We start from the raw sequence: 72,089 nt of genomic DNA, 5'->3' as shown, positions 1-72,089 counted from the left end.
GAACGGGGTCAGGGAACTTATTCGGTCCTGTTACTTGTGCAGAAAGTTTCAGGGGGTTTTCGACCGGTGCTCCATCTGAAGGAGGTGAATACTTGGATCAGGAAGGTGCATTTCCGTATGCTGTCTATTCAGACTATCTTTCCCTTGGTCAGGCAAGGGGACTTTCTAGTGTCGCTGGACCTGCAGGATGCTTACCTGCACGTGCCTGTGGCAAGGTCTTCTCAGAGGTTCATGAGGTTTGCTGTGGATCGAGAACACTACCAGTTTTGCGTTCTACCTTTCGGTCTGAAATCTTCTCCTTGAATTTTCACAAAGGTGCTGGCCCCCCTGGTGGCTTTGCTACATTCAGAGGGGGTGTTTATTCATCCATATCTGGACGACATCTTGATTCATGCCCAGTCACGGGTCCTGTTGCAGAGACAGGTGGACCAAGTTCTGGGGGTCCTGCAAAACCACAGGTTTTTAATCAATTGGGAGAAATCAGATTTAGTCCCATCCCAGGATCTGGTTTTTCTGGGGGCTCGGTTTCAGACTCTTCTAGGCTTGGTGTCGGTATCAGAGAAGAGGTTGGGTGTACTCCAGGCCTTGGTCAAGAAGGTTGTATTACTGACTGCACCACAAGCTCTTCTTTGGTTGCGGCTCCAGGGTCATTTGGCGTCTGTGATATTTCTGGTTCCTTGGGCGTGTTTCCATCTCCTGTGCTTGATGACGTGGTTCTTGAAAAGGTGGACTCCGGGGTCCGGTTCTCTGAGGGACAGGGTTCCGGGGTCCAGATTAATTCGCAGGGAGTTGCAATGGTGGTTGGATGCAGATCATCTTCGGGTAGGGGTTTCTTTGTCTCCTCTGAGTCCCGTGGTGGTGACTACGGATGCCAGCCTCTCCGGTTGGGGTGCGTGGATATGGTCGGCTCAGGTTCAGGGGTTTTGGTCCCCTCGGGAGGCGAGTCGGTCATCGAATTGGCGCGAATTGATAGCGGTCTTTCTGGCTCTGGTCCATTTCCAGGGGTCCCTGAGGGGGACGGCGGTTCTTATTCGGACGGACAACTTAGTGGCCAAAGCTTATGTCAACCGGTAAGGTGGGACCAGGTCAAGGGCTCTGTTCAGTCTAGCCAGGGAGATTTTTGTGTGGGCTCAGGAGTGGGTTCCTTCTCTCAAGGCTACGTACATTCGGGGGGTGGTCAATGTTCGGGCAGATCTACTGAGCAGGGTTATTCCTTCGTCTCAACTTTTCTCCCTCCGGAAGTCTCTGTTTCTGCATCTGGTTCGGCTTTGGGGGCTTCCAGTGCTGGATGTGTTTGCATCCGCAGAGAATGCGAAGTTGGATCGCTTCTGCTCCCGGTTTCGGTGTCCCCATGCTTGGGAGGTGGACGGGATGTCTTGTCCTTGGCCGAGGGGTCTTTTGTATGCATTCCCTATGTTTCAACTTCTCAGGGCTTTTCTGTTGAGGGTGAGGGATCTGGGATCCAGGGTTATCCTGATTGCACCTCTTTGGCCGCGAGCGAATTGGTTCCCGTTGTTAAGGCTGATGGCAGACGGGAGGATGTGGCCTCTGCCTCTTTGTCCATCTCCCCTGGAGTTTCCCTGCCTCCCAGTGGTGTCGTTGAGGAGGTTGCACTTGACGGCCTGGAAGTTGAACGACAGGGCTTGACGGGTCTGGGGGTACCTGTAGCTTTGAGTTCTACATTATTGGCTTCCAGGCGGCGTTCCACTTTACTTTCCTATGGTAGACAGTGGCGGGTTTTTTCTTCTTGGTGTTTGAATCATGAGTTGGATCCTACCTGCGCGTCTATCTTTGAAGTGATGCAGTTCCTGCAGGACGGTGCACAATTGGGTTTGTCGGTAGCATCTCTAAGGGTACAGTGGGCGGCGATTCAGGCATTCAGAGGTCCGTGGCGTAATCTTCAGGATGAAGGGCGCCTGATGCCTAGATTTTTTCAAGGTCCGGTTAATTTGTTTCCTCGCCCGGTACGTTCTTTTCCTTCCTGGGATCTTTCCTTGGTTTTGGATGTTTTGACGGAGGCCCCATTTGAACCATTGGGGGACTGTGATTTGCGCCATTTGTCTTTGAAGACGTTCTTTTTGGTAGCCATTACTTCGGCTCGTCGGTTAGGGGAATTGGGGGCATTGGCCTGTTTCTTTCCTTTTTGTAAGGTTTTTCCCGATCGGGTAGTTCTGGTTCCGGTTCCTTCCTTTATTCCGAAGATCAATTCTTCATTCCATTCCCGTCAGGAGGTTATCCTTCCTTCATTTTGTCCAGATCCCTCCTCAAGGGAGGAGGTCCGTTTGCATTCGTTGGATGTACGCAGGGCTTTATTGGAGTACCTGCGGGTGGTGGCTCCTTTTCGTAAGGGGGATTCGCTTTTTGTTAATTTCGGTTCGGCACGTAAAGGTGAGAAACCTTCCACGGCTTCCTTGAGTCGGTGGGTGAGATCTTTGATTCTGTTGGCCTATTCCTTGAAAGGGGTGGTTCCTCCTCAAGGGATTCAGGGTCGGTCTACCAGAGGTATGGCGGCTATGGTGGCAGAGCTTCAGGGGACTTCCGTGGTGGAAATTTGCAGGGCCGCCACTTGGGCTTCACCTTTGATGTTTGTGCGTCATTATAGGCTATCGGACTTGGGTAATTTGGAGTCGGTATTAGGTCACCGAGTCTTATCCTCTATGAGGTAATAGGGGTAGGGTGTTTTGGTGTCCTTGGGGCAGGATATGAATAAAGGTTCTTGCAACTCAGTGTCCGTCTCCTGTGTTTTTCTTGCTATGTCTCATTGGTTTAAAAGGAAGGCGAGGGAGGGACGGGAGGTAATGCTTCCATTTTCTTGCGATAATGGCATTACTCCTAGTCCTACTCCCTCGCCTTCCTTTTCCATTCCCTCCCGGTACGGACTGTCCGAGTTGCTGCTTGGGCTTGGTTTTTGTACAGGAGGGGATAAGGGTGGGGGGGGGTTTAAAAGGGGAAGGGAGGGTCTAGGGGGGAGCGTGAGGCCTCATTGGTTTAAAAGGAAGGCGAGGGAGTAGGACTAGGAGTAATGCCATTATCGCAAGAAAATGGAAGCATTATGAGCGCTCCCTCGCTTCCGGTAATTGAGAGTAACTCCTGTAAGACCCCCCCAGTGACTGGGAGGGAACCCCCAAACAATGCCTATGGTATCTTGAAGCGTAAATTCAGCACTGTTCGGTAAATGACAGTATGTTCTCGATGGCCTGTTTGAACCTGATCATTTGTGTCTCACCCTTTCCAGAACAGACCTAGAGCAATATTGGACTGCCCAAGATCACGCTTGGAGTCAACAGTATAGCACTGGGATTCCATCTGTGCTGCGCTATCATCTGTTCTTTTTGCAAAGTTACCAGACAAAGCTATGATTACACTTCTCTGGCACTGTGCTTGGATTCTATTCTTAGTATTTCAAGTTGACACTGAGATGTTTCCTTTCTTTCTATCGCCTCTCTCTTTTTTTCAGGACAGCGTGACAAAAAACATAAATAATAATTGCAGTTTGTAGGCAGGATGGAGTTAATTCACGTCTTCTCTCCATATGCTATTCAGCTACTGGGAATTGTTCGGAGCTCTCGCGGATCAGAGATTTATCCCTTGATAAAGAGGGGATGTGACCAGTTAAGACCGCTAACTAGGGGTGGTGGCTCCTCCCTTAGGGCGGAGGAGTGTCGCCCCATCGTCAGCAGCAGCTGCTGCAAACCTTTAACAACCAAACGATAATAAACTATGTTTATTATCGTTTGGTTGTTAAAGGGGCGGGGCCATGGTGTGTGACGAGTACAAGGGGCGTGCACTGTGCCAAACACACATGCGCACAAGGCTCTGCTGAGAGAGCCTGCACAGGCTCCCAGTCTGCCTGGGAGCGCCTGGGCTGGGCATTCCCAGCCAATCCTGACGCTGCTGTGAGTAGCGCCAGGATTGGCTCAGGGCAGGCTGGTAGACTGTGCCTGCCTAGAGCGACGAGGGAGAAAGGAGCAGCGCAGGAGCAGAGCAGCTAAGTTGTAATTTTTATATATTTTTAAATTTTACTATTTTACCCCCCTCCCTCCCCCACACCGTCCTGCCCCTTTTAATCCCCTCAAGCCGCAACTGCTACTAGCATGTTACTCAAACTGTGTGAAATCTGGTGATTATAATGAGCGGGAAAGATGCGCTGCGCACTCTTTTATACACTCTTTCTGCTCTTCTGTCTCAAGTTCATTCACCACTTCCTAAACAAACTACCTATCCCTCTCTATCATCCTTTCTATTTTGTGCAGGTCTCACCCGTGTCTATTCACCATGCCACATAGGTCCACTACACAAATACGCTCCACACTACACAGTTCCACAACTAACAATTCCAATACAATCCACATAATTCCACTCCACACCGCATACATCCACTACACTATGAAAAAACATAGATAAAAGGCATTGTAATTTACAACGCCATTAACTTGAACTCTTGCAAATGCAAGACCTATTGCATTGTTCTAAGAAAAGCCTTCCAATTTATTTTATGCCCCAAATCATCAAACACCTTCCCTATTTATAACACTTACCAGTTGTCGCATAATTCAACTTATGCTGTCATACTGTTGATGATTGCATTTTTTCTAAAAATGCTGTTTCACCATAGGACGATTTGCACCCTCTTTTGCCAGTAGGACACTTGGCAGTCTTTTAAGACTCTCAAAATCTTTATTTCTCTGCTCCTGCAAATCATGTATGTGCCTATTAGAAAAGTGCACATCCAGTAGAAACACTGGAAGCCAAGCAGGCAAACAAACATGCACTGCAGAAGCAGTATGCGATACCGCATGCCATTTCAAGATTATAAACAAACGTTTTGCCTAACTTGTATACTAGGTGAGCAAATTTTTCCAGGGTATGAAATGCACACACTTTTTTCAGTTAATACATAAGTGGCAGATTTATACTAGAATGCTCTGCCTGTCATCTTATACTAGGGTACGTCATTGTGGGGGCAGAACCCCAATATTCTAATGGCACCCCAATATTTTAGATTACCCCAACATTTACCTCAGAGGATCTGCTGCAGCACCCTTTGTCCTGTGATAAGATTTACTACCCTCCTCAACATCAGGCCCCACAAAAATTCACAGAATAATAAGTACCTGGAGCTACTCAATAACTGAGTTCTAGATCAGGAAAAACTTGAAGAGGTTTACTACAAAATCTCACACTAACCATTGCAGAGAAATGCAAAACAAGCCATGAAGGCTTAGATACAGAGTACATACCCAGAAACAGAATTATTAAAAGTCCCAACAGGCAACAAAAATCATAACTGGAAAGGGCAGAATCCGTAAAGGAAAAAGAAAAAAATCTGGCTAATCCTAAAACCAAGGATTTTTTTATGAATAGGTAATAAGCAAAACTACAAATTCAGCATGGCATGACTAGTGATAACACATATTGAGAACATCAGAAACAAGATTGTCACAAATGATCATTAATACTAACCAATTTCAAAGGAAAGGAAAACTCCAGCAGCTTCTGCAGCAACAGCATTGTCTGGAGATGTACAAAACAATATGAAACCTTTTTGAATAAAGACCCATACTATACTGTATGCTAGCAGGTCCACATCTGAACTTTCAGTGGAAGTGTCCTTGAGACTGATACATTCAATGAGGGAAGAAAGTTTCATGTACATACGTGCTCTCCAAGAAAAATAACTAGTCTTGTCATAGTGTCGTGTACTTTGCAAAGACTGTGGCAAGAAAATACACCAGTTTTACAAGTATGTTAATAACTATCCAGTTTTAGGACAAAATAATGCTTAATAAATAAGGCAGTACGGCAAACACTATTTGAATAACGATTACTGCTGTTTATACAAACAGAAAAAAAACTACATTCTGTGATGCTTTACTTAAATTACAGTTACCCTTTCCTTGTATGTCAGACTGCTAATGTAGTCCTTATAAAAAGGTAATTGTTGGGACAGGGTGTCCTCTGATTGGCACCCGTTTTGCTTTCCTGTGGATTCTGTAGTTTTCCCCATTAACAAGCTCAAGAATCTTGCAAAGCCGCAGAGGGGTCACCCTGCTAATGGCCTTGAAAACCAGAGCTGTGCACTGAGGTTGAGGGGGAACCACCAGTGGCGGCTGGTGACATTTGAAAGTGGTGGGGCATAAAAGTTGAGTATGACTCTTATATAGCGAGCAAAGCAAGGGAGCTAGATGAACAAACATGGGATTCCGGGTAAGTCCTTCCCCTAAGAACTGAAAAAAGATTGGCAAATTCTGTATTTTAAAGCAAATTTTAATAAAGACTTTAGTGAGAAAGCACCAAGGTTTATAAAGCAAATGTGAGCATGCAGTCTCGAAATATTTAAACACATTAAAAATTACCCCATATCTTAATACATTAATATGTCTAACAGGTACCATAGTGTGCAAATTATACAATGCAGCAACACCGTGCCCTTTAAAGTGCATGCTTGCCCAGTGTCTTGCACTGTGCGTGGCATCTACTCTATAAGAAAATGCTCTGGCCAGGCATGTGGAAGCAACAACTTACATACACCTAAAAACTGCCACTACTATTGGCTTTGTCAGTTGATGTTAGTTGTTTAAAGATAAATGAGTAACAACAAGAATTGTATTGTAAAAATTCAATATTGAAAATGTTTCAATTGTGAAATGGTGAGACTGTTAATTACAAATTATTGAGGCCTATAGAAGAAGTACTGGTCTTCAGTTATGTGCCATTTACGTTAGACATGTATGCCCTTTTTCTCTCTACCTCTCATCCATCTGCACATCTTCAACCTCATCTCTTTCCTCTTCAGTATCCTCTGTGCACTCTCTTCTGAATGTTCTTCCTTGCAGCTCCTTCATTTCAGCTCCCCCAAACATACACTGCACTCAATCACATGTGAGCACTTTATTATCTTTTACTTTTACGTTGCCAATATTTTGTATAACCCTTTCACACACATTTAAGCCAAATTTCAGTTGCAATTGGAATATGTGTCCATGACGGGCACGGTGAGAAATTCGCACTGCCTTCAGCCTCCGCAGCAGAGCTCTCATTTGTGGCCTGTCATGAACACCTGCCACGCCCCAGTTCAAAGTACGCACTTGTATAAGAGTAATAAGAGGCAGGTAAGAAACACAACATGATGGAAATAGCTAACATTCATAGTGAATGCAAGAATAAGTAAAACATATAAACTATAAATAGGAACCAAACCACTGACAAGCTTCACCTTAAGGTTTTTAACATTCATTGTTCGGAAATCAATCAGTGTTTTTGACATTATTGTTGTTTTAATGTGTAATTTAATTTTTTTATTTTTTTTCCCACCTGACAACAAACGGTGCCCAACAGCGTACCCATAACAGTAAAACTTTTATTGTGAAAAGGCATGTTCTTAATGTTACAGCAACATACGATAACAACAGGCAACACATCTTGTTTGAGCAACCATCGAAGAGTATATTGTTAAAGTCAGTCTTACACTATAAATCATTGGGACTGTAGCAGTGGGGAAGCAGCCTTACCATCCCCATCATCTACTTCATAGTACTTGATCCACAAACCCCAGATCTTAATACATTTCCTCAGGCATCCTCTTGCTGTCTATGTAACCTTTTCTACTGCCAAATATACCGGTCCATCCCAGTTTTTCATTCCGGTATGGTTGGTGCCTCCAGTGCTCCCCAGTGTTCGGCTACATCTGTTTTTTTGCCATCAGTAGTCCCAGGTTGCTGAAGAGGAGCTTGGCTCTTGGTATGTCTATGTCTCTAGACCTGCCCCGGAGGACATATTTCAGGTTGATCAGAAAGGATTCCCCCAGAATCTTACCTAGCTCCCCCACTACTTCACTCCAGTATGATTGTATGTTACGACAATCCCACACTGTGTGCAAGAATGTACCCTTGTCATCTGTACACCTCAGACAGAGTGAGGATTTTACTCTTCCACATTTATGTAATCAAGCATCGTCATAGTAGACCCTATGAAGGATTTTAAATTGGATGAGTCTTAGCTTTGATTTAATAGCTACCTCTCTCGGGTGCATCAGGGATGCCTCTCGGTCAGTATTGTCCAGTTCGCCCACCTCGCTGCCCCATCTTTTTCTCCGTTTTTTTAATGGGTCGGGTATGTTATTAATTTTTTGTAGGTCCAGGAGATCACCTTCGTCTCAAGTTCCCTTTGTAATACTCTACCCTCTAGAGGCGCATATTTAGGGATGTCGGTCGTGTCTATCCCTTCCGCTGTCCAGGCATGTCTGAGTTGTGCATATTTAAAATATTGTGTGTCATAAATCTGGTACTCTCGTTGAAGGGAGCTAAAAGGAACCAGCTCACCGTCTTTCAAGAGGTCGCCCAGCTTGGATATATCAATAAAGTCCCACTCTCTAAAACCCCTTAATTTTCCTATTTCATTTCAGTCTCAACCTGAGCCATAACGTGGTTTCACAGGTTATCCTTGTTGCTCAATCCATGTATTTCGCTGTCTTTGTCCAGGCCTCTATTGCCAGTAGCAGTTTCTTCATTCCCTTCCTCCATATAAGTAGTGTATGTAGGACTTAGGATGAAATTGACTTTTCTCAAGTACGTAAGTGGGATGGTCTCAAGGTGAGTTACCCCAATCGTTGATTACTATTAATTGTGCCACCCAGGAGTATACCCTGATGTCTGGGAGAGCGATGCCATGGTTATACTGGTTACGCTGCAGCATCCACAATGCCACCGTAGGGTGCCCCCACTCCATAGTAGTTTCTGGACCTCTCCCTCTACTTTGGTAAAAATCTCTTCTGGGATCTTATGATATGTGTTCTGGAGGACATAGAGTGGTCTTGGTAGGGTTATCATTTTAAATATAGCCACCCTCCCTAGCAGCGTTAGGGAAAGTGTCCTCCACCGGTCTGCGTTCCCATCAAAGTCTGCCAGTATTCTCCAGGGTTTCCAGACTATGCTCCTCTCCCTGTCTGATGTCACGTATATTTCTAAGTATTTGAATCCCACCCTATCTATATGTAGCCTCCCTGGGATGTCCAACGAGTCCAGATCTCCCTCCACTGGGTATAAAATTGATTAGTCCAGATTTATGGTGCATCCTGCATGGGCAATATATTGCTTAAAGATCTGAAATATCTCTGGCAGTGTCTTGTGGTCGGGTGACATATAGTAGGATGTCATCTTCATAAAGTGAGATCCTCTGATCCTCCCCTGCGGCCTCTCCTATGTGGAAGCCCATAATGCCAGGGTGTGCCCGTATTACACTAGCTAGTGGCTCCAGTGAGAGGGCAAACAAGATGGGGGACAGAGTGTCCCTTGCTCACTGTGCCACTGGATTCAAGCTAGCCTGGCTGATGAGGGGTGATACCCCAAAACCAGTCCCATGATGCTTCTTTCCTGTCCAGGCAAGACCTGACCTGGCAGTCCAGGCTGCACTGTACCCATGGGAAGGAGGGTAAAGACTGGTTTGCATATGGCTGGGTCCAAACTGGGGTGGCATGGTGAGCAAAAGAATGATGGATTTTACCCAGATCTGTGATTGGGGTGACTGAAAAGTGTCAGCACTCTGTCCATCATCCTTTTGTGTTGCTTAAGTTGCCCTAAGTGGCCAGGGTATGCCCAGATGTGGGTCCCTTGCTCACTGTGTCACTGAATTCAAGCTAGCCTGGCTGATGAGGGGCGATACCCCAAAACCGGTCCTAGGGTGCTTGTTTCCAGTCCACGGAAGACCTGGCTTGGCAGTTCAGGCTGGACCGTTCCCATGGGGAGCAGGGTCAAGACTACTTTGCATATTTGTGGGTCCAAACTGGGGTAGCATAGAGAGCAACAGAACATTGGATTTCAGCCAAATGTGTGACTGGGGATGACTGTTTGAAAAGTTTCAGCACTCCGTCAATCATCTTTCTGTGTTGCTAATTTTGCCCTAAGTGGCCAGGGTATGCCCAGACGTGGGTCTCTTGCTCTCTGTGCCACCGGATTCAAGGTAGCCTGGCTGATGAGGGGTAAAACTCTGAAACTGGTTCTACGATGCTTATTTCTAGTCCTGGGAAGACCTAGCGTGGCAGTTTGGGCTGGACTGTTCCCATGGGGAGCAGAGTCAAGACTGATTTGCTTATGGCTGGGTCCAAACTGGGGTGCCATGGTGAGCAAAAGAATTATGCATTTAATCCAGATCTGAGACTGGGGGTGAGTGTTTGAAAGGCTCAGCACTCCGTCTATCATCCTTTTGTATTGCCTTCTGGTCAATCTCTTTGACAAAAAAAACTATTTGTCCTTATGTATTAAGGGGAATATGACTGCAATCAGCCATGTGGCTAAGACCGTTGCCTGTATCTTACTCTCTATGTTGAAGAGCGAGATCGGACGGTATGAGCTGCAGTTCATGGCATCGCTTTCTGGGCTTATGTATTACCCCTATTATGGCCCATCAAAGGTCTGGTGACAGAGTTCCCTCATTTTTCGCCTCAATATCCATTTTGAGTAGTTGGGTCCCAGGATATCAGCATTTCTTTTACAGAACTATACCAGTACTCCACTGGGGCCAGGTACCTTCCCCGACTTCAGTTTGGCAATCACTACCCTTATCTCTGGCAATGTAGTTTCTTCCTCCAGCATCACGCAATCTTTTGTCGTACTAGTTCTATGTTAACTGTGGCTAAATACTCTTCTATATGAAGAGCTTCTGCAAGCTGTCCCATCTTATAGAAGTCCTTGTAGTACCGTCCAAACTTGTCAGCTATCTCCTGGTCTGTGTCATATATTATGAAACTGCTACCCTGTATATACGGTAAACCCAGCGCGCTTCCGCCTCTTTCCATCTCAGCCAAGCCACTGGCTTGCTGGCCTTATCGCCTGGTTTCGCGCTTCATTCTGAGCCATCATTGGTATTCCGTTTGGAGAATCACAATCCTGCAGAGGATGGAGGGGTCTGATCCCGCTCCAGGGGTCCCTTCCAACTGCACGAGGTGTCTTTCTATGGACTCCATTATTTCCTGTGTTCCTTCTTCTTTTTATGTGCTATGATATTCTTTGCACGGTCTCGAAGTACCGTTTTGAAGGCCTCCCAGAGTGTGACTGACGAGTCCACTGACTCCTTCTTTTCTGCAAAGTATAGCTCCGCGTCTATCCTAAGCTCCTGCGAGATTGTCTCGTCCCGTAGTTCCCAGGCATTCAGCCTCCAACCTGAACCTAGTCGACGTGGCCGTTCCCCAAGGGTGACATAGAGAGACGAGTGGTTGGACAGGCCTCTGGCCAGATAGTCAGTCAGCCCTGGCTATCTCTCATACTTTCCCTGCTGGGGCAAAAATATAATATAATCTACAGCACACCCTGTGAGTGCCAGAGAAGTAGTATCTTTGATCAACTTCGTGGCATCAATGCCACAGGTCCAAGAGTCACAGGGTGTTCACAAAGCATGTAAATCGTGTCTCTCTTGGGCTTGTCAAGGCCAAGCCTGAGCCTGATTGATCCATCTCCAGTTTCATTACATCATTAAAGCCCCCGCCCCCATTATGAGAAGGGATGAATCTGCTTCTCACAAGATCTCAGCCATCTTTTCTAGGGTTTGTTGTTGCAGTCGCAGCGGGACATACAGACTGAAAAGGGTGACATCCGTCCTTCCCCACATACCCCTGTACCGTGGCATACATTCTATTGGGGTCTATCCAGGAGTTTTGGATCTTAAATCGAGGTGTTTTCCTGACTAGTATTGCCACCCCTCAAAACCTATGGTAAAACCAGTATGTGCCAGCATGCTGTATGCCTCTTGAACGTTCAATAGGTGGGCAAAGATGGCTCCTTGGGGTTCTTCCTAGCAGTAGTCTAGTTGCTAGTGCCATTTGTGCTCTCTCAGTCACAAAGCAGTTAGAGAGGGTCTCCTGTGTTGAGGTGGACAGAATCCATTGTCCCAGGAAGGCCATCACGTTGGTTTTCTCTACTCCATCAGGGAAGCCCACCAGTTTGGTATTGTTTTGTCTTGCCTGCTTCTCTGCATCATCAACTCTCCAGAGTAGGTCTTTGGTCACCGCCTGTAGACCTTAAACATCTCACCCCATGGCTTGAGTAACATCTTCTAGCTCAGACACTCGTCCCTCTGCTGCTGTCACTCAGTCAGCCACTTTGCTGAGATCTTGCCTTAACAGCAACACTTCTGATCGGACTTGTCCGATCTTGGTGTCTAATGTTGTCCTAGACAGCTGGATTGCAGTTGTTCAGCATTGTGGGTGATATATCTGACTCTTGTGTATTCTCCACAACTTTGGGGTATTTGTTTATCTTACCCTGGCGGGCGGTTTTGGGCCTCTGTCTGTTGCCATTGCGACTTGACTGTTGTCTCCTTGTACCCTCTCTATTTGGTAAACTATGGTACCTTCTGGCCTAGTATCTCATGTATATTGACATCTGTCTTCTTCTTTCAGGCCTGGTGCATCTCCCAAGGAGACACTGTAGGGTTTCTGAACACAACCGGGCCTGCCTGTGGGCACTGAGCTTCCCAACTTAGATTCACCTTAATAGGCCGGAGATACAGTGGTCAGGTTTTAAAGATGTTGGCCAGCTCATTATGCTTTCTTGGTGATATCTCACAGCGCTGGCCTACCAGTGTGCGATCCTTGCCCTGGCAGCCTCAGGCCTTCAATCATGTATACAGTGATAGGTCTCCCAATGCTGGGCTCTGTGCTCTGCCTCCCTATACAGTCTCTCCTTATCTCATGCCCCCACCGTAGGTCTGGCAGTGTCCCACGCTATCTATTGTTCATCTGGGGTATTTCTGGGGGTTACTGCCCCATGGGGTGCATCTATTTAACTGCTACGTCAACGTCCATTCCCCCTTCTATGGGAATCGGGGGGCTACTCATTCTTCCATGGGTGGGGCTTTGAGAGGGTGTGATTTTATTTCCATATTTCCTCCTTCTGCTGACCTCGCTGTTCAGGCCACAAGATGCCTAATCTCTCTGTGTCTATGTACTCCCCCGACCCGGCTCCTGCAAGGCCCAGTGGGTCCTGGCATTTGCAGCAGGGCTCTATTTGCTTCCCTTACACATGTTTTACGGGGCTGGTCTCCATCACTTCTTAGTATCCAGTGCTGTGCAGATCAATCTGAGGGCCGCCCTTCTGCCGTTCCAGGCCTCCTCCCCTCCTCTCTGTCACTCTTGTGGGCCCAGGCCCTCTGTCCTCGATTCTCCGCTGGCCTTGTCCCCCCTCACCTCTGACCGCTGATCTTTGTCTTTTCAAGCAGGGCCCTTTGGGGGGGTTGCATTACTGACCTACTCGGAGACCTCCGCCATTGTGTCAATGCTGAGTCCACAAGGAGATGGAGCCCTAGCTACCCCATACTGGCCTGTGTCACACCGTCCGGGCACCGAGATGAGCCTCAGTCAGCCAGGGCGTTCTTGTCCGGGGCCCGGGTCTGGCGGCGCATTGCTGGGACTGCTTCCGGTATCTGCTTGGGATCAACCCCTTCTCTCTGCCCTTTTACTCCAATTCCTTTCCTCACTCTGCTGTCGACTCCGATGCAGCTGGGATCGCCTCCCGGTCTCACCAATTTGCTGAGGTGCTAGACAAGCACCCAGGATTAATGAATGCTGATTTTCGGTGTCCAGTGCATCTCAGTGGTGCCGGATTGTTGCAGGATAACAGTAAGCCCTAGCGGAGACCCACAATCGCGGGTCTACTCCGCTATCTTGCCATTTACCATTGTTCTTAATCACAGGCTGTTAGAATGACACTGAGACTCAGAACTTGTTTCTCCAGTTCCTAATTTGGCAGGTCTTGTTGTAATGCCACATCCTCACGCCTAGATCCACCCTAGATACCTAACTACCACGTAACTACAATTGCAGCTTCCTTAATATGGAAGGATGCTGGCCCATGTCTTTTAGATAGCTAATAGAATTATTACAGCGGGGCAGGAATGTTTCTCTGCCCATGTTTAAAAAACTTGCAATTTTAATAAAGACATATTAATTCACAGATGTAATCTGATGTACTAAGGTGACATTCATCTGTGTGTTAAAGAAATACACTTTGTTAAATTTTCAAGCCGCCTCATCTGGAATGAATCCTGGCATCCCTGTTTGACCAAAGTGGGTGATCCTAGGCAAATAATCAGGTCTTCTCTGGTTTTTATCTAATACAAGAACACTTTTAATTATGGGAGTTTAAAATGTGCGCTATACAAAGAATCTTTTTTGTTTGGTTTAATAGCCTTTTTATTCCAGCTACAATTAGAAAGTAGAGCCCATCGTACATGCCTTTTGGTTTACTGATACTATTGTCATCATGGCAGGGTCAGGAATGCTTCTCAGTTCACCTTTAACCCAGTACTCACTTTTAATAAATACCAAAACAGCATGCCATCTTCTGAGGATGGTCTAACTACTCCTCTCTCCCTAATATGAAATAATTTAGCCATAGTTTTCGAGTTGAACAATCACTAGCTGAAGTCAGGAAACTTCTTAAAACCCTTTGTTTTAATAATAACTACCTCACGGTGTGGATGAACTGATAAATGAAAAAGGTATTAAGTGGAATTTTGGCTTTTAAGGCTTTTGGAAAATAAGGACTAATGGCCTCTCAGCTGACACCCTTCACCCAACAGCTCATCCCACTGTCCCTGTCCACCGCTAAACTTGGAAGATAACATCTATGTATGCCCATGTATCTTGACCCTGTTGGCACTGCCCTAGATATCTAACTAACTTATTGTGGAAGGAAGCTGCTGGATTACTCCATTAGGCCCGTCCCTTCATGGTAAAGAAACAACAGCAGTTGGGTGGCAGACATCACTGTCCCACCCACACCAACATTCTCCCCATCAGCCTTACCCGCTCCTGGCTGTTTTGTTTAAAGGATTCTGCTAATCCCCCCCCAGGCCTCTGAAAATAATGCCCAAAAAGCAGCCCTATACCTGGCAATGAATTCCACCCTTTAATGTGTCATCCCTCCCCTGGCAAATGCCTCAAAGGTGAAGCAAACTTTGCACGCCCAATACATGCACACTGCACAGGAAGTGATCATCCAGGCTCCAGCCACATACACAATTTGAAAAAAACAGATATTTAGCTAACGTGGTCACCAAGCAGCAAGTAAAATTTATTTTTAGATGCTCAGTGTTCCTAATCTTTTGTTTTTTTCACAATAATGAAATGGGGCGTCACCATTCACACCCATTAAAACCACCCGACTCTGAGAATCATTCCCTAAGAGAATGGCTACTGCCATCTCTAACCAGGTTTTGAGACACTGACAGTGGTGGCAATATCATTGATAGTGAAGGGCCATAGCCGTAGGAGATGCTTACTGGTATTCCCTATGTTAAGGTGCCTTCGTTTCTCCCATAACTGGTGTTACCTCCATGTATTGTGGGATATCTAACAAGAGTAAGTGTTCGTGCCAGTGTATGATTGTGAAAGACTCTTAGGTCTACATATGTGTTTGATTGAATGCATGATGGGGACCATTAGATGTGGATGTGCATCTCAGAAAGGTGACTTGCTTTGTGCAAGTCTGCCCAGGGTCCATCTCAGATCTAGTAGCCTGCACATTCACATTCCTGACACTTCTTACCGCCCGTACAGTGGTTCTGGTGGGTGGCAATATCAGTGCTTTGAAGTAGAAGCAGTGCCTCTGCCAGAGAGCACACTGCTCCTCCCCATCCTCCTGTCTTGATCTGCATCCCTGAAGGATCAGTTCCACTATCTGGTGTTCATATATATTCTCCCTGGAGTAGCTGAAACTGTCCTGGGGAAGCTACAGTTTTTAATGTTCCTTGCCCGCTTCCATCTTGTAGGGGTAAATTCCATCCAGGACTGCAAGAGCCCTCCTAGACTCAAAGTTTGGAAAAGCTTCCCTTAATCAGCCCTGACCATAAGTACTGGCCACTTTTACCAGTATGTTTCTTGCCATCCAAGGTGGAGCTTCAAGAAATGGAGTTGGGAAGACTGATTTGCTGAAGTTGCACTCTGCTTGTACTTCCAAATGGGGGACCGGCCTGAGTCTGAGACTCAAGAAAAATCGCTGTTGGGACTATCCTGCACAAGGACAAATTGCGGGGAGAAGATGCAAAGCTGCTCCTTTCAGAAAGAGCCTCTGCTTGCCAGTGAGATTGAAAGCTCAACTGTATTTTGGAAACCTCAATCAGACATAATGGGACTGCCCCAGTTTCAGGACAAGTGGTCCCCTTAGTGGTGCTGCTTGAGTCTGATCCCGCGCCTTCCTTTCTTTCTCTTTCTAGGTCCGCCAAATCTTTTTAGTAGCCCCGAGGGGCATGGAGAAACACATTTACTCACTTCATTTAATAACAGTGTAACCCATTTGGTTACAAATTAAATCTCAGAGACACACTGGAAGTTTAGAAAGGGAGTTGGTAGAGGCTCAAAGTCAAACTTACATAAATGAGTCTCAGAAAACAGCCTATATATATATGTATAGAATCGCCAAAGGAGAATTAAATTGTCACACAATATAAATGTTCACCTACAAAGGACCAATAATCCAATAGTAACAATATAGAAACTAAGGAAAAGCATATAGTGGTTTGAATTCAGATTCAGATTTTCCTGCCTAACCATTGAATCTAAGGCCCAGATTTACAAGGAGCTTGCACCGCCATTGTGCCACATTTTTTGGCGCAACAACAGCAATAACGCAGCGCCATATTTACAAAGTGGCTCTAAACCTGACTAGCGCCACTTTTTCCATGCTTGCGTCATTTTTCAGGAGCGCTGCCTAACCATGTGCTGTCTAACGACAATGATATGAAGGATAGGCGTTCCCCCTTAAAAAATGATGCTAGCCGGCTAACACTGTATTAACAAGCCTGCCAAAAAAAGATACGTGCATCGGAAAAATGAAGCAAATTTCAAATAGCGGCAATATCTTAACGTCTGGTCAGACCAGGCGTTAAAATGATGCTCAGGCACAGGTATATAGGGAAAACACACATAAAGCACTCTGGCAACCACCAGGGAAACATGGACCTACTACTGCTCCAGCTCGGCAATCGTAGATGGCGACAGCGATGACGCCAAGCACCACCACAGCACCCTCAATCACCACAAAAACAACCACCAAGGCAGCACAGGAGGAAAGAGCGGATATATTATCAACTGATATCCATCCTTGGGCAAAGACAGGAGACCATCATCAGATATTATCGTCTGAAGACAGAGTCAATTGTCCAGATGCTCTACAACATTGCACCAGCAATCACACCCGAAGTTGACAGGTCAACAAACATTCCACCCATGACCAAGCTCCTGGCTATGGTGCACATGCTGGCCTCTAGATCATTTCAATCAACTGTGGCACAGATGGGTGGAATTTCCCAGCCTTCCCTCTCCGCCTTACTGCCTACTGTCATGGATGCCATTATCCATTCCGCTCCTCACCACATCTTGTTCCCCAACACCAAGCAACTGCAGCAGGAGATCAAACAAGGATTGCTAGCAGTTGCTGGGTTTCCACATGTGCTGGGTGCCATGGACTGTATGCACGTGCTACTTGCCCCTCCTGCTGAAACTGAACATCTGTATAGGAACAGGAAGCATGTGCATTCCGTAAATGTGCAAGCCATTGTGGACCATCAGGGAATATTCACCAGTGTGCTAGCTAAATGCTGGAAGCGTGCATGATGCCTGTATCTTCCTTCATTCAACCATCAACCAACAACACCATGATGGACAATATGGCAGTGGCCTACTTGTAGGTAAGCATATAGCAATTAGGTAACACATACAACACACAAGACTCATGGTGCAAACAGTACACACACCGCAATCCACACACATGGGTAGGGAACATGACTGAACAATGAGCAACAGATATGCAACATGCATCACTGCAAACCTCTAATGCATATCTGCAGCATACAGGGCCCAAGTACAAGGCCCTAGTGCCACCGGAGTGTCACTTTTAATGATGCTCCGGTAGAGCAGTACCTGCTCCGTTTTCACAAAGTGGTGTTTAGCAGCTTTTTGTGTCTCAACACTGCATTTGTCAATACTGCCATTTCACATGCATCACTTAGTGTGGAAGAAGCATACATTTGGTTATGATGTGGGTGTGACACCGCAAACCACATTACATTATGGCTTTGGCCCACTTGTACAGTAATTTGAACACCTGGGGCAGCACAAAAAAATAAGGAAGAGCAAATCGTCATCACTAATTTGTCATGTGCAGGAAAGGACACCTTCCTGCACATAATCAATCCCCCCTGCAATGCAGGCATCATTGCACTATGGTACTAGGGTGCCTACGTTGGAACTTGGCAGCTGAGTAAGTGCCAGTGCAGTGGGTTAGGACAGAAATGCACCATATCTAGTAGATATGGCACACTGCTGGCTTTTCCCAGTTGTGCACAGTGGTGCAGCAAGACACATACTGCCCCATCCTATCACACAGGGGCTTGTAAATTATCCACATACATAGCAATAGATCACAAGCTACCTTGCCAAACTTTGCATGAAGCCTATGCGCACACATGCACGTGAGCCATGAAAGACGGAGAACAGCCCTGTGTGCAAGGTAGGAGTACCATGTCCGAAGAGGGGGGTGCTTACAGGCAACACTCAGCCCACAACGGACTCATGGCACTGAACAGACAAAAAAGGTTCAAAATTACACTACATGGCTCATTGGCAGGTCATAGGTAACAAGAGAAATCCTCCACAATCTTCAGCATCACACACATCCCCCATTGGTGAACTGTCATACCATTCAAATCACATAATCACCATGCCCATAAGACTGCACTCTTGATTGGAAGGTGCGCCACAACACCCCTATATAATCATGTATGCAAACAGAAACCCACACAAAATAAGATAAAAGTCTGATTTCCTATTTCATACACAAATATTGTGCCAGGCCAGTTGAAAAGAAACACAAGTGCAAGTCTGACACTGTCTCTCCTCGTCCATTGCAGCAGACCAAGGATATGGCATCCAGCAGTGGGTGATGATGCCAATTGAGAACCCACAGACTGATGGCGAGAAGGCATATAATGAGGCACTGAAAAGGACAAGAAATGTGGTCAAGAGGACTTTCGGAATACTCAAGGCCCGTTTCCAATGCTTTGATGCATAAGTGGGGGAACTTCTCTACTCCCTACCCCTGTATGCAAATTTATACTGGTCTGTGCAATGTTGTATAACCTTTGTGTTAGGGCTAATGTCCCCTTGGAAGAACAGGTGGAGGACCCGACGGAGAAGGATGAGGACAATGATGCCCAACCACATGACAGAGGACTGCTAAATCCTGCTGCTGGGGCATGCAGAAGGGCAAATACTGTACATTTTTTTCATGAACCTTGCATTGTATTCTCCACTGTGAACCAGACCAAATAAATCACTTGATCACACATCTGTCTTGGAGTATTGTTTTGCTTTCCACTAATTGACTGAGATACTCAAACACTGACAAAAATTCTCTGGAATGCACTTCTTAGTCCAAAGAAGACATTTATTATTTCACTATGCAAGGTTCTTAAAAGGAGATTAGCATGTTGAAAGCGCACGTTTAAAAATAGTCACATCAATGAAATGAAAACATACACTACTGATTCTTCACTGCAATATACACAGCAAATATATGTATTTCTCCTGCCAGCAAGCCGATGACCCCGTTCGACTGCGAGAAAGAGAGATCTCCGCCTTCACGGGAAATCTATATCAGGCATTCGATGTCTGAATCCTGACTGAGGTCTCTGAATCCCTCACTGTCGCACTGGGTCTGTTTTATATCTTTAAAAAAACAAAGGAGCTTTCTGGAAAAACCCTTCCTTTTGCGATTCAAACCTGCTGGCTAGTTTAGGTATGCTTTCAAAATAACACGTTGGGGTTTGGCCACATTCCCAAGATGTCAAGTCAAAGCAAGGCCATTCCCTGCCGTCTAAGTTCATTCTTATCAACCAAAACCCTTGGTGAGAAAAAACACGAAAACAGACAGACAACATGGAAAATCACCGTCAGCCTTTAATATGGCAGTGTCTAATGCTATGATAATGTCAACAAGCAGAATAAAGCTAAGGCTAAACTGAATAAAAAAAGGAGTCTGTAACTGGTGAACACTGATGTGACGGTGGGCAGCTAAGCCAAGTGGTGCAACACGAAGTCAGTGGTCAAAACACACATTTCACTACAAGTATTTGTCACATTATAATGCAACAGCAAATCACCCACATCTCTAAAAGCATGAATAGGCCACAACAGTTGGAAAACAAGTATTTACACACTCTAGAAGTCCAAACAACTACACACAATGCACTAATGAAGGAATGTGCTGTTGAAATGAATGTATTACCAGTTGCATATCCATCTCACATAGCAACACTCATATGACACAAGTCTGTCTGATTTACATTTGACAGCAGACAAAATTAATATCCATTTGATGAATGCCGTCCATATGTCAGGCATAGGTAGGACAGCAGTAGGAAGTACCATCAACAGTGGGTCAGTGTGAGCCGTGTGACAAGTCAATGTCTGAATGTAACAATCCCAGGTGAAAACGTTCAACATACCCCTCAGTGGCACACACATGCATGACAAATAGTGAGTGAAATACACAATATCTATACATGAAGTATCAATGTACAAAAGTCACAAATTTCATCCCCAAAATCACAGGGTCATGTAAATCCCTAGTAGATAATATGTCAAGGCTGACATAAATGACCTGTAAGTCCCCAGTAGATAATAGGGCAAGGCTGGCATAAATGACTTATAAGTACACAGTAGATGATAGGGCAAGGCTGACATAAATGACCTGTATGTCCCTTGTAGATAATAGGGCAGGGGAGTTTAGATGTACAGTATTGTTACCTGCACTTGAGTGTGCACTGATGTGTAGCCTGCCATCCCTGTCTGACTGCAGCCCTGCCATGAAACGTTTGTGCTAAAAGTAGGCCTGCGAAAACTACATGATGAGGAATTCTATAGACAAAGAATACGTGCAAGGAATATTGTCACAAAATACAACCTTAATGTCCCCCCAAGGTGCCCCCTGCATTGTGTGGGCAATAATTTTGAATATGGACAAATAATAAGATGCATCATGAGCCTGGTGTATGGGGAAAACACCTCTGTACACTTAGGTACAGGAGAGATGTAGCAACAGAGGACAACATGCCATTCACCAATATGAGCAAAGCTATTGCTCTTAAGGAGTGCTATGACCTATGCATGAGTAAAAGGATTGTAGGAGCGATACCCCAGACCACACAACTTTAGTTGGCAGTAGATATGACACATAAAGAACCCATACCACCCACATGTATGTCATGTTAAAAAATAACCATTACAAATGTCTGTCCACCACATCCCTAAACGTGTCTGCACCACAAAATGAACTCCCCCAACTTTGCATGACAGCCTGCACTCTGCACTTTGGGATGTAGCACATATTGTATGACGTGCACAGTCCTACATGTGGATCTACAGACCACATTACATGTCAAATTCATGGCATCCCTGGGGGTAATATGGGCAATGGAATGAGCTGCCAACACAAAATTGGCACATGAGACAACTCTCTCAAGTTGTAATGTCCAGGAATATTTGAAAATGTGGCCTTTGCATTGTCAGATCATTGTAAGGCATGTACCATCACCTGTGTAAACTTAAAACACATACATTGGACACATTTATAGTGAACAGTATGTGCCATACAAATACTCAGAGGCAAAACAAGAATCCACATGAACGTCAAAATGTGAAAATGCTTACAACATGACACCATAATTCTTCAAATACATATTACAGCCATTGCTTCTAAAAAAAATGACTCATAGTCAAACTGTTTGTTTTTATTACCCACTGCGTCTGCAAAAAACAATGCATACCTTGCAACGCATGTGAACGTCCTCAGGTTTTTGTTTTGTTGCAACATAAAAAATGAAACATTTCCGTGGAGCGTAAAAAAACGATGCATTGTCAAACGTGCCGTATTTGCACAGGAAGTGAGGTAAAGGAACTGCAAAGTTAGTTTCTCTTTCTTTTTCACTCACAGTCTTTTTGTCTGTCTTGGAGGGAGGTTGTGTTGGTGTTGAGCTGTGATTTGGAGTGCTGGTGGAGTGGTATTTTGAGCTGTCTTGTGTTCCTGTACTGTCCATTGTGTCTATTTTGTGTTGTGTATTTATTTATTGTACTGTTATGTAATTGTATTGTGGGGTGTCTGTCATTGGTGTAGTTTATTTGTTAGGGATAGTTCTGGGTTTTAATTTTATTGGGCAGGGTACAGAGGGTTGGGGCCTTAGGATGTCGGGGAAGGGAAGGGTTCGTCACCTTGGTCCAGAGGAGGCTGGGGGCTTCATCTAGTTAATAATGCATTAGCTCTCCCACATGGTGACCATGGGTGGCAGTGTCATCCAAAGCTACCGGACAGAGGCTAGGAAGCTACGTTGGTGCAATGTCCTGTCCCACATGAACCGTGTGTACCAGGCGGAGAGGACTGTCCAGCAACTGAAGCATCGCTGGGCAGACCTCTTAGCATGGGAGAGAGACGTGTTGGATTTCCTCAGTATTGAGGTCAGCGGAACTGTTGGTGAGTAGAAATTCTTTGTGGGTGAGGCAGTGAGTAGTGTGTCTTTGCAAAAATACATTCATGACAAGGCCAGTAAACCACCATACCGGAGACAAATGGCACATTCCTGACATTCCTAGCATTTTGTCACAATATTGTCACAACTGTGTCACGGTTGGCGCGAAAATGTTTGCAGGAAGAAGTGACTGATGTTATTTGTTGCATAGTCATGTACATGTGGTAATAGAAATGATGTAAGAGTAAAGGAAATTATGCCTGAGTGTGTCCTTTGAGTCATGTATGTGCAGAGTGACATTACTATTAACTATGCTCTAACAATTATACAGTAGGAAGTCATAAGCAATATGTAAACAGTGTTGCTGAGACATCTATGTATTGTCCCAGCACATATGTGTACATGTCAAGCCAACCTATCATTGTATGTCACAGAGATATCTCAATCAGCCTTTTTGAGTAATCACTAACCTACGTCTTATATGTACATTAGCAAATTATGTGTGATGTACAATATGTGTCCATGCTGTTCATTGTTTCAATATTCACAATGCTATGTCTCATGTTTTCTCTTGTAGGTGGACCTGAGCCTTACACCATTGGTGAAATGGCCAGTTCTGCAGACCCTGACAGTACCAGTGAATGTCAATCTGTATATGTAATGTATGATGCAAGTATGGTGTATAATGTGGTATGTTGTGTGTGATGCCATGTATCAAGTGCATGTATACTATTAAAAAACCCAAATGCAATACATGGATGTGAACTGTATGGTTGCAGTTGTGTGTAGGATGTGCATACCAAGTAAACAATGCACAAATGCCAACATGTACTGCAAGGGCCTTGTAAATATTAGACATGGTATATGAGCCCAAAAACAGTGATGGCAGTAGGGACATGTGCCAGAAGTACAGGGTCCGACACATTGATGCAGGGTGGCAAGATGTTGTTCCCTAAACATGTTACTGCACTGTGTGCCACACGTAGCACACATCAACTTTGGCCATGGTGGGATTTATCACCATGTGATTACTTCTCTAAGATTTGTGTTACAGTGGACAACCTACTACACTTGAGAAATGCCAAAGTCTTAACCACCAAGGAGGTGTAATACCCCATACTTACTGTTGTGTGTCGTTACATTGCCAAGCCAGAGATCTTAACATGTTTGTGGGCTGAGGGACGTCCATACAACATTGCCATACGACATGCCATCATTCAAAACATTCTCAGATAGTGGTGATCCTGATAGTGCCCATGATGTGATGCAAACAGCATTAGCCAGTGTTTTTCCAAAATCTCTGTGCAAATAAGGTGTAGGGCATGTGTGCATCCACATATGAGATGGTGGTGCTGAGTGCTGTAGTGCAACATGCTGTGCAGATTTGTTTATATACATACAGACAATGGACAGCATGGTGCAACACATCAAGGAACTCTCGGACTATGGCCCTCATTACAACCCTGGCGGTCGGTGTTAAAGCAGAGGTAATACCGCCAACAGGCCGGCGGTAAAAAAAATGGAATCACGACCATGGTGGAAACCGCCAACATAGACAGCCACTTTAACACTCCGACCGCCACGGCAGTAGAAACAAACGCCGCAGCGGTAACCGCCAACATACAGGCGGAACACAATGTACCACCCACTGTATTACAGCAGGCCTATCCGCCACCTTTTCTGGGGCGGTACCAACGACATCAAAAGCACGGCGGAAACAGGACTTGGAACGGAAACCACTCACCTCTCGACACCTAACGAGGAACCAGGACGCCATGGAGCCCCAGTTACAGGTCCTGCCCATATTAGTTTACCTCCTCTTCTACTAGGAGCAGCAAAGACGCCGGCGACAACAGTGAGTACTGCACCTAGCACACAGGGGAGGGGGAGGAAAGAGAGAGTGACACACACACACGCAACACGCAACAACCCCACCCTCACCCTCACCCTCACCCACAACAACATACACACAAATACATGCAACAACATTACATTTACACTGCGTCACCCCCTGGAAGAACGTAAGGACAAAATGAAATGATTGTAACGAGTGTAATCAATGAAAAAACAGACAGGCCAAGATAACTTTACATCATCAGTATATACAAATATGAACAGCAACTACACAAGTCTGGATAGTGTTCCAATCATTGTCCGTAGACCAGTGGTCCCAAAATGCACGGGCGAAGCCCACACATGATATCTGACTCAAAACGGAGAGAACACTGCTGGGGCATCAGATCGAATATAAACAGGCACCTCAGGGGGAGGGGGAGGGGAGGAGAGGCAACTCAGCTGGATGAACGGACGACGCCACTGCTCCACGAGGGGGCTCCATGCCCACAGTTTGGTCCTGGGGAGTGCAAAGCCACAGTCTCTCAAGTCTGTCAAGTGGGTTGTTTGCCCACTGACTGGTCCTGGAGAGTGCAAAGCCACAGTCTCTCAAGTCTCTCAAGTGGGTGGTTTGCCCACTGACTGGTCCTGGGGAGTGCAAAGCCACAGTCTCTCAAGTTGGCAACATGTTCCACTGGTTCTGGAGGGGGCTTTGTGCCCAGAGTGCTTCATCCTGCCAAGGACTGTGTGAGTGGATGTGATTCTCCACTAGTTCTGGAGGGGGCTTTGTGCCCAGAGTGCTTCATCCTGCCAAGGATTGGGGTAGTGGATGCCTTTCTCCACTGGTTCTGTAGGGGGCTTTGTGCCCAGAGTGCTTCATCCTGCCAAGTATTGGGGTAGTGGATGTGAATCTCCACTGGTTCTGAAGGGGGATTTGTGCCCAGAGTGCTTCATTCTGCCAAGGACTGTGTGAGTGGATGTGATTATTTGTGGAGGGGGCTTTGTGCCCAGAGTGCTCCACATGCAGTGTGGCAGGTCCCATTCCCTCACCTGGGTGTGTGTGCCACGAGATTGCCTGGGAACAGGTAGCATGATACCCCATGGAGGCAGCAGGACGTCTCCTACAGACTCAAACAGCTGCCCACTGGGGATGATGCTGGGGACTGTTGCTGAGGCAGCAGACATGCAGGTGGCGGTGCAGGTGGCGGTACAGGTGGCGGTGTCCACCGCCGTACAGTTTGCTGTACTGGTTGCCAGAAGGGGTGACTCTAGTCCCTCAGCCGGAGGCTCCGTGCCCTGTCCTGATTTCCCCTTAGCCTTGTGTCCCTTCCCCACCTTGGATGTCACTGCTGGGCCCGTGGCACTGTCCCCTTTTGGCTTGGAGGAGGCCTTGCTGGGTGGTTGGTGCGGCTCTTCCCTACGGCATGTGGGCGCCTTCTTCACCTTGGCAGGTGACAGAATGGGCTGATTCTTGGCCTCGCTAGGTGGCACACTGGCAGCCCTGATGGGTGCCGCCCGCTATGTGACAGGACTTGCTAAGACCACGGTGCTGGATGATTTGATGGCTGAGGTGTTGGGCTGGGACCTGGACATCCTGGCCCTAGGGGAAGGACGGGGGGGAGGCATAGGGAAGAGGTCAATGTTAGCCAGGAAAAGTTTTTTAGACACACTGGGACAGGAAGATGGAGGGGGTTTGGGAGAGGAGGAACAGGTGGTGGTTGTAGGAGGTGTACGTCTGCTGAATTTGGGTGAAGGTGCATGGGCCGGAGGCTGTTGTGAGGTGGATGGCTGTTGGGTGGGTGTGTGCCTGCGTTTGTGTAGTTTGGGAGGAGGGCTCACAGACACACTGGAAGAGGACACGGGACGTGCGCATGGTAGTGGGGGTGGTGAGTGCACGTGAGCGGTGTGTGGTGATGGGCATGCTGGTGATGGAGGTAGTGGATGAGGATGTAGTGCATGCAGGTGTGAGTGGAGACAAGACAGGGAGGGAGGAGGAGGACGTGGAGGAGGGGGACACAGTGGAGGCAGTGGATGTTGGTGTGTCTGCATGGGGATGGTGCTTGTGTGAGTGCCTGTGGGATGTGTGGTGCTTACGTTTGCCATGTCCACTCTTGTGTGTTGATGAGTGTGCATGTTGGTCTGATGGTGTGCTTGGGATAGGCTGAGGTAGAGGGGATTGGGTCTGGGTAGTGGAGGATGGAGGGGGAAGGCTGGACACAGGGACAATGGATGCCATTAGTGCTGAGGCCAGAGCCTGAAATGCTCCATGTTGGGCTGCCACACCAAATAAATGCCCTCCAGGTATGCATTTGTTTGCTGCAAATGCCTCTCGACACCCTGGATGGCATTCAAAATGGTTGATTGCCCAACAGTGAGGGATCTCAGGAGGTCAATAGCCTCCTCACTGAGGGCAGCAGGACTAACTGGGGCAGGGCCTGAGGTGCCTGGGGCGAAGGAGATGCCCACCCTCCTGGGTAAGCGAGCAAGGGAAACTCGATGAGGGGCTGCTGGGAAAGCAGTGTTGGTGGGGGGGGGTGGCGGCTGTACCTGCTGTTGCGGTGGGCACACAGGTGCCCGCCACCACAAGGGAGCTCCCGTCAGAGGATGAAACGCTGACGCTGGTTTCTGCTCCGGTCCCCGTCGTGGAGCTCCTCTCGCCCTCCGTCCCACTGGTGCCTTCAGACTCCGTAAATTCACCCTCCAGGGCCATGTGGGTAGCAGCTCCCTCCTGATCTGGTGCCAATAGTCCTCCGCCAGATGATGCTAATGCACACAAGGACAGGGTGACAAAGCAAAAAGGGGGAGAAAGACCGAATAGACACATGGTCGATGCCTGCAACATCACTACCGTTGGCAGGCACAACACACAGGGAGCAGCCCTATGCACTAGCGCATGCACTAACAGTGCAGGGGGAAAGCACAGGCCCATGGGGGACTCTGCCTAGGCCCATTTGATGCACAGCTGGAACCCACAGGAGCCTATCTAGGTGTAGAGGGCAACTACCACCTTTGGGGTTGGAGTGGCACTGAGCCTGCAAACAATGGATCTACCTTGGTGCTTCTGCCCTGGCCTAGGGGAACCCACAGCCAACTTCCCCCACCCAGACACCTCGTAAAGTGCACAGAGTCAGCCAAAAGAGACTGTACTCACCCCCTTGTGGCTGCTGTGATACCCTCAAGCGCCCATCCAACTCAGGGTATGCCACCGCCAGGATCCGGTACATCAGGGGGGTCATGGTGCGACGGGCACCCCTCGCACTTTGGGAGGCCATCCCCAGCTCGGCTACCGCTGTCTTCTTACTCCAGCGGCGCAGGTCCTCCCATCTTTTCCGGCGGTGGGTGCTCCGTCTCTGGTAGAACCCGAGAGTCTGCACTCCCTTGGCGATGGCACGCCAAATACCCTTCTTCTGGTGGGCGCTGACCTAGAGGAATAGTGAAGAAAAAATTTATGTTACTCCCCCATCCGGTTCTTCTCACTCATTGCCCACAAACCTCCCACCCTGGCCCACAAAAACATACACTCACCATCCTCACATACTGGCCTGTGCCCCCCCCGTCTCTTCCATTCACGACACTTCAAAAAATCATGTGTCGTCCACCATGCACACAATCAACTCACCAGTTTGTCTGGAGGACCGTAGAGTAGCGTGTACTGGGGGAGGACCCCATCCACCAATTTGTCTAACTCCTCCGCAGTGAAGGCAGGGGCCCTTTCCCCAGACACTGTAGCCATTGTCGGTTCCAGACGCAGGCCACAGCAGCACTTGCAGTGTAGGTCCTCTCCTTTTGAAGGTCAGGTATCAAGTGAGTGAACAGCTAGAAAATGGCAGTCACATCCGAGGAAGTGCGTACCTTCACCGCCGGTGTACATCGTCATTGGCTCCTGGAACCCATAGGGCCCAATGATAACCAATGCTGAATTGCGCAGCGGTCTTCGATTGCCTACCACAACACTGCACAACGCCAGCGCAGTTACCTCATTTCTCCTTGTCCCTCCTTACAGGTCAGGCAGCCGCCATTTCAGGGGGCCACATGGCAGTCCAACTAACTGCGTCACAGCACCTTTGGGCAGGAATACGGACAGACAAAGGCACACAACGATTATATCACAATTGTGCTAAACAGTCTTGTGAAACCTATGTGGTGCATGACCTTCTGCTCACCCTTCTCCTCTGTAGGGCACGTCCTCTGGGGCAGGTGATGAGATGGCGGCATCCTCCGGTGTACAGACCCCTGGTGAACCTGTCGACAATGGAAGACAGACACATCATTATCACATACAGACTTGGTCGTGCCACAATCCAGGAACTGTGTGCCCAATTGGAGCCAGACCTGATGTCAGCTATCCGCCATCCCACAGGAATACCCCCTCTAGTGCAGGTCCTGTCAGTGCTCCATTTTCTGTCCAGTGGTTCATTTCAAACAACAGTGGCCATGGCATCAGGGATGTCACAGCCAATGTTCTCTAGCGTGTTGTCCAGAGTGTTATCAGCCCTGCTGAAACACATGCGCAGCTACATTGTGTTCCCTCAAGTGGAGGATTTGCCCACAGTGAAAAGTGAGTTCTATACCGTGGGACATATCCCCAACATTATTGGTGCCACTGATGGTACACATGTGACATTTGTCCCCCCCCGCAGGAATGAACAGGTGTACAGAAACAGCAAAAGCTATCATTCTATGAATGTGCAGGTGGTGTGTTTGGCAGACCAGTACATCTCCCATGTAAATGCCAAGTATCCTGGCTCTGTGCATGACGCTTACATTATGAGGAATAGCAGCATCCCTTATGTGATGGGTCAACTCCAGAGGCCCCAGGTGTGGCTAATAGGTGAGCCCAAGGTCCCCAAACAGTTAAAATAGGTGTCTGGGTATGGGAGAGTCCCTAAGGGTAGGAGGATGTCTAACAGTTGGCCCTCAATATTTGCAGGTGACTCTGGTTACCCCAACTTGTCATGGCTACTGACCCCAGTGAGGAATCCCAGGACAAGGGCACAGGAACGCTACAATGAGGCGAACTAGGAGGATAATAGAGCACAGATTCCGGTGCCTCCATCTGATAGATGGATCCCTATACTACTCACCAAAGAAGGTGTGCCAGATCATCATGGCATGCTGTATGTTGCACAACCTGGCTTTGCGACGCCAGGTGCCTTTTCTGCAGGAGGATGGGCCTGATGCTGGTCTTGTGGCAGCTGTGGAGCCTGTGGACAGTGAAGAAGAGGAGGCAGAAGAAGAAGATATAGACAACCGAAAAAACATAATCATGCAATACTTCCGGTGAGACACAGGTAAGAAGATGGCACTGCTTCTCACATCTCATACTACTGTAGGACATAGCATACATCTGCCTTTTTACCTCTGTGTATGGACCCTGACATGTCACTTTGGCTTTCCATTTCACAGACCTGGGTCCCAATTTGTGCCCTCTGCTATGTTTACTGCTGCCCAACAACTGTGTAACATTGGTATGTGGACATGAACATTGACATTGCTATATTTCTGAGAGGTTGCAATTACACATTTGTGAAAGTACAGACTGACTCCAGATTGATTTGTGATTCAAGGGTGTTTATTTCTGTACTAATAAGTGGCGGGGCTGTGCAATGGGCTAGGGTGATGGTGGAGGAATGTCCATTGTAGAGTTCAGTCTCTTGGTCTCACAAGTGCATTGTCCAAGGGGGCATAGGAAGTGGAGTGATGGCAGCTCAAGGTTGTCAGGGTAACAAAGTGGGACAAAAGGAGGACAATCAGGAGAGTCTTATTTCCTGGCGGGGGTCTTGGCAATGTTCTCTGTCTTGTTCCTGGATCTCAGGGACCGTTTGCGGGGTGGTTCTCCTTCTGCAGGGGGTGGGGTGCTGGTGGCATATTGGTCCTGTGGCCGGGCCTCCTGTCCACTAGCACCAAAGGAGGTGGAGGGCTGTTCATCGTTCAGGCTAGTGTCAGGGGCCCATTTGTGTGCCTCTGTGTCCCTCATGGTGTTGGCCAGGTCTGCCAGCACCCCTGCAATGGTGACCAGGGTGGTGTGGATGGACTTCAAGTCCTCCCTGATCCCCAGGTAGTGTTCCTCCTTCAGCCGCTGGGTCTCCTGAAACTTGGCCAGTGCCGTGCCCATGGTCTCCTGGAAATGATGGTATACTCCCATGATGTTGGAGAGTGCCTCATGGAGAGTGGGTTCCCTGGGCCTGTCCTCCCCGGTCGCATAGCAGTCCTCCCAGTTTCCCTGTTATCCTGTGCCTCTGTCCCCTGAACCGTGTGCCCATTGCCACTGACCCCAGGTCCCTGATTGTCTTGGGTTGGTGGATTTGCCTGGGGTCCCTGTAGTGGTTGACACACTGCTGATTGACGTGTCCTGGGGACAGAGGGATGGGCCCGCTGGGTGGGTGCTGTGGTGGTGTCTCCTGAGGGGGGAGGCTCTGTGGTGGTTTGTGACTGTGGCAGGGGAACTGACTGTCCAGAGGTCCCTGATGGGCCAGGCTGGTCATCCTGATCCAGGTTTGCAGAGCTTCTGTCGTCACTGTGGGCCTCTTCTGTGGGGGGACTTGATATGTCTGGCACCTCCTGTCCGGTGACATTGGGTATGGGTCCTGTTGGGGTGTAAATGCATAGTTATTGTATCTGTGTGTGCCATATTGTGCATTGGGTGAGTTACCCTCTACTCCTGTGCTTGCATTGTTGTGTTTGCCATTGTGTGATTGGTGTTTTGGGGTCTGTGTGGGTATCTGTACTGGACATGCTTTGGTAATGGGTGTCCATGCATTGGTGTTGCATGCAGGGCATGGTATTGGGATGGGTGGGTTGTGATAGTGAGGCATATGTGAGGTGTTGGAGTGATGGGGTGAGGGGGAGGGTGGGGGTATTTGATGGCATGCAGGTAGGGTGGGGGATATAATAGTTAAGATTTGACTTACCAGAGTCCAGTCCTCCTGCTACCCCTGCGAGGCCCTCAGGATGCAGTATTGCCAAGACTTGCTCCTCCCAAGTTGAGGAGGTGGGGGTCCACCACCAGTCCTCTGTACAGCAATCTGGTGTCTTGAAACCACTGAACGCACCTTCCCCCGTAGGTCGTTCCACCTCTTCTTAATGTCATCCTGTGTTCTTGGATGCTGTCCCACTGTGTTGACCCTGTCAACGATTCTCGGCCATAGCTCCATCTTCCTAGCAATAGAGGTGTGCTGCACCTGTGATCTGAAAAGCTGTGGCTCGACCCGGATGATTTCCTCCACCATGACCCTGAGCTCCTCCTCAGAAAACCTGGGGTGTCTTTGAGGTGCCATGATGTGGTGTGGGTGATGTGTGAGGTGCTGTTTGTTGTGCGGGGTGATGTGTTGTGTTGGTGTGTGTTGTTTGAGGTGCGTGGATGTTGTATGAGTGATGGTGTTGTGTGCTTGTGGATGCTAGTGTAGTGTTTGCTATTCTCTCTCTCTGCTTCTTCACAAAAAATGTCGTTGTAAGGGGTTGTGGGTAATGTGGGTGTGTGTTTTATAGTGGTGTTGGTGTGTGGTATGCGTATCAGGTGTGTGTATTTCAATTTGTCCAATGTTGTTGTGTTTTGTAAATGTGTATGTATTTTGAGCGCGGCGGTGTGTACCACCAATAGATTACCGCGGTTGAAAGACCGCCACGTTGATTCGTGGGTCGTGATAGTGTGGGCGTATTGCTGTTGGCGTGATGGTGTGGGTTTTGGTATCGCCAGTTTATCACTGACATTCGGTGTAGCAGACTTGTGTGGGTGTATGTATTGTGATGGATTACGAGCTGTGGGTCGTAATACCTATAGTGGATTTCTGCCGCGGCCACGGTATGTTGGTGGCCCTCAGCACAGCGGTAAGCGGGATTTACCGCCAGGGTTGTAATGAAGGCCTATGTCTTAAGTTATGGCACAATTCACCAGGTACTGAGCTGTGTTGATATGAGAATTGTGTCAGGCTTCTCCGTGTGACATGGGTGACTGCTGTACCCTCCATTTACACATGTGATACCTGTCACATCTATTTTCCATGTAGCAATGTTTTCAGAAATCCATCCTTGCCATATCAGGCACAAACTGTTGTGAGACAACCTTTTACTAGCGGTCCTTGCTCTGATGAGTTTGGTACATGAAATCAGATCAGAGGTCAACGACGTATGCATGAGGGACATTGATGAGCAATCCAACATGATGATTGGGACATACCATCGTCACAAGGATGATGTGTATGACAATACTAGTCAATGGTGTCATAATCATTAGAAGATGTTCAAAGACGGTTAAATGGTAGTGCGCAACAGTGGCTAACCTTGAAACCTTGGACATGAGCATTTTTGATGTGTTTGTTGGTGTGCAGATGTGGATTAACCTTGCCCATCTGGGGGACATTGTGAATTGTGCTGGTCAACGTATGAGGACTGCACTTGGTGTTTTCATTGCATTCCTGTTGCTCTTTTGCCTAAAAGACATTTGTCTCACATGTTTTATTTTTGTTGCAACTGCCACCATGACCGCATCCGCGAAGTGTGAGTTCGCCAGGCGGGCCTAACGCTTCCGGCACATCAAACTAGTCAGGAAGGGGTACTGGAGGATGGGGTGCCTCTATGACAGAGAGAAGGCATCAGGGACCTGGAGAGCCTTCCCTCGGGGGCCACCTAGGAATGAGTTGTCACCACCACCCAGGCAGCAGGCAGGTCTGGAACATCTGACAGGGCAAGGTCATCTGGGGCAGGACCCTCTAGAGCACCTATGCCACCTTCGTCACACCCTGCAACTGGCAAATCCCAGCCAGTCTAGCATTTTGTGGAGCTACCGTATGTGCAGGAGGAACTGGCTGACCAAAAATATAGCATTGCTTGGGTGGATCACAGACTGAACATATCCTAAAGATACTACAGGACATACTGGCCCAACTCAGCAGGCATTGAAATGGACATTTTGTGATTTGGACATTGCTTCTCTTCCCGTGTATATAGTTTGTTTTCATAGCTGTTTTCTTTTGGTTTGTTAGGGTTAGATTATGTAGCATAGTACAGTTAGTTTTAGGCCATAGTAGTTGCATTGTAGTGGTGTGGGTTTTTTCATTACTCTTTTTTTATTGTTTGGGGAAGTGTGGGGGGTGGTGTGTTGGGTATATGTTATGTTTATTAAAAAAATGTTTTAAAAATGTCATGAAATACAAAAAATATATATTTGTGTAGCCTTTATGTTTAGTTAGTTAATGTTTAGCTGTAGTTACTGTTGTCCTTGTCAATGGATGTATTTAAGGTGGGTGTGGGGGGGGGGGGTGATGTTTATCATGTGGTGTCTGATGTTTAGAATAAGTTAAGATAGGCTAAGTTAGTTGTAGTAATAAGTAAGGATAAGGTAGTGTAGGGTAGGTTAGTATATTTAGGTTATTTAGGAATAGATTTTATAGGGTTACGTTTATAGTTCATTAAATCTTGTATAGCCATACTGCTTGGTTTCCATCATGTCTATTGTCTAAGTGAAAGCATGTCTACACAGGTCATGTTAGACACATTCCTGTGGCTTGAACAGCAGTAGTTAGTGAGATGTGTGACTATACGTATCTCCCATGGTTAAGTTCCTGTCAGGCTGGTAATGGTGATGCATCAGCTAATCAAGACATTATTCTGCAGTGTACATGGCACTCTGGTTGTTCATGGAGACACATCCTAAAACAGGCATTCATACAGCATTTTTCTGTGTTATGAAGTTATGTGACTTGCATTGTCAGTATGTTTTTGTCCTTGCACTCCTCCCAAATCTAGATTTTGTTACTGAGCCCCTCATGGCTGTCCTCCCTCACAGTCTTACACATGCATTATTTATTTGTCACATCAGTGTAGCACTGTTGCTACCATTCTTCCCTGGCCCAGCCACTTGTGTAGTGATTGGTGTTAGCTATCACAAGACATGCATGCTAAATAACACATACCATGTTGGAAGCCTCAGGTAATACTTGCTAGTCCACATATTTATCAGTCACCTTAATCATGTTGCAGTCAGTATGCGTGGCATTGTGTCTGGCACTACTCCACACATATCCCTTACGCAGGTACTCAGTGGCAAAATTACAAGCCCCTAGCACCACCATGCCCTATGTTTTAGTGACACTACAGTGGTGATGTTTTCTTTCCCATATGTATAAGTTGGCATTGTGTCACTTTGGGTACCTCAACACCACTTTAGATATTTTTCTCCCCTGGAGCAGATTTCTGCGGCAGAGGGGCATGCAATGTGTGTTGCTGTGGGCATACCCACCTAAAACCCATAGCTTTGGAAAGTGCATCAGATTTATAATTACATGTGTACCTTAGGCAGCGGGAAAACACTGACACCAGCCCAACGGTGGAGACTGCATGGCACAATGTGGGGAAATACTTTTATTTTAACACATTGTAACTTCTATGTGTGCAGCATTCTGCAACACATATAAAGAGTGCAAAGAGCTATTATGGATTGCTTATGTTCAGGAAGGGACACCTTCCTGCAGATCAACAACCAGTTCCTGCAAAACGGGCACACATTGCACCGTAGTTCAAGGGTGCCTGCATTGGCACTAGGCAGCTGATTTAACACCAGCATTACATAAAACACACGCTTGGACAGTACTTTTTTCCATACGGCACTAGCCTGCATTTTGGGAATTACACGGCTCATTGCGTCAAAATTGCTTGCGGAACTGCGCTTCGCTATTTCTTTGTACTTAGGCCCTTTGATGTATTGGCTTCACACATTGCATACAGTTTGGGGAATTACTGTCTCGGACACACAATCCACACAGATTAGGTGTAGAGTGAATTTATTTACATGTGCAAAGATATCATATGGCGTTCTGTACATTGCACAGGAGACAGACCCCATCAGAGATACCAAATCATTGGATGTCCAAACAGAGTCACAAGACATGTTTAGGAGAGGAGTGCATCAGTCAGGAGGTGATCACATTGCCATTATGTAGGACTAGGCACATTGACAGTCCATATGTCTGATTGGTCAACAGTGAAAGAGTGAAGAGGGGGCCTAGATAGTTCTTGCGACACTGGCACGATCTTAAACACAGAGCAAAAGAGAAACTGTCCATGTGCCACAGACTGAAGCTGCTGGGCTGCTTTGTTAGTGAAAGATGCTTCTTCCACATCTTCATCCTCTGATCTGTGTGGTGCCTCCTGTGCCAGGGGTTGTGCTGGTGTTGAAGTTGAGGGAGGCACACACACATCAGGGGCAGAAGAAGTGGATTTGTAGGTCCCAGCAGCTCTCATCTGTGGCAAGATGTAAGGCATCACTGCAGAAAGGAGGAACTGCTGGTTTCGCAACACAGCAGCAACGTCACGGTGGTAGGCAGCCGGATTCTTATTGATGGAGACCAGCTCCCGCTCCATGCATTCCATGACATCTTGCATAACCCCCAGCCTGTTGGCAACCTCGGTGGCACCACTTTGGAAGGGGAATTGTTCATGCCTCTGCCCCAGGGGCTGCTGTAGTCCACAAAGCAGGGAGTGGATGCCTCTGATGGCAGCAGAGTTATCCCTATTGGGACTGAGGAACCTCTGAACTTCTGCTAGGCTGCCCTCCTTGGTCTCCATCCCCCCACACATGCTGTGCCAGCTCCCACTAGACTCCTACTGCTTGACTTTGGAAAATGATGCTTGGGTCCTGGGAGTTCGGGACTCTGGGTGAGCTGACAGGTGGTGTGTGTGCCCTGTTGGTTGGGTCATCTGAAGACCCCGCATGCTGTGTGTCTTCCCTGCAACCGGAGATGGTGATGGCACCCAGGATCAGCTGGAGAGTGTCGGGATTGATGTTTGGCAGCTGGTCATCAAGATCATCTTGGAAGTCCAGGACAGGTAGATGTTTAGGAGGTATGTCATCATTCTCTGCAATGAGATAGAGATATGTCAATGTTGATCTGTACTAGCTGTTCACATGAGTCATCAGGTTGTTAATCATGGTGCCTTATTTACATGGCACAGAGCCACACATCAAGTCCCTCAGTTACGGGCCCCTCGTGGCATACTGCGCCACCAGTGCATGATTTTTGGTAACCCTCCGTTGATACATTGTGCCAGTCCACATTTACAATTCAAGTCACGGCCATCAAACTTGTTTTTTCTTGGACTTCTGCATCTGATCCCTTTCATGCAGTACATTGCATGGCAGGTGCATGTCAGGGGTGTTGTTTAGGGTGTTCACGTGCTGCACCCATGGAAGCATGCAGGATCTGTTGCACTTCTAAATCTACATTTTAGGGAATGTGTCAGGTCCCTTAGCCAACCCATGTGTGTTGTGAGAGTAATGCAAGGGGGAGAACTGCCCACGTGCATCCTCCTTGTCACCTCTTGTTTTGTTTGCTGTATTCTGCACCATCCACAGTAAGATGTCCCCACCTTCTGTGTATATGTCCATGCAGGGAGGTGTCCCTTCATGCACAACTACACTCAGCCCAACAAGGCAGGCATTCTTGCACCCATGCTGCATGAAGATGGTCATGACAGTAATTCCCCATCTGTTGTGTGTATGTTGCCTTAGTGTCCCTTCCCAGTGGTGCAGGAAGGCGTATCCAAGCCCTTGGTGATCCCATGCACAACAGGGCTGGTACACGGTGCCCACTGAGAGTTGGACATGGCCAGATGGTACATTTAACATGGTAAAGGTAGAGGTGTGAGGGTTGTGAAGTGGTCTGTGCATATAAGTGGGGGGGTCAGTGGACAATACATTTGTTTGGTGTTTAGGCATTAGTGTGCCCCCATGCAACCCATTAGCATGGGCCTCCACCTTCTGCCATTTGTGAGTTAGAACATTGTTCCCCCCTGCAACCTACCCTGTGTTTGTTGTTGTTCCTCAAAGACTGCACTCCTTCCACCTCCGGTCTGCAGTGCTGCCTTTCGGTTGCTGGTCAGTTTCTCTTTTGTTCTGCGCTTGCAATTGTGCCAGCACTTCTTACAGTCCCCCATGGTTCTTCGGACCTCTGCCACACTGTTGACTTTATCTACTATGGATTGCCATATTGCCTCCTTCCTACCTAATGGCAATTTAAAGGTGACGAAGAGCTGTTGTTGGTTCTCTATTACCTCTGGTTAAGATGTTGTTATCCTCCTGACTGAAGCCAAGATCACCTGCTTTGGAGAATGGAGCACCAGCGCCTACCTGCCTGCTTGCCAAGACCAGTGTGCCCTGTGAGGAAGAGGAGAGTATTAGAGGGAGTGAGGGCCAGTGGGGAACCTTACTGTGAGGATTCCTATGCAAGGTTTGAGGATTTGGCTGTGCACCAATCGCACACGTGCAGGACTGTTTTCTGTGACCATTGTATGCCAGGAGAGGGCCACCATAGATTGAGGAAGTATGGAGCGCTGTATGTAGGGGAACAACACCACACTGCCTTGTTGTGGTGACAGGTGGACTTCCTAGCGGCAACCCCATATGCCAGGAAGTGCTGCTGTTTTGTGAGTGATTGAACTTGAGAAGTCTATGCTGCATTTCGAAGGTACTGCGGCAATCTCATGTTGCAGGAGGCGCTGCAAGGACTGAATCAACAAAAACTTTGGGCCTTCGTCTAGGACTGGAGTGAGTTTGTGACCATGGGTCTAGTCGCTCTGTGAGATCTTCCCTTACTGACCCCCGAGGACCAGGAGGATTCAGAGGTAGATGACGTACCCTCACAGGACTCCAGTCAGGAGTCGATGAGTTGAATTCTCCGCCCTGGGGACAACTTGACTTATCGTGTTTCTGCAAGCTGGAAGCTGCTTAGATCGTTGGGGAGAGCCAGCCACGCCACTTTGAAGATTAGGCCTATGTCTGCCTGATACTGGCGTGTGTTGCCTGAACAGCTTGATGTCTCTGAGCAGGATCTGATCATGCAAGTGGCACCCGCTGTAACGCCAAACACTTCTGTGCTGCAGGAGTGAGTAAGACTTGAACTGGGCCTGTGGGCCCCAGGGGGTTAGTTGCTGAGGGTGCTGTGGCACCGTTCACACTTTTGACTAAAAACCCTTAAGTCAAAGGGAGCTGTTGAGTACGGCCTAGTAGTGTGTGTTCACTGGATGCAGCCACCAGTGAATGGGGAATTACCCTGAACACATTACACAAAGTCAGGTAGGACAGGGATTTCCCTGACAACTACTAGAGCCCCAACCTCGAGGGGGACTGTGTTGTTGTTTCTGAATGTCGTATTCCTTTACATGTGTAGAGTTGAAAATAAAATATTACTTTTTCTTATAAAAGTACACATTTGGCTGGACATTGATTTATTTTTCATACTGTTTGCACTTTGAGTTATGAGTCAGGTTCACTGACCTCTATCTACACCCCCTCTGCCTGAGGGAGCCTTGACTGCTCGACCACAGCTACCACTGAGAGTGAAGTGCAGAAGGGGTGCTTAGCCCAGTTGCTCAGGATCCATATTAGGTCAAGCCCCGGGACATCAGGAGGGAAAGGTCTCAACCCCCATGGTTGGGCCCAGTAACCTATGCGTGCCCTGTGGCAACCTGAAAGGGGTTGTGACAGTAGCAATATGGGCACTTTGTGCTTACAGATGCAACCCATCCTTAAGGGTGGAGGGGCCCCACCCGCTACCTTTTTGCAAACATGAAGAGTGTCTGTGAGGCTGAGCAAAGGTCAGCCTGACAGACACTGCTCGTGTTCAGGTCAGGCACCATGTGCTCTTCATGCTCTAAATAAGCAGGCACCTGACTGCCTGAGCTGAACTTTGCCGGGCTGGGGATTTCACAGCCCAGTTGCTGTGACTTCCTTAGCCTGACAAAGCATTTGGAGGTTCTCTCCCTTATAACAAGGGAGCACGCCACTGATAGACTCAGACCTGGGTGCTTCAGCTGAAGTTCCCAGGGCTGAGTGTCAATCAGTGGCATACGTCACAGAGAGGGCTAGAGTCAGTAACTATCACTGATTGCATCCCACTTTGTGACGAGTAAGGTACTGCTGTGTGCTCTCATTGGCTGAGCTTAGGTCAGCCAATGAGAGAGAGTGGCAGTCCCAATCCTCCAGGAATTTTAGAGACGTCCCTCCCACTACCCAAGATCCCCGCTACGGCACAGTAAGGCCTGTATTTATACTTTTTTTAGCGCCGCATTTGCTCCGCTTTTTGACGTAAAACGGCGCAAACCTACAAAATACAATGGTATTTTGCAAGTTTGCGCCGTTTTTGCATCAAAAAACGACGCAAATGCGGCGCAAAAAAAGTATAAATACAGGCCTAAGTGTTTTGTTTCCCAATGTTTTGTGTGTTTGTGTTGTGTGTAATTATGTCTGTATGTTTAAAAGTGTGTGCTGTGATGGGGTGTGTGCATGTGTATGTGCTTGTAGATGTGTGCAAGTGAGCATGTAGATTGGTGAGTGTGAGTATGTTTATATGTGTGTGTTAGTATCACAAGTGTTACCTCTTCTGTGACGCTGGATGTGTCTGCATTCTATCTTGATGCACAATAGATTAAGTAGTCCAGGAAAGGATACTAATGCTCAATGGAATCACTGTAAACTAGCACAGCTACAGATCTATTGCTAACAATACACGCAGAGTGAGCTTTGAGTCTGTCTCTTTCAACCACTGGCTTTGTTTGATCAACTTCTTTCAGTCAGTGGATTGAGGATTTGTCAATCATGTCTTAGTTAAGCCCAGTGCTTTGAGTATTCATATCTCACCTAATTGCATTGGCTGTTTGGATGTATGTATCCTACCTCCAGTCCAGTGTTTGCAATGACTTGCATGAGGGACTACTTTACAATTACAGGACAGGCGTGGCTCCTCCGCTAAAGTGTCACCCCCGCCAGCAGCAGCAACTGACAAACTTTTACAATAAAACAATAATAAACTTAGTTCATTGTTTAATGGCAAAAGGGCCGGGGCCACAGGTGTGACGGGGACAGAGGGGGAGTGCACAGCACTCCCTTTCAGTGAGCATGTATGTTTGGCCGGCTGTACATACATGCACACTAAACTCTCTCCAACCCAAGAGAGAAGGCACACTCTCCCAGTCTGCCTTGGAGCGCCGACCAATCCGAACGCTGCTGTCATGCTGCAAGTAGCATGGCAGCACTGTTCAAAAGCAGCGATTCAGGTAAGTTTTTTTTTGTTGCTTTTTAATGAATTTTTCTACCCCTGCGCCGCCCCACCCCCGCCACGCGCCCCTAGCCGCTCCTGCTAAAGGCCTCTCTGTCTGCTGACTTCCTCTTAAATGTCTCGTGCTAACGCTGCAAATGCTGCCTGCTAACGCACAGTAAACCCAAGCGTCTTGGCTTTACAATTCCATTTTTATAAAGAACATCATAATGTGCTTTAAACATTTCTAAGCACAGGGTGCTCTTATTCAGTCCTTCTTCCTGCACACTGCTCAACTCCAAACAGTTCTAGGAAAAACCACAAATGCACACCTGCAAATTGCTAGCAGCCATGTGAGGAGGTCATGGGCATCCCTGCTTGAGGCACTGATCTGCTCATCGAAGACAGGCACTCACCAGCAGAGTGCTGATCACTATTCTGTGTGCACCTCTGAACTCACATTTGGCATCTGTTTTTCATACCAATATTACAGAGGAATCTGAAACTGAGAGCCCTTAAAAAACAGACAACCATAATGTCTGCAATTACAACAAAGAGAATTCGCATTTTGCAAAATTTGGAAACGACAGGAACACTTCACCACCCGTTGCAATTCCCTTTATTTGTCACTCAGAGCTACCGGTGAATTGCTTTGTAAAACAAAACGTTCTGTAATTCAAAATTGAACATAGTAGCTGCATTTACAGAGAGGCCACCACTAACCACTTTTTTAAAAAATATATGTTGATTAAATTATGTAAACATAAACAGGTCGGTGCGGATCCCATTGCGTATCTGTCAATAAATAAAATCATGACAGTCAATATGCTTTTGTAGTGACACATGGTGGCGACAATAAAGCATGCATTACACTAATGTGTCATCATCCATAATCGTTCTGTGCTGTGTCCTGAGCGGAAATGTGAGCATTGTCGTACTATACCTGTGCCAACTGACTAATATGTTAAAGGGAGAAAAGAGTAAAGGTTAACCATATTAAACGATGGCATGTGGTCGTATAACTGGGGTCACAGTTGAAGGAGTATGTGCACCGGTATAATATTTGGGTGTCGTGAAGGGTTCGATACCTTGCGGTTTCGTTATTAATTTCTTCATTACTTACCAGGGTTGTAAGGGGGTTACAAATGGATTGCCATGCGTTGCTTACTATAGGTCATACGTGACCAGTAATGGGAGTCTGTTAGGTCATAAATGCATAACGTGCATAATCGGAAAGGGCTGAGGTGCGGGGTGTGTGGCTGAGTCGCTTGGGGTCCTTACATTTCAGATTGTGACTCGAATTTTTCCAGGCATCCTTGCCAGTCTGGCGGTCTAGCCGGTGGTGTGCCGCGTGCTCTGTTCTGCGAATATCCCAGCGCGCAGATCAGACATCCAGAGAGCGATGGGCGGAGCAGTGGCAGATTTCCTGCACATTGCCAGTCTGCGCTTTGCCAGGATTACTGCTAAATCAATAGTTTTTTTTCATGGGTTTGCATTTCGCCCTACGGGGAATGACCCCCAGTAGGTAAGGTAGCCCATCTCTATGGAGTTGGTATCCTAGAATTGTGGAGAGGACCTTAGATTTAGTTTCCCAATAGGAGATTATATGTGGGCTTGTCCAAAGCATGTGTATAAGGTCTGCATCTTGCGACTGGCACCTGGGGCGTGCGCCCACCACTAACCACTTAAGACAAATATTGTAAAACTTTCCCTCAATGCACAGTTTACAAATATATTGCTATTTAAATTAATAGTACTTTTTCAAACATGGGCATGTGTTTCTGCAAACAGAATTCCACAGTTTTGAAAATGTACATACATCTCAATGACCCTACTTTTTTCTGGCATCTTCCGAAGCAAAACAGTTTATTATGGTGCATTGTCCATAGAGGAAATACAATACAGCATTGCAGGGTGTAGTGTCACAACCTGATTGATACCCACGTCTTACAAACAAGAGCCACATGCCACCAATGAACATGTGCAATATTGCTTCCATAAATAAATAAAAAATTGAGAGCTGGGCATGATTAGGTTCAGTCTTTGCATTTACTTTGTATATAGAGTTAAGAAAATCTGCAGAAAGCGTGCATACTCCAAAACAGTGTGAAAATACCCAGCTCCTGACAGCCGATACCACAGCTTTTTCTTAAAGGTCTCTAGCCAGATGTGGATTGCCAGGATTGAACAAGCTCTGCAGAAGACACTGTTCCACACTGCCACAGACACTTGTTGTTAAAAATTGTGTCATTACTGGTTGACTGGGGTATAATCCCTGGTCAACCAGCAACCACAATCCTAGTCATGGTCAGTCACATATACACCCAAATTAACCTGTGCTCATCCTCTGGTAGCTTTGCACAGAGCAGTCAGGCTTAATTTAGGAGGGAACATGTTAAGTATTTGTGCAACACTTCAAATAGTAAAACAGTGAAAACAGCACACAAAATATACCACATCTGGTTAGAAATATAAAATTCAATTTTAAAAAAGAAAACAAGACCAAAATGACAATAATCCATTAAATAGAACTGAAGATATGAATTTTCAGAGAATAAACTAAATAGTGCTTAGAAACTAGAAGCAACAACCGGGGATATCTGGTTGCACGGGACTGGGACAAAGTCAAAAGTTCAGACCGACTACGATGGAGCATGTGCCAGGCACAGGGACCCTGCTGGGCTCACTGAACCAAAGTATCTGAATCCTGGTTGCGTCAATATTGAACATGCAGGCAGCTGGCTGAAGCGATGCATCGTTGTCTATTCCCACAAGGGAGGCCATGCGTCGATCTTTCCCACGCAGTAGTGAAGATGCATCAAATTTTTCCACGCAACAGCGGTGATGTGGCGTGTCTGAGATGCAGCACTCCTGAGGGCGAAGCACAGTTGTCGAACCACACTGGAGAGACAATGCTTCAACTCCGATCCACGTAATGGGGCTGATGTGCCGGTTAGACAATGCTCCAACTCCGATCCACGTAATGGGGCTGATGTGCCGGTTCCGTTTCATGCAACAAGGGCCATGTGCTAGTTGTGATCCATGCAGCGGTGGCAATGCATCATTTCAGTTGCAGCAAACATCTTAAGCCCACTTCCAAATGTCCAGGACTGCGGTGGCACCACTTGGCAGGGTAGACTCACAGATAGAAGAGTCCAGGTGTAGATGTAGGTTTGTTGGAAGTCTTTTGTAGCCCTGAGTCTTCAATCAGGAGAACTGTCAGCTGGCCCTTACAGTCACTCTGGGTTCTGAGTTGGAGAGATACAGGTCCAGTACTTCTCACTCTCGGGCAAGAGGGAAGCAGGCAGCAGGTCAGCACAGCAAAGCAGGAGTCCAGCACAGTAGAAGTCCAGCAGAGTGGCAGTCCGTGTAGGAGCACAGCAGTCCTTCCTGGCAGAGTAGCCACAAGTCCTGCAGTCTACTGAGTTGTGGTGTCAGAGGTCCAGTACTTATACCTATTTGTCCTTTGAAGTGGTGAAGAATTCAAAACGATGCATTTGAAGTGCACAGAGTCCCTGTCCTTCCTGTCCTGGCTCCAGACTCACTACAAGGGTGGGGGGGAGGTATACAGCTCTTTGTGTGTGGACAGGACACAGCCTGTTCAGGTGTGAGGATGTGTACAGCTCCTCCCTCCCATCCTGCCCAGGATGGTCCACCAGGACACATGTGGCCCACCAAATCACACCTAAACTCCCTTTCTGTGTGGCTGTCTAGGGTGAATACGAATAGTCCAGCCACCCCCTCCCCCAACATGTGTTCAGCCACAGGTAGGAGGCACCAAATGGCTAGGGCAAGACAAAGCCAACTTTCTAAAAGTGGCATTTTCAGGATTGCAGTTTAAAATCTGACTTCACCATAAGATGTGATTTTAAATTGTGATTCCAGAGACACCAAACTTGGAAAACGCATCTCCTTCAGTTTGTCAATTACACTTACAAGATGCAATAAGGGAATCCCAATGATAACCTATGGGAGAGATTGGCCTTACAATAGTGAAAAACCAATTTAAGAGTTTTCACTACCAGGACATGTAAAACTCAAACGTACATGTCCAACTTTTTAAATACACTGCACCCTGCCCTTGGGGGTGCCTAGGGCCTACCTTAGGGGTGACATATGTGTTCAAGAGGAAGATTTGGGCCTGGCAAAAGGGTTATTTTGCCAGGCCAACATGGCAGTTTAAACTGCACACACAAGCTCTGCAATGGCAACCCTGAGACATGTTTCAAGGGCTACTTAAGTGGATGGCACAATGAGTGCTGCAGGCCCACCAGTGGCAATTAAATTTACTGCTCCTGGGCACAGGTAGTGCACTTTGCTAAGGGTTTATAAGTAAATTAAATATGCCAATTGGGGATAAGCCAATGTCACCACATTTTAGGGAAAGAGCACAAGCACTTTAGCACTGGTTAGCAGTGGTAAAGTAGGCAGACTCCCCAGGCCAACAAAAACAAAGACAGCAAAACAGGACATCTGAAGGCATAAAGTCAAGAGGAAACCACACCAGTGATGCCAGGTCTGACACTTGTGAAATAAATCCATTTCTGTGTTTACACCTACATTCAGAAACTGACCATGCCATTGCCAGGTGAACTTGAGAATGTCGCTTCTTCATCAGACTACATATGCACCAGCACTCACTCCAAATAACCTCTGTGCTTTCAAAATACATGACTTCAAGTTTTGGTGCTAACAGAAAATTCTTTGATTTTTAAAGGCAAGGCTACATCTATAGAAAACGAGCAATGGAATATCCTTCACATACTGTCCTGAAGCTGAAGACATTTCACTGGGGTTTAATACTCCACCCTTATATTAGTGGATTAGTATTCTACCCAACATTAAATCAGGCCCTAGGTCAGAACATAACTTTGTCCAGTGGTCCTAGTCGCAGCTCATTACTTGCTATGCCTTGTTCTCACCCTGATCTTATCTAGAAACTCATCCATCTCTCTTTCAGACATTTCTATTGTCAACTGACTTTAATTATTGGTTAGAATACACTTTATTTTAACTCTAAATTTCCTATTGGTTGATTGTGTGAGTTTCATTTGGCCTTTGGGACAGTATTTAAGACCTTTTTGCATTTTTTGAGCCTTTTTAATTGTTTGGCAGGCTGTGCCTCGTTCTGCCACGACAGCTGAGGGATGTACTCCGCTGCCCTGGAACAGCCTAGTCTCCCACCATATTTGGGGGTCTCCGCCAGGTAGGTGGAATTCTCAGTGCCTTCAACACAGTCGCTTGCACAGCAACTCCACTGTAGGCTCTGAAGATTTGCTGTACGGGCGCCATATTCAATGGCCATGGGAGTGGTTTCTGTTTTTTCCTATTTGGAACTGCCAAGTTTTAACTGTATTCTATTCAAATGAGTTTCATTATTTTGGCAAATGAAACTTTTTCACTGGATTTTTTCTGAAGATTCTGAAAAGATCATAGCAGTTTTAATTTGCAGAGTAGTCTGCTGAAACATTTTTTTAGGATTCAGAATTAATGCCTGCCACGGATATGCGGTTAGCATCAGTAAATAATGCAATAAAGGTTGCGATTAAAGATGCGCTGCAGAATGGCTGTTCTCAGAGATGTAAACTACATGATAAAGAATGTGGTTTGACGCCTTCCGCTCCCTACACCAAACCCCGTTACCCTTTCATGTCTTCTCAATTCTTCCTCCTATAAATCTATGCTTCAAACTCCTGAGGCATCAGATAGTTCTTTGAAATCAGCCACACGACCATTGTAGGTTTATGATTGAGCACACGATAGAGAGACACTGCCCTAAAAGCAATAGGACTGGTTACAAACCACATAATTTCATCACAAAAAACTAAACGTGAGGGAGGAAGGATCACGTTCATGCACTTACACAAGACAATGTGTCATTGAATGGAAAGCCACAGGCTACACCCACTGCCGATTAGAAAGTCATGGGAACTTCACTGTCCCAAACCTGAGCTTCCCGTGACTAAAAGCCATGACTCTCAAGGAGGTGAGCTGTATGACTCAACCAGTTTCCTCAGCTACCATGAGTAACAGGCGTGTTCAGAAAGCACCGTCACTGTCTTCACCTTGCTTGAAGGTCTGGCGGGAAATCGCTAAACGAAATGCACAATTTTAAACCTTTTATTTTTAAAGGCCACAATTCTGTGCTGATATTTGTGCTCCCAAGGGGAGAAAACTAAACTGCACTTAAGACGAAATTGAGCAAAACGTGTTTAATCGTTAAATTTAAAACCATGTGGTATTAAATATATATCTTATGTGCTTTCAGGGGCAGATTTAAGGAACGTAGCGCTGCACCCATTGCAGCACTACTTTACTTGCGCCCCCTACCGCCACTATGTGTGCGCGATATAAAAGATATGGCGAAGGTTATGGGCAATAGCATCAACACTATTGATGTACTGTTCAGGGTTAGCGCCAAAGTTTTGATCAGTACATAGGGACCCATTGTAACCAATGGTGTGCCTTCTTTTAACGCCTGCTCTGAGCACACAGTAAATAATTCACCCAACACTATAAGTATTTATCGGGTGCAGTAAATACCACATTCTGTCCAGCTTACTCCTCGTGATCATGGCCTGATTACGAGTGCCCCAGAGGAACAGTCAGTATTTGCTGCGCCTGATAAAATCCAGTTTCCAGGGGTGCTGAATGTACTGGTAAATACCACCTACTGTAGTAAATTGGAACACAATTTACTGGGCATCTGTGATGAGGCACTGAGGGCCATATTTATACTTTTTGACGCAAAACTGCGCTAACGCAGTTTAGCGTCAAAAAATTTAGCGCCGTCTAACGCCATTCTGAAGCGCCATGCGGGCGCCGTATTTATTGAATGGCGTTAGCCGGCGCTACCAGACCGGCGCTGCCTGGTGTGCGTGGAAAAAAACCACGTACACCAGACAGCGCCGGCGTAGGGGGAAAATGGCGTATGGGCGTCTTAAAATGGGGCAAGTCAGGTTGCGTCGAAAAAATCGTCTTAACCCGACTTGCGCCATTTTTTAACGACGCCCATCCCCCATCAACATGACTCCTATCATTGTAAAGATAGGAGTCATGCCCCCTTGCCCAATGGCCATGCCCAGGGGACTTCTGTCCCCTGGGCATGGTCATTGGGCATAGTGGCATGTAGGGGGGCAGAAATCAGGCCCCCCTATGCCACAAAAAAAAAAAAAAAATACTTACCTGAACTTACCTTAATGTCCATGGGATGGGTCCCTCCGTCCTTGGGTGTCCTCCTGGGGTGGGCAAGGGTGGCAGGGGGGGTCCCTAGGGGCAGGGGAGGGCACTCTGGGCTCATTTTGAGCCCACTTGTCCCTTAACGCCATGCCTGACCCAGGCGTTAAAAAGCGGCGCAAATGCGCCGTTTTTGGCCACGCCCACTCCCGGGCGTCATTTTTGCCCGGGAGTATAAATACCACGTAAAGGCCTGGGAGTCATTTTTTAAGACGGGAACGCCTCCCTTGCATATCATTAACGCAAGGAAGGGGTTCACGCTAAAAAATGACGCACACTCCGGGCACTTTGGCGCCCGAAGCGTCTAACGCCATAGTATAAATATGGCGTTAGTTGGCGTTAGTTTAGCGTCGAATTTGCGTCGAAAAAAACGACGCAAATTCGGCGCAACCAGAGTATAAATACGGCCCTGAGAGTCTGAAATAACACCTGTCGCTAAAACAGGATCAAAGCACATTTTACTGGCTCATTTTGCGTCGTAAAAATAAGAACAGCGGTTCATAACCTTTGGTCCGGGAACCCCTGAAGGTTCGTGACACCATCCAGGGGTTCCGCAAGGGCTTAGTAAATCGAATAATATTAAGATTAATAAAGTGTTTATAAAGAAGTAAAATTGAAAATTGCAATGTGAAAACTCTCTGTACATGTGAAAGAATTTCAGATTGGAGGCTAAAAATTCCATTGGTATCTTCAGATTTATTAATGGGTAGGGGTCAAAGGTGGCCTCAATTGAATTTAGAAAGGATCCAACCTTCCCATTAAAATTAACATTGAGATTTTTTTTATACTCATTTGTGGATAAAATAACTCATCATTTTTGTATTTGTTTGATTAATGCTTGCTACTGTATTTTTGCGTATGTGCTAAAAATCATCAAAATTTGATTAGGTAGGGAGGTTCCAGTAAAAGCTCAGTGGGGGTCCCCTTATTCCAATAATGATTAAGTGGGGGTCCACATAAATCAAAAGGTTAAGAACCACTGAATTAGAACAGTTAAATGTTAAGAGTTCCATTGAAGCAAATGAAGTGGGTCCAGTCCAAAAATGTCTGATATATGCCTTCTGCTCCAACATTCCAATGTTTGTTTCTGTTTCTCCTTTTTTAATTTATAACATTCTACTTCCAGTGGGTAGAATGTTCTAATAACCTGATAACGCTTCTGCTTTGGACAAGAATGTCTGTTCGAGGCCCTCCCCCTAAGTGTAGGATGTTGCCTATAACTCAGGTTTAAGGACTTTAACAGACATTACTGCCTGCGATTGTGGGCTGTAGTGCTTAACTAGTGGAATGCACAGCACACTGAATAGCTGTTTTTTCTCCCTGCACACATTTACCCCGTCTGCTCAGATTTTACTATTTAATAACTTTTTAGTAGGGTTGTGTGTGACATTAGCATGGAGAGACATCCTTTTCTAAAGTTAGGTCAGAAACCGTGTCATTGTATGAGATGTGTCTCTTTCCTTGTTTTCAATCCATGAAAAAAGAAGTAATTGAATAATTAGCATCAAATATGTCTTAATATTGCTCAAACATAGTTATAGAGCAAAAGAGCACATTGGGGGTGCATACAAAGGGGAGTAAGGGAGAAGCTGGGCATAATCAGAGGAAAGGTGTAGAGGGAGTGGAATTAAGCATGAAGGAGGCAAGCAAGGTGATTTGGCTGGGAGTCTTCATCTTTAGTGGTCCATTTTCGAGTGACCCACCTGTCCAAAACTGCCAAAGAAGAACTGGGGTGCAAAAAACTTAGAACAATTTAACAGTAACAATGAAAGTAAAGTATATCACTGAACTGTTTATAGTAGGCCGGCAACATTTCCCTTATGGCGATGTAATATTTCACATATTTTAAAAAATGACACTTGTTATGCGAAATTCATGAAAATACGCCATTATGGCAGACAGCATAATAATGATGTACTTGCAAGAAAATCTCAGCGTGAGAGCATAGGAACAATACAAATGTCATAGTCAGTCAGTGAGGGTCTGTAGTGACTGTTTGCAGGTATGCTTAGAATTACATATCAGAAGGGTGAATGTGAACTGGGTTTACATTCCCATTGTCTACCCTAGATAGCAGTCCAGACAGCCACGTGGGGGTGGGTTCACTGACAACTCTGCCTAGTAACAGGAATCCAGTCTAATGGTCTGACAGTGTACCTGGTAAGAAAGTGAATGCCTAGGTCAGCAAATGGGCTTGCTTTAACTTTGTCTTAACTAAAATGTACTTCATCACTTGAAGAGAGTTAGTGGAAGAGTTGCTGAAAGGAGGAAGCGACTGCTTAGGACCCTGCACTGTGCACCCCATGGGAACGGCTTTGGTCTGTGAAGGGCTCCTTGAAGGACGGGATGGACCGCTAGGGTCCCAAAAGCATAGGTGAGCATAGTGCTTCTCCTGAAATAATGGTGGATAATAGTACGTAGAAAGCTGTTCAGTTCTTGCGGGAGCCACATAACCCTTGACCGTGGGTGGAAAACAGGAAGTGGGGCTGACATCAAAGTCACAATGAATCACTAACCCTAAAGGGGACAGGTATTGGGGCAGCACTAACTTTCTATCCTGCATGTGTCTGGGTAGTCTGTCAGGTGTGTATTATGGATAACTCAATCCCTGTGTTTCAGCCCTTAAAGTAGGGAAGGGAGTTGCCACAGGTAGACACTTCTGATGAATATGGAATGTAAGGACTATACAAGGGGAAGCCCTACAAGGCACACATGCATATTTATGGCTGTTAGTACTCCCCTCTTAGGAGCCACACACTGCTCCATTCCAGGTCTTACCCTATGGTGACGGGTATCTAGGTCCTGTGGTTCTAAGTCCATTGGCAGACACATCTTATCATCATGTCCTAGCACACCAATACATTCATGTCTTTATAAGACTCATAAATACTGAGGTAGGCATCAGTCAAAAAGTATTTAAGAGTACTGCTTGGTATTCAATGATCTGCTTGTTGTCATCTCTTCTTTGATCAATGGTGTCAGGAGTTGTTCCACGTATCATGCAGTAGAAGGTGAAACTGATGTTTAGATTGTAGAAAGTTATTTTCAATTTTCCTTTCTTCACCAAGCGTTTCTTTCTTTTTTTTAAGTCTTTGCAGGAGGTGTGAAGATATCAGTGGTAACAGTTACTAGTGAGTGTTGGATCACCAAAACCACATACTGAAGCCTTACTCATAAGCTTGATGACTGTCATTGTAAATGTCAACAGCCTTACATTTGCTGAAGATGGAAACACCCTACTCTTTTTAAAAAGTTGACCGCCCTCTAATGCTTTATTGTGAGAAATTCATGCAGCTCTCAACACAAAGCTAAGCAGCACTACGAGGCAGGGCTGTGGTTATAAGACAAAGATTTTAGTCTGGCCATTGTCATGTCAATTTAAACACCATCAAAGTAGGATGGATACTCAGGGAGAGAAGTAGGAATACATACAGATATGAGACTTACCATAAATGTAATATCAATGTTTGCAAAAAAAACAAGAAAATTGGACAAGGCTGTCAATGATATGGGTAACATCAGTGCAAAATACTAGTCTCTGCCTGAATTATATACCTTATCCCATATGTGACCACACAGAATCCCTCGATCATTACTCTCACAGAGACAGAGAAGTCGCATATTCCCTTAGTAAAGTATTCGACTTAGTACTACAATCATTGCCGATTGGCCATTCGACTTTACTTTTTTTCTGGTTGCTTATGGTAGATACTTTCCAGATTGGAAAGTGACATTGTATTGAATAAACTATTTATAACTTTCCTACCTACCAAAAGCTGCAGGACTTAAGACCCATAATAGGGTAAGAAAATATACATTATATAGCACGTGAGAAAAAAAGGGAACTGGAAGTCTACTGCTAAATGGCAACTGAGGGGAAACGCTCATAAGCCGAACTATTTTTTTTGCCTGAATTATTTACCTGGCTCCCTCACTGACCTCACTGCGTCAATTCTTTAAAAACAATTTACAAACATAAGAACTGAGATGGCGTTGGACTGGGATCAGCACTCTTCTTCCTTTGGCTTTCATGTGGCTCCATAGTCTACAAGTGCGTGAATGGGCTGACCATCCATCCCACGGCATTGCAAGGGTGGTTACATTATATCATTTATGTACCCATTAGGTTCAGATGCTACTTGTCTGTACTGGAAAACCACTCTGTGTTTTTTTAAGTAGCAGATTATGGTGCTTTCAGGAACATTTCATGTGAAAGTTGGGGCTAGAATGTGCACAGTCTGGCAACGTTTTGGCCCATATCTACTAAACTCTTGTGTTATTATTTTGTCACGTAACCCAGCTTAATGACACATTACCACAAATAGATTGCAAAACCCGGGCTCCGAAGTTTACTTTTATACGCAAACTCACGCAGTGTAACACAAAACTGCATTAGAAAGATACATATGGTCCAAGTAAAGGCACATTCTAGGGAAAACTCACCAGTATATAAAGGCGTATGATAAAGTACATCAGACACTGATATTCAGGTTTGCAGTTTGTTATTCTGTGCGACAAGCAGAGGCTGCATAAGCACATTCAAGGAAGACAAAGGAATGAGTAGATCTTTTACTCAGAGGTTTACACTCATTAACCAACGAGAGGAGGATGTCACTAAATATTACAGATTGAATAAAGACAGCATCACGGCTCTACAGGACACGCATTGGCAAAACTAATAGGTCTTACTTATGCAAGAGCTATTGGTGGTTTTGCCAGTATGTTTTAGGTATGGACCCCAGCTGTTCAGCATGGCTACAAGGTAATGGAGTAAAGGAGAGTGGCGTGAAGTGGAGTGTCAAAGTGGACTAGAGTGGAGTGCTATGGAGTGGTGTGAAATAGCATAGAGTGGAGTGGTGTAGTGTTGTGGAGGAAGTAGAGTGTTGTAGAGTGGAAGGGCGTAGAGTGCAGCGGCATAAAGTGTCATGGAGCGGAGTTGAGCTAGTGGAGTGGGTTCCAGGGTATTGAGTGGAGTAGAATGTTGTTTAGTAGAGTGGTGTAGAGCAGAACAGATTGTCAGAGTGGAGAGGCATAGAGTGGTGTAGTGTAGGAGAGTAGAATGATAAAGTGGTGTAGAGTGTTGTAAAATTGAATGGCATAAAGTGGAGTGGCATATAGTGTCAGTGGAGTGGCATAGAGTGGAATAGTGGAGTAGCGTGTCGTAGAATAGAGTGAAGTGGCATGGAGTGGTACAGGGTGAGTTTCATAGAGCACTGTAGAGTTGGAATAGTGTTGTAGAGTGGCATACAAAGGAGTGGAGTCGCGTAGAGTGTCATAGTGGGGTCCAGTTTAATGGAGTAGAGTGTCAGAGTGGAGTGTTGTAGAGTGTAGTGTCATAGAGTGGATTGTAGTAGAGTGGCCTAGAGTGAAGGGGCATAAAGTACAGTGGCACAGAGTAGATTGCCACAGACTGCAGTGGCATAGAGTGTATGGGTGGTTTTGGGTAAAGCGGTGTAGAGTGGAGAGACCTAGAGTATAGTGGTGCAAAGTAGATTGCAGTGGCATAGATTGCAGTGCTGTAGAGTAGATTGCTTCAGAGTACAGTGAAGCAGAGTGGAGTGGTGCAGGCTAGAGTGGATTGGTGTAGGGTATAGTGCAGAGGTGTAGAGTAGAGTGGCGTAGAGTGCAGTGGCATGGAGTAGAGTGGTGTAGAGTGCAGTAGTGTGGAGTGCAGAGGTGAAGAATAGAGTAGAGTGGCTTAGAGTGATGCAGAGTATAGTTGCACTGAGTGCAGCAGAGTGGCATAGAGTTAAGTGGTGCAGATTAGAGTGCAGTGGTATAAAGTGCAGTGGCATAAAGTGCAGTGGCATAGAGTAGAGTGGCACAGAGTAGAGTGATGCAGATTAGCGTGGTGTAGAGAGCAGAGACGTAGAGCACAGTGGCATAGAGTAGAATAGAGTGGCATAGATTGCAGTGATATAGAGTACAATGCTGTAGAGTGGCATAGCGTGCAGTAGTGGCGTAGAGTACAGGTGGTTCAGAGTAGAGTGGTGTTTAGTGCAGTGGCATAGAATGCAGTGGCGCTGCGTATAGTGCCACAGAGTAGAGTGGTGCAGGGAGCAGTGGCGTAGAGTACAGTGGTGCAGAGCTGAATACAGTGTCAGAGTGAAGTGGCATGGAGCGCAATGGTGTAGAGTGGTGTAACTTGCAGTGGTGCAGCGTACAGTGGCATAGATTGTTATAGAATATAGTGGCATAGACTGCAGTGGTGCAGGGTAGTTGGCGCAGAATGCAGTGGTGTATAGTTCATTGGTTTTGAGTGTATTGGCATAGAGTAGAGTGGCACAGTGTAGTGTGGAGTGGCATAGAATGCAGTGGCGCAGAATAAAGTATAGTGGCATAGAGTGCTGTGGCATAGAGTACAGTGGCGTACAGTATATTGTTTCAGAGTAGAGTGAAGTGGCGTAGAATGGAGTGGAGCAGGATGTAGTGGTGCAGGGTGGAGTGTAGTGGCGTAGAGCACTTCAGCATAGAGTAGAGTGGTGCAGAGTAGAGTAGAATGCCATAGAGTGCAGTACAGTGGCATACAGTGCAGTGGTGTAGAGCAGATTGTTTCAGAGTATAGTGAAGCAAAGTGGCGTGGAGTGGTGCGGGTAGAGTAGAATGGTATAGAGTAGAGGCATAGATGCTAGTGGCATAGAGTGCACTGTTGCAGAGTACAATGGCATAGAGAGAAGCGGCGTTGAGTGGAGTGTGGCAGAGTGGAGTGGAATGGCCTAGACTGGAGTGGTGTAGAGTTCAGTGGCGAAGAGTGCAGTGTGCATAGTAGACTGGAGTACAGTGCCGTCAAATAGAGTACAGTGGTGCAGAATAGAGAGGCATAGAGTAGAATGGCATAGAAAGCAGTGTCAGAGTACAGTGGTGCACAATAGATTAGAGAGGTGTGGAGTGTAGTGAAGAAAAGTGCATTGGCATAGAGTGTAGTACAGTGGTGTAAAGTAGAGTGGTGCAGAATAGAGTGGCGTAGAGTTCAGTAGAGGAGAGTGTATGGTTGCAGAGTAGAGTGTTGAAGAGTAGAGTGGCTTAGAGTGCATTGGTGTAGAGTGTAGTGGCATAGAGTGGTGAAGAGTAAAGTGATGTAGAGCGCAGTGGTGTAGGGTGGTGAAAGTGCAGTGAGTAGAGTGTTGCAGAGTAGAATATAGTGGCATACAGTGATGAGGCGTAGAGTGTACTGGTTTGAAGTAAAGTGGTGTAGAGTGTAACAGCATAGAATAGAGTGTGTGGAGAGGTGCAGTGTACATTGGAATGGCATAGAATGGAATAGAGTGGTGTAGAGTGCAGTGGCAAAGAGTAGATTCTATCAGAGTAGATTTCAGTGGCATAGAGTGAAGTGGCATGAGGTGCAGTGTCACAGAGTGTAGTTGTGCAGAGTAGATCAGAGTGCCTTAGAGTGGTTTGGTGTAGAGTGCAGAGGCACAGAGTGTAGTAATGCAGAGTAGAATGGCGTACTTTGTAGTGACGTACAGTGCATTGGCATAGAGTGGTATAGAGGGGTGCAGAGTAATGTGCAGTGGCATAGAGTACAGTGGTGCAGAGAAGAATGGGACAGAGTTCAGTGGCGGAGAGTGCAGTGTTGTAGAGTAGACTGATGTACAGTGAAGTAGCATAGAGTAAAGAGTGCAGAGCAGAGTGGAGTAATGCAGGGTAGATTGCAATGGTGTAAAATAGAGTGATGCAGAGTGTTGGGACATAAAGTGTAGTGGCATAGGGTGCATTGGCATAATGTGGCACAGAGAAGAGTTGTGCAGAGTAGAGCGCAGTGGCATAGAAAAAAGTGTCATAGAGTTCAGTGACAAAGAGTGCAATGTTTAGGGTAGACTGCCCTAGTGTGTAGTGGTATATAGCAGAGTGGCGTAGAGTGCATTGGCACTGAGTGTACTGAGGTAGAGTGGTACAGAACAGAATGGCATCAAGAGCAGTGGCCTAGAGTACAGTAGTGCAGAGTATAATGCACTGGTGTAAAGTTCAGTGACAGAGTACAATGGCGTATTGTGCAGTATTGTAAAGTGTTGCAGAGCACAGTATATTGGCATAGAATGCAGTGGTGCAGAGTAGATTGCCATTGAGTGCAGTGACATATAGTGCATCGGTTGTGAGTGAAATGGTGTAGAGTGCATTGGCGCTGAGTTCAGTGATACAAAGAAGAGTGCAATGGTGTAGAGTAGGGGTGACAGAGTGCAGCGTTGTAGGGTCGACTGTCATAGAGTGTAGTGGTGTATAGTAGAGTGGCATAGAGTACGTTGGCATTGAGTACACCAACGTAGAGTGGTGCAGAACAGAGTTGCATGGAGAACAGTGGCGTAGAGTACAGTGGTGCAGAGTAGAATCCAGTGGCATAAAGTTCAGTGACAGTACAATGGCATGTAGTGCAGTGGTGTAAAGTATTGCAGAGTACAGCACAGTGGCGTAGAATGCAGTGGTACAGAGTAGAATGCCATAGAGTGCAGTGGCATGGAGTGCATTGGTTTTGAGTATAATGGTGTAGCGTGCATTGGCTTAGAGTACAGTGATACAAAGTAGAGTGGGGTGGCATAGAGTGCAGCGGTGTAGAGTAAATTGTTTCAGAGCAGAGTGGAGTGGTGTAGAGTAGAGTGATGTAGAGTGCATAGTAGATTATAGTAGGATAGACTGGATTTGCAGAGTGCACTGGCATAGAGTGCAGCGGTACAGAGTTGAGGGCATTGGTGCAGAGTAGAGTGGCATAGAGTGGTGTGGTGTAGAGTGGTGTAAAGTGCAGTGGTACACAGTAGAATAGTGTGAGGTAGAGTGCATTGGCAGAATAGAGTGGTGTAGAGTAGAGAGGTGTGCAGTTAAGTGGCATGGAGTGGTGTAGACTAGAGTTCATTGGAACTGTGTGTAGTGATATAGAGTCGGGTGGTGTAGTGTGGAGTGGTGCAGAGCAAATTGCAGTGATGTGGAGTGGCACAGAGTGGAGTGGGGTAAAGTGAAATATGCATGGTGTGGTGGCGTACCGCTATTAGAGACAACACATCTTCATTTTATATGACCATTACATTTGCACAAGCATACAGTTTTACTGATAAAAGTATACAACTCAGAAATGATAACATGTGGAAGTGTCATCACCTAGTGTATTGATTTGTTTTGATCTTACTAAAATGTGTTTCCACCACACTTCAGAATTACCAAAATATTTCCTTAGTTTGTGCTTTTCTAATTCTGATATATTCTGAAATAATATTTGCACAGTTCTTTTATGAACATTTAAATTTTGTTGTGTGCGAGAAAAAATACCATTATAGAGCCTTTCTCAAGTACACCCGCAATAGCAAGCATGATTGTCAAATAAATCCTCTCACTTTGAAGTCAGAGAAAGAAAAGTAAATACCAAGCTCCCTGGAAGACAAAGCCGGAAATGTAACCTCTGTCTTTGAATGCATAGCAAATGTGGCAAGATAAGAACAAGATGTAAAGGCCTGTTTGCAGAAATCCAGTACTGGTTGAGGAAAACAGTAAATAGGGGTTGGGCAACAGAAAGTATGAACTAAAGCTGGACAGTCTAAAACAAATAGAGCTGGCAAACAGAAAGCAAACAAATGTGAGTTACAAACCACAAAGTCAATTGTAAGCAGTAGGTGGAATGCATTCCCAGGGAAGCCTTCCAAATGTCTCCAAGATGTGGTTAGCAAACCAGACAGTGCACTGTCTGGTACGTTTCGACCTACAAAAATTGGACCCAATTCAGAGCCAAACACTGCATGCTCATATTCAATACCCCCACAGGTGTAGCACTTGGCAGTATTGCATCCACTTGGATCTGGATCTTTCCAAATACATGTGCTAGGGCAACTAGCATTTCTCTGAATGCCTTGTCATGTTTTGCCAAGTGTTCTAGATGCCATTCTTGTCATTACCCCCACAATATCTGTATTTCCTACAAAGTGCTGCTAAATTAATACAGGTCAAACAAGAATTTTATCAATGTGCTCATTTTCCAAATGTGCTGGGAGTTATAAATAGTATGAAAATACAGCACTGTCCCAGTCTGGGAACAGCTTCCCATCTCAACAGTCTAAAGTTCCTCGATGAGAGGGCTTAATCTATGTTTCATAATTCCAGTCCTGTTTAAACGTGGATCTGTACATCAAGTGTAAAAGGTTTCTTGCAAAAAATCAAACTCAAATACTTCCAACAGGTAAGTTGATTTGTGTATCCGTTGAGTGCAATTTCCATTGATACTGTATGCTGTTATTCAAAGAGTAACAAATGCCAATGCATTTTGGGCCTTCCAGCCCTTCATCAGGGGTTAATATTTCTAAAAGAAAAATATAAATGTACGATTTTACCCATCAACAAAAAACAGAGGACCAAGGTCAGCATGATCAATTGAGAGACAAATATGTCACATAACTGTTATCAAATACATTATCTCATTCACAAGTTGATGCAACAAGCTAAAAGTGTTGTTAGTGAAAAAACTCAGTCCACAGGCAAGAATATGATGAGTGGACAATCACATCATTAACCCTATGAAGTTTTAAATAAACATATAAAGATGTAAATGAACACAAATGTGTATTGTGAGTGTAAGGCTATGCAAACAAGGGTGCATGTGAGGTAAAAAATAAAATAAGACCAGTCTAGTTTCTCTGTGGCATAATGTGATCAACTGGTTAATGCTGAAAAAATGTGTAACTTAATTAACCTTCCTTCATAAAAATGTATCTCTAAATCGACCTTCCTGGGTGATGGTGCAGAGACCAAAAAGTCTGATCCAATGCAAGATACAGACAAAATTGAGATGTTTCTAGCCTTGGTGTCCAAAAGACTAGATTTTATTAAAGACACAGAGATGCGTATTATGCGGTCTTTTCTTGCTTTTTATTCAACAGAAGCAAAGAAAGACAAAACTATATTTCCCAGGAAAAGAGAAAAAATATGAGTACAACTATGACACAATAGAACACCCAATAATTATTTTGACTGAGAGCAACAAATCCTCTTTTTTCAAGCAAATAGATAAAAAAGTTATAGAAAGAAACCATAACACTGAATAGACGGTAACCAACACAGTCAATAAGTCTGTGAAGCAATCCAACATGAGATGAAGAAAAATGAATGGATCTGGAAGAAGTCCATGAATGTTTCTAGAAGAGTCCATCCGTTTGAATTTGCAGAGGCGGAAGAAGGTGGAGGCACTGCAGAAAAAGAACCAGGGAGGGTTAATAAAAGTCGTGGGATAATACTCACCTCTGTGTCTTTAATAAAATATAGCCTTTCGGACGCCAAGGCTAAGAAAATCTCAATTTTATTCCAAGACTGGAGGCTCATATTATGCATGTTCAAAGCATTGCAGTTACAGTATCAGAAACATGAGATATAGGTTTACAATAAAATGTTCTAAAAGTATTAACATTTGACCAATCTGCCGATATGAGAATATCCTGTAAACTAGCACTGGCCCAAAAGGCCCTGGAAGTAATAGCCCCTCTGGCTGAATGGGTGCCAAACATCTAAATTATCAATACCAGCCAGGACATAATCCATTTAACCCAATGGGTTTGAGTAGGAGACGAAACAGGTTTATGGGGTTTCGTTAAAGAAATGAGTAACTGAATAGAAGGGGGAGATCTCAAATCTGCAGTTCGTGAAACATAAGTTTGTAAACAATCTCCTATACGTAGTTTTGGTTGGGCAGGAAAAAGGGATATTGAATTGTCGATAAATTTGTTTTGGTGCGTCTGTGTACCTAAAAGAAAACACCAAGTGGAGAAAAGTAAAAAGAAGACACATCTAAAGCTTTAACATCTGAAACACATTTTAATGAAATTAAACATAAAAGTATTGTCAACTTTGCAGACAAATGTTTGAGAGACAGAGAAACATTATCTTGCCATGAAATAAACATTTTTAGTACCAAATTAATATCCCACATTGCATTATATTTGGGAACCAGAAGTTTATTATATCTTACTCCCTTTAACAGTTGACAGATCAAGGGGTGCTCTCCGGTGGGTCTTCATCCACTTGAAGTTGTTAAGCTGAAATAGCGAATTTGTAAGTGTTGATTGTGCAGTAGGCTTTTCCTTGAGAAACTAACAAGGCTAAAAAAATTAACAACCAACTACTTCTGCTGAAAAGGGATCTGAATCCCTGTCCATACACTAGCTGAACCAGGCCAACCAGGCTGATTTGTAGAGTATGGAAGTGCCTGGAGCTCAAGCTTGTTGGATGAGGTCGAAAGCTTCATCTGAATTTCGTGGGGGTCTCCAGGAAGACTGGATATTTTCCAGGCAATCAGGGACAGTGAACCTTCCAGAACCAAATTGTGTCCAGGACCTTGAGGGTTGAGAAGTAGAGAAGAATTCAGACAGAAAAGTCTAAGGTCATTTCCAATAATGTTGGATACCAAGGTTGAGCTTGCCAAAAGAGGGTTATTAAACCTAGAGATGAGAATTGTCTGCCAGCCTGAGCCAGGACTCGTGTAATCAACAGAAAGGGGGGGAGGAGTAAAGAAGAGTCTGAGGCCAAGACTGAAGGAAAGCATCCAGTGCTAGGCCTTGAGGATCTGATCTCCAACTGAAACAGAAAGGAAGTTAGATATTGAGTCGAGAAACAAAAAGATTGATTGGCATGTTGCCAAAGATGGAAGAAAAACGAATGAACACTGAAGGGTGCAGTTGACAATCACTTGAATTGTGAAGGTGTCTGGTATTCCAGTCTGCAACAATGTTCAGATTTCAAGGCAGATAAACTGCCTGATTGAGACATTCCATGGTAGACAATATTCCCACAGATGTTTGGCAAGATCTGCTAGATGTTTGGATCTTGTGCCTCCTAGATGATTTAAATACCTGACCGCAGTAAAGTTGTCCATTCAAAGCAGAATTGTGCATTTTGCTATGTCTTTTGTAAAGGACTGAATGGCAAAGGAACCTGCATGCATCTCTAAACTGTTGCTATGCAAGAATGACTCCTGTTAAGACCATGTATCTCCAGTCAAGAACTCTACACATCTTGTGCCCCAACCTGTCCAACTAGCATCTAATTCTAAGACAAGATCTGTGACGGAAGAGAAAAGTGTTCTGCCGTTCCAAGTGTTGAGTCAACCACCAGAGGAGTTCTTCTTTGGATTCTGGATCTAAAGAAACGGTTTCTGAGTAGGTTAAACCTTTGTGGAGATCTCAGATTTTTTATTCTTTGAAGAGCTTGGTAGTGCAAAGGATCTGGAAAGATAGCTTGAATGGATGAAGCTAGAAATCCCAGAAGACGTGCTGGGGATCTGAGAGAAAAGGATTGCCAAATCTCTTTCTTTGTCAGATTGACTTTGTGTTGAGGAAGTTGAAGAATAGAATGTGTTGCGTCTATGAGGAAACGTAGGAAATCTAATTGTTGAGAAGTATTTAAAGATGACTTCTGAATATTGATTAAAAAAGCTAGTTAAAGAAGATGATTTTGGTAAAGTTGTAAGTGAGAAAGAAGAGTCTGTTTGTTCTGTGGCCTAATCAGAAAATTGTAGAGCTAAACAATTGATCTGATTTCCTGAGGAAGGCTACAACTGGTTTGAGAATCTTGGTGAAATACCAAGGAGCTGACGAAAGGCCGATGGCAAGAGCTTTGAATTGGAAAAATGAGAGACCCCTTTGCAATTGAAGATATTTCCTGTGAGAGGGATGTATTGGAATAGAAAGATAAGCATCTTGAAGATCCAATCCGACTGTATAATCGTCCTGAAGTAAAATGTCTCTGAGGTGGAGAATTGCTTCCATTTTGAAATTATGATATAACACAAAATTGTTAAGGTCTATGAGAATTAGAACAAGACAGAATTTTTTGTTTTTCTTCTGTACCAAAAAGATGGTACTGAAGAACCCTGTTCAAGGTCTTGAATTAAAAGGGCTTGATTTTGTTAAAACAAAAGAGGACAAGGATGAAGCAAATAAATGGGGGTTTGGTAAAGTTCTATGTGATAACCTTGAAATGTTTGTAATACATCAGGTGAGAAAAAAAACGTGCATTTAGACACAAAGCTAGTCCGCCTTCTACAGGAGGAGGGCCAAAACTCGAAAGTCTTACTTGAGTATTGTTCTCCTTTGTTTCTATAATCCCTGGAGCAGAAACCTCTGGAACAAGGGGCTAAAATTGGGGTTTGTAGCCAGTGTAGGCATCAAATTGCTATTGTTGATCGCAGGAGCCTCTGTTGAGGGATTGACGTCTAGCAGAGTAGGAGCTGGCAAAGCAACTCCTACCTTTGTCGGGGAGGGGGAGTGGCCTGTCGTGAATTGAATAGAACGTGAGCCCGAGTGCTCTGGCCAGCCTCGCCCCATCCGACCCCATCGGTTAAGCATCGGACCCTCAAACCTAACATCTGAGGGGGCATGCACTCCCTGCAGTGGATGGGACGTGGCAGCGGGCAGACTCCTGGCATTTGAGTGGAATACTGGCACCAAATGAGCACAGGAGGCTGGGAGCCTGAGGACCCCCTGGATGTGAAGGTGAGAGCTACGCGGGAAGCTGGTGGGGACCTGATTACTGGAGAGATGTGCCAGTGCTGCTCTGGCACTGGATGATGAATCCCTGCACAGACTTAGGCAGCGCCTGGGCTGTAATCGACAGCGGGCCCATGCGAAGCTGCAGTGGCCCGCTCCCTCGCGCACTTCCCTCCCCGTACCTTGGAGACCGCTGGTGGCCCCAACTGCCACGAACTGCAACAGGGAGGTTTGATTTGTGCGCGCCTGAGGCCAGCACTCCTTCCATGGAGGTACATGGGGGCCCAGCTTGCCTGGCACAAAGTACAGGGCCCTGAGATCGGGCATGATTATTTTCTAACTCTGGTGGTGGTTACAGTGGAGGAGGCGAGAACCCCTGCTACTACACATTCAACTGCAGCAGATTAAAAACTAGTTGGACGTCTACTCCCCAGCTGAGGTCCACAGTTCCCCCCCTGCGGGTTGGAGTTTACTGAGGTCTTCCTGAGTTGGGTGACCCAGGCCTGTGGGCTACCGATTGGGCCGTGCCACCGACGCAGGGCCCTGGCACAAGCACTGGGTGGGAGTCCGCGATGAGTGAACTATCCGGGGAATAAGTCTATGCCACCAAGCCACCTAAAGAAAAAGGAAAAGGGCCCTGACCAACAGTGGAGTACCCCTAAATTTTGCTGCAGTGGAGTGACTGCGGCAGCATGCGGTACCCAAGCACCAAAGCGCTAGAAACAGTGTTCAGCCTGCGAAGTGGAGGGCGTGCAAATAGGGGCAGAGACGCACCACTAGCAGGACCTGATTAGGTGAGCTCCACAAGCCGCTGCTGGCATAATTATTACTCATTAAAACCCCCTATTGCCTCAATTGGCTTTCTACGGATCCCTGCCAGCATATAGCCATGGGGAAAAACTCACTCAAAAGACCACTCGACCTAGGAGAAACGTTTTACCCTGGCTTGGATGACGGGGTGCATCAGGAAGCCACCCAATCAGACTCAACAAACTCCACACTAAGCCTGACGTTGCAGGACATATTCAAGCCATTACAGCCTTGTCTAAGTCCCTGGAAACCAAAATTGATACTCTTGCATCAGACCTAGGACTCCTGTGTGACAACCATTTGTGGTTCACTGAATGGGTTGCTATCACTAAAAGAGAACTGGTCGACATAACTCCAGCGCTAACAGCCACCAATTCTCAGATCTCCATCCTACAATCACGCCTGAAAACCCTTGGAGTCAAGACTGATGAAGCTGAAAACAGATCAAGGCATAATACCATTCAAATTGTAGGCCTCTCTGAATGCCTGAGGGTAATGACATGGTCTCTTTCTTGGAGAATTGGTTACGTACAGAGGTGGCCCCAGTGGGCCTCTCGGCATCTTTTGCACTGGAGTGCCGCACAGAGTGCCATCGAGACCCCCACCTCCGGGAACACCGCTGAGGCCTGTGGTGGCCCACCTATTGTAATATAAGGACCATGATCACATCCTGAAAGAAGCCAGACTGCGGAGAACCTTCGCACTGGAAAACAGCAAAATAATGATTTTTCTGGGTTTCTCCCATGAGGTCTAGCGTCAACAGTCAGCTTTTGTGGAGGTCGAAGAAATGCCTATGTGAACTTGGAGTGACATACTCCATGCAATTCCCTGCCAGATTGAGAGTGGTCACTCCTGAAGGTACCCATTTTTTCCAGACTCCACAGGCAGTATGGGCATGGTTTGGCCTGCAACCACGAGCTGGTGCAGTGCGAAGCCCTGGGCGGACCCACCGTGGCACACCCCATGCTCCCGCAGGTGAAGACTCCTGTAGCTTAACTCGAACAAGACAGAGATCCTCATCTTGGGCCCCACTCCCACCGCTTGAGACGACTCATGGTGGCCCACAGCCCGTGGAACGCCCCTGCCCCCACCGACCACGGACGCAACCTTGGCATCATCCTCGACTCCTCGCAGCCCCTGGCCCGCCAAGTCAACGTTGTCTCATCATCGTGCTTCCACACACTTCACCTGCTCCAGAAGATTTTCAAGTGGATCCCCATCAACATAAGAAGGACAGTCACCCAGCAGCAAACTCGACTATGGCAACACACTCTATACCGGCATCACAAAGAAACTTCAAACAAGACTTCAGAGAATACAGAACGGAGCTGCCAGGCTCATCCTGGACATTCCCTGCCACATCCACATCTCCACCCACCTGAGAAACCTGCATTGGCTCCCCATCAACAAATGCATCACCTTCAAACTCCTGACACACACTTACAAGGTCTTGCACAGCATCGGACCAGCCTACCTCAACTACTGCCTATCCTTCTATGCCCCCTCCTGACAAAACTGCTCTACTCAACTGGCCCTCGCTGCCACCCCTAGAATCAGGAAGAATACAGCAGGAGGTAGATACTTCTCCTACTTGACAGTGCAGACCTGGGACATGCTGCCACTCCATCTCAGGCAGTCCCCCTCGCTGAATCAGTTCAAGAAGGACCTCAAGACCTGGCTCTTCGACTGATCAGCACCCCCTCATCAGCATCATGAGACCCCAGAGGTGAGAAGTGGTGCTATAAAAATAACTGACTGATTGATTGAAGAAATCAACTGTGCCCACAACTGCAAAGACACACAGAGAAAGGCAGAAGGTAGTAGAGGCAGTGGCCTCGCTAAGTGGCTCCAGCACTAGCCCACCCATCCCAACCCAACAAGTGGAAGGGGATGATTACGACTCAGCTCACAGCTCTTCTACCTTGGAGACATCAAGAGTCCATCTACTGGTTGTAACCTCTAGATCTGCAGAGGACTTAATTGAAGTGCCCTTCACCCTCCCATACATCGGTCCCCCAAGACCCATGTTTGGGAGGGGGGAACTTGGGATGACTGATAAACTCCTGCAAGAGATAATGCTTGATTTGTCCTGCAGTCCCCCCCCCCCACCTACTGGTATCTTTTCAGTATGTCATCACAGGTCGGATGGGTGCTTGAGCAGCTGCCTTTGGGTATCACTTCACCACTTCTCCCCTACAGAGGCATACTGCACACCTTAAATTGTTCTATGATTTGGATCGGAGGGGACCTACTTCTTATCCTTTGGCAAGGGAGTTGGGTTTTATTGTTTGATGTACTTGTTAACACGGCTGTTATACGTTCCCTCTGAGTCAAAGCCCACCACCAAGACTATTTATTAGAAGAGCCACAATAGCCTTTAGAATGGACCTGCTACTATCATGGCAATCAATGCAACATATAAGATGATCTCTTGGAATGTCCGGGACATACACACCCTGTCAAAACATTGAAGCGGCAAGATGTCCATATTGCCCTGCTTTAGGGGACACACTTAAAGGCCAAAGAGGGTGCTGCCCTTCAGCGACAATGGAAAGGGCAGATCTTCTACACCACCTTCTCCGCCTTTGTAGAGGTGTGTTGATTTGGATTAAAGCAGGAGTGCCCTTTCAACATTACACCTCCGACGTAGACCCCGACGGATGGTATCTAGCCATTGCTGGTAAGCTTAACAGGCAAGATATCAACATTGTCAATGTCTATGGGCCTGATAATGATCAACACACATTCTTAATAATTCTTTCAGCCCTTCTGGCCCCATTCCTTATGCACAATACTATTGTTGGGGAGGACTTTAACTGTGTGACCGACCCCTCCTTAGATCGCTCACATCCCTCACTTCATGTGGCCGAACATTTAAAGACTGGCAACAGAACTGGGCCCTAGCGGACTCCTGGAGGCATAGATCTCCCTGGTCCAGGAACTATTCCTATTTCTCCCCCATGAACAAGCTACGTGTGCACCTCAACACCTTTTGATGTTCCACAACAAAATGTTGACTATCTACCGCACTCTGTCAAATAATAATTCGATCCTAATACATTTGAACTGGCAGAGAACACGTACCAAGATACCCACCTGGCGACTGAAGCCTGAGGCACTAGATAACCAGTTATTCCAAGACACAATCAGGGTGAAAATACAAACTTACTTTGCTGATAATGCGGGAACTGTCTCCTCCCCCAACTGAAGTGGGATGTCTATTAGGCCATTCTCTGGGGCTATTGCTTGTCAGAGTTGAAGGGGATCCGGAACACACTGCTCCAGGAACACTGCGATGCAGCGGAGAAACTATACAAGGTTGAACATCGATGCCCTGAACACTCAGAAATGCAGGCCACCCTACTAAAGGCCAAAGAGAGTGTAGCGATTCATACTGAGTGTGTACGATCATTTGATTAGAAAACCTATACTGAAAGAACCCATGCAGACAGTCACACATGTAGTCCCCTGCTAGCCTGGTTGGCCAACCCTACTAGAAGGGGCACGTCCATAGTCAAAATACTTTCTCCTACTGATGATACCCTCCAGTCCCAAATGGCCATTAACAACTTTTTCCTATAGTACTATCAACAGCTATACACAAGCAATAGCACAGCGATACAAGACCTTTTAGCACACATTCCCCTCCCACGAATAACAGCCAAGGAGGCCAACAACCTGGGGGTTGATATTACTACACAGGAGATCCTTGGAGCAATCAAGGGGCTGGCGAAGGGCAAAACCTTGGGTTCTGATGGATTCCCGACAGGATTCTACGCAATCTGCTCCTCGGAATTCGCCCCTCAACTGGCAACCCTTTAAAGCTGCCAAACACTCTGGCATCCTTCTACAGACCACTATTAGTGCCTCTCCTAAATTCTGGGAAACAAGCGACAAACTTTATGGCATATCGGCCATTATCCATGCTCAATGTTGATTAAAAAATATTGAGCAAATTCCTTGCTAACAGGCTTCTTCCACTTATGACCAAATAATTCACCCCAACCAAACAGGCTTTATACCTGGCCGCAATACTGCTCTGAATGTGAGAAGACTGCTGACACTCCTAGAGACTTCTACATGTGATAAGGAGAAAGCCAGTATTCTAGCTGTGGACTTTGAAAAGGCCTTTGATAGCCTTGAATGGGACTCCTTGTATGGGGTCATCCTCCGGATGGGTTTAGGAAGTGACTTCATTGACTGGACGTGACTCTTACATACAAACCCTACAGCCCGGGCTTGCACAGGCCGAGCCATTCCGGAGAGCTATGACGTGGAGCGGGGCACTTGACAAGGTTGCCCCATCTCCCTCCTCCTTTTTGTGATAGCCATGGAGCCACTCGCATGTTTGGCCCGAACAGGCACCTACTATGTTAGCATCCAGGTGGTTGCGGTTATCCAAACGATAGCGCTCTATGCTGATGACCTCTTACTGTTTCTGGAGGATACTCAGAATGCTCTGATCAGAGTGAGGATATTACTAGGGAACTTTGGTACTTTTTCTGGTCTCAAGGTCAATTGGCAACAGACTTGCCTCTTCCCCACCAACAGGGAACCCCCTGGATAGCTGGATAACCTTATTTGGGAAACTAGATGCCTCGCCTACCTGGGAGTCAAGATTTATCATGCCCTGCCAGATGGTTTTGATGGGAACCTGGGACTGGCTGTTAGAAAGTTAAAGACCCACATAGAATTCTGTAAGACCCTACTGCTATTGGTGGCCGGGCATATACCCCTGCTGAAGATGGTGGTGCTTACACACTTTTTATACCTATTTGGAACAATTCCCCTATGGACACCCAGGCCGTTTTTACAGCTCTCAACACCATACTAAGGTTATTCATATGGGGTCCAGGTTGTCGACGGGTGGCCCTCTCCACACTACAACGACCGTCTTCTCTGGAAGGGATGGTGTTGCCAGACTTCCAATCCAACTATTTAGCAGCACAGCTCCAATAGTACACCCAATGGCTTGCAGGCAGGCAATCCCCTGGCAGGGAGCTGAGGCCCTTAGTCCCCACATTGGACATTCTGACTAAAACACTGTTAAGAATTGGTCCTACTCCTACACCAGATACAATGGAATTCTAGTCATTCAGAAATGCTGGGCCCAGACTCTAAGGAAATCGCATGCTAAAAAAAACCTACTCCCCAGACCTACCACTCACCATGTTGACTTCACTGCCACATCGATGGGACTGGACTGGCCTATAAGAATGATCAGATGCCATACTTACTAGGGTGGGACAATTGTTTCGAGAGTCCACCCTCCTTCCCTTTGATGATCTCAGAATAGACTTTGACCTTCCCCCAGGGCACTTTCTGTTACATAGATCAGTGATAGGAGCCATCCGCCGCCATTGGAGGGCTGGTGGTCTTGAACCTGAGGCTCAGATCTGTTGTCGATATCTTGCATTATCTTCAAGGCAATTACATTGCCTATATTGGTCGCTACAAACATACACTGAGCACACTTGATTCCCTGAGAATCCATTGGGAGGAAGCCTGAGGTCCCTTTTTGCAGAAAGAGCATGGGAAATTATTCTTGAGAAAATCCCCAGGATCTCACGAAATGCTTGCTTTAAGCTGACTGGTTTCTATATAGTGCATAAAGCCTATCTCTCCCCAGAAAAAAATATCAAATATTTCGGAGTCGCTAATGCCTCCTGCCCTAGATCCAGGAAACTGAGTGTCAACTTCCTCCATATGGTCTGGGCAAGTCCCCTCCTCACTGCATACTGGGAGGGAGTCACAATAACACTGACAGAGCTTATTGAGAGACCTAACCCCACTACCCCTGGTCATTGCCTCCTCCACTGGTTTCCACATACCTACAAAACTAAAATAACTAGTACATTTCAAGACAGCATTATCACTCGCCAAACGCAAAATCACCCGACACTGGAAGGATCCGAGAGGCCCACACCTATTGACGTGGCGCAAGGAACTGGAGAAGTGGTTGAGCTGTGAGGGAGCCATATTATTGCAGGAAGCATGTTGAGGTATTAGTAAATTAGACAACGCTTGTGAATGGGGGATGTAGGTTGACAGCCTCAGGAACACAGACCACAACTCCCACACTGGCACGCCTATACTTTCCCCCCCAGGGCACCTATGCCTCAGCCCCCTGATTGAGCCTGTTTCAGTGACTCCCTCATTTTGCAACTATTGCCCCAGCATAACCAACCCTTTCTTTCGCAAATTCGACATTGAGACGTTGCCTATTCAAGCTGCATTTGTTTCCTCGGTTCTACGCATGTAATCCTGAATATTTGCTGCATAGCAGCAACTGCCTGACACAGATGGTGGGGGAGAGGGGAAAAGCTGGGTAGCGGGATAAAGGTATTTCATACTGTTGTTGCATTACCATGCAGGATTTCATGAATGTATAGCACCTCTTGCCTTGTCTTCCCAGTTAATTTATGTGGGATTGTTATTCCTTAATACTTAATAAAATCTGTTTAAAAAGAAAAAAAAAACCTCCAACCTTTGCGGGCCCTTCAAAAACCAGAGAGGGAAAAATTTCTTAAGAGAAAGTTGGGCCTTGTCAATAGTAGAAAAAGTGAAGACCTATTTTCCGAATTCTTTTATAAATACATCTCCAAATAAAAGGCATTTGGCAAGAGGTCCTTTTTCCTTGGTGGTGAGACTACTAAGCTTAGAGTCTATTATTAAGAGTAAACTCTTCTGTTGTTCTTGATAAATATGGGCATTAGCATTTCCCATAATGCATATAGCTTGTTGGGCCCTGTTAGAGAGGGTATCCAAATCCACTTGTGTGCCTTCTATTTTTGCCTCCTCGTTCAAGTTTAATATCTTTATCAAGGGACCAAGCAAATCTAGAATGTTGTCTTGACAGTTGGACCAGGCTCTGTCGATTCCCATTTTTAGGGTCTTTGTCATATTTAGTGGAAAAAATCAACGTATTAGGGTCAATGACAGGTGGCTGTGATGTGGTTAGGAAGAAAAGGGAGGGGACATTCTGATTTAAATTTATTACGACAGAATTTATCAAGGGCATGGCGAAGATACAAGGAAACATAGTCGGCTAAATGCTCAGAGGGGAACCATCCCAATGAATTGGGATGGTGGATTAGAACAGGATCAAACATGGGTTCACCAGTATGATCAAGAATATCAGGAGACACTGGTTGAGAATAACCATCATCAGCAGGAGAAAATTTACGCCTTTTGTCCGGAGGCCCATAAACATCATTAGCTGAAGAAGCATCAAGAAGTTAAGACATCATCATCATCAGTGTCTCTTGATTGGGATATTTGGAGAGTGGAAGTAGGTAACCCCGATAAAGAAACTTCTCAGTGGGAGGACAAATATTTACTGAAACGCCTTTGGAGGAGCAAGGGTAGCCACACGTTGCTTTCGCTTTTTTGAGGGAAAATCTGCAGAGGAAGAAAGAATATTTGATAAAGAAGATTCTAAATTTTTGTAACATCCAACGTGGAAACAGCAACTGCCTGTTGTACTGAATCCTTGATGAAGGATGTTAAATTATCTTTGAAAGCCTGAGTTTCCTCTTCTTCAGACACAATGTTAAAATATATAGGAAAATTATTTTAATTTAATTACGCAAACACAGTTGAAGTTCAGGCTAAAAATTAAAAAAATATTACTAAATATTATTAGAGTAAAATGTGGTAGGAAGGGGCTAAAACCAAGGCAGGCTTAAAGGCAATGGAGACTTTAAGGGGGTGAGGCGATAGGGAGAGGGGCATGTAAATGGGAGGAGTTCCCCAAAGAAGGCTTTGGTAAGAGAGGAGAGCAGAAAGGACACAATACAACTAACTTGCAGAGGGAGAGGCCGCCATAAAATTGAAGTGTTTCTGAGGTGGCAGTGAGGAGGCAACAAGAGCACAGGAGAAAGTGTGCTTCCAATGGAAAAAGGTTCATTTGAAACGAGAGAATGAGGAAGTGAGTGTCACGCATTTACCAAGCAATTAACAGTAAATAACCATTAAAAGATTACAATATGTATAAAAAGACACCATATATTGATTTAGATAAGACTGGAAATATTTTTTTATACTTATCTTGACTGCCAGAAGCAAGAAAAGAGGATTTATTGCTCTCAGTCAAGATAATTATTGGGTTACTCAACATCTTATTAGCTGTTCTATTGTGATGTTACATATGTAGTCATGTTTTTTCTCTTTTCCTGGGAAATGTAATTTTGTCTTCCTTGCTGCTGTTAAATTAAAAGCAAGAAAAGACTGCATAATATGAGCCTCCAGTCTTGTAATAAAATTGTGGTGGTAGGTGTGATATTTCTTGGAAGCAATCGCACCCCGAGACAGAGACAGGGTTGGAACGCAATGTTTTATATATGTGGCACTCAATCATCCCCATCTTGTAACACTTATAAAAGAATTTCTCAAATTGCTCAAAATTGTTAGAATACCTAATCAGTATGGGCAAAAGTCACCTAAAGACCACATCTGTCCAAATTAACAACCTGTGAGTGTGGTCTAAATCACACTGTTACCCTAGATGCCGTTGCCAGTGTTAATATGTAAAACCGCCAACTCCTCAGGAGAGCATCTATAAGCATGTAGACCATACAGAATGTTGTTAACCTAGATGCAGAAGCACATACACTCAAAAAGGAAGATAAACCTGTCAGAAGCATAAATTATACGTAGCAGTATTGGTATTTCCGTACGTCACTAACGTTACCAAAACCCTTTAAAACAGGGGTCCAGCATTTTGGATGAAAATGAAAACCCTACGAGAAAGGTCGAAAGGCTAACTCTGCATTCCATTACCCATTTTAAAAAATCAAAAACAAGTTGGGATGAAGGCCAACTGTCTGGCTTGAAAGGCACCCCATGAATGATTCAATTGGCCTCTTGGCAGAACGCCATTTTGGAGTCATTATGAATGCCTCGGGTAATGAGAATGGAAAGGGGACAGCTGAGGCTGATATGGTTAAACAGAAAGAAGAAATCCAGAGTTAGATGTATGGATCCATCTGTGATGCAATGCTTCTACGCACCAGAGAGGTTTGCAAAATGGTAGTCATATGTGCAACGCTACATAACATTGCTGTTTGTGCATCTATTACCTTTGAAGAAGATAATGATGACATTTAAGAACAAAAATCTTCGCAAATTGGGGGACGTGGCTGCGTGTCAGAAAATATCGGTCGCTCTATGATAGAGCTCCGAGGCCCATGTTGGCCAACCGTTTAATCCCTCTGCTCTC

This window comes from Pleurodeles waltl, chromosome 1_2 (genome assembly GCF_031143425.1).
Source record: "Pleurodeles waltl isolate 20211129_DDA chromosome 1_2, aPleWal1.hap1.20221129, whole genome shotgun sequence".
NCBI classification, from domain to species: domain Eukaryota; kingdom Metazoa; phylum Chordata; class Amphibia; order Caudata; family Salamandridae; genus Pleurodeles; species Pleurodeles waltl.
The sequence above is the reverse complement of the archived record's forward strand: the minus strand, read 5'-3'. Positions refer to the sequence as shown.